The following is a 67,273-nucleotide window of genomic DNA, read 5'->3' as shown; positions in this document are numbered from 1 at the left end:
AACACTCACAGGTTATGTTACTAACAAGTGGAGTAGCTTAGGAAGCCGGTATATCCAGCACAGCTAAATCTACACGGCACACATGTAATTTCCATCAAGATTATGCTTTTGAATTTGGCTCTGTTTAAACATTGCCTTTCCTGTGGCTGGCCCTATCACCATCCCACTGCTGCTTTGCAAAGCACTGGGAGGGACCTGCCCAGCTGCTAACTAGCAGCAAGGCCACTCCTGTCCCTGGAAAGCGGAGATAATTCCCAAGGCCATTACCCTGCTGAGCCCGTCCGGCCCAGCAGGCAGCGTAGGCAGCCGTGGAAATGCTCCACTTCACCGCCGAGCGAGGCGATGGGAGAGGGCCCACGGGCAGCGATGCAGCCTTCGCTGCATCCACCCACTGCATCCCAACAACGCAGCAAGGCAGCCGCCGACAGCACCGAGGTGCCTAAGCAGGAAGAAACGTCCGCCTTCCAGTTTCCCCTGCACTGTCTTCTTAAGTCCACACACAACAGTTAATGTCATGACACCCTGTTGAACATCAGAAAAGCACCAAAATGTCCCCGTTTCAGCGTTTGCTTGAGACACAAAAGGGCCCTGCACAGGCACAGAAGAATTGTCGTCTTTAAATTGTCTCTAGGCAATTTGCTGCAATATTGTCCCTTGGAGAACAAATACTGGAGGGGGCAGAGAAAAAGCTTTTTTTTTTTTTTTTTTTTAACATCAGTTCAGGAGTCAATTGCATGCAGAGCAGCAGCTGTGACCATGCTGGCCTCGGGTCAAAATCCAGAGCGCACCTCTGACTCCTGGCCCCAGCACAAAGGCGTTGCTGGAAACCCTCTAATGTCAACGGCAAGTCTGGCTGTCCAAACGGACATGCACTTGCAGTGACGAAGGTGGATCAAAAAGCTTGCTGATCCAGCTGCCTACAGAGCAGAGAGACAACCTGCTGGAAACCCTCAGCCAAAGAGTATTTCTGCCCTTCCACATGCAAGGAACTCCTCGCCATAGGACGAAAGGATGCCACAGATAGTAAGTTCACCTTAAGTCTAAAAAGCAACTGGACAAACGCATGGGATAAAGTTTATCTGGGTCCACCAAGCACAGTAACAAAAATGCCTGAGGCAGATTGTACTAGAGACGGAAATATTTAGAGGAGGTATCAGCCCCCAGTTGCATTGATCCTGTAATCTGTCTCAGGTGTCCACTACTGTCCATCCCTGGCAGCAAGGCACTGACCTAGATGGACCTCAACGTGACAGTATGTCTAACATTTCCAGATCGTAGGTCGTGTTGAAAATCAGTCATGAATATTTGCCTGAACACTGTCCGTGAACCCTAGCCACAGGAACACACAAGTAAACACACAACTTTCCTCAGGTGAGCAAGCCCCCTAGTTTCTACATTAACACAAATTCATCAGTCAAAGCCTCTCAGTGGCCAGAACCAACGAAGAAGGAGATTGCTCCATCAGCTCCCATCTCACACAGTCAGATAATGCAGGGCCACAGCAGGATACCTAAAACGCCAGTTTACTGGAAAAAACATTATGACTATTTACGGATGCTGTGACATGATTAGTACCCCAAACAGAAAGATAAACTGGCAACCTAAAGTCTTTCAAGTCAACAAATATCTGAGCTCACTGAGCTCACAAAGTCAACGATCAGCACAGAAATTGTAAATCACAATATTATTATTTTTTTATTTATTTAAAACCCTTAGAAAATGCAGACAGAACAACAGGCATCTTTGCGTGTACAGAAAAGGCAATTCGGTTCGCATAAGCTTTTGATATCAATTAACACCGTTTATGAAACTGTACCCTGCCTACTGCACGCAAAAGGCCAGTAACAGGGCTGCACAGGCAGAGCATACAGACATGATTACTCTCGCTGTTGGGTCAGAAGCTCCTGCTCTCTGTTCAGACTGTATGCACGTTATGAAAAAAAACCCAACCATGCTGCTGAGATGTGCGGCTCTGTTCATACCAGGTTTATTATTGGTCTTCCTAACATCTGAGATTTCACAGCAGAAATTTTGAGAAATTTCAGGATTTTGATCATTGCAGGACATTCACCACCAGCAGGCAGAAAGGACTGTATCCACGGTCTACACACAAGTTCCAAAATGGACCTGGGAATGCATAAACCAGGCAGCACTGTGCCCCTCCATTCCACACCCCCACAGGTAAAAGTAATCTGGGACATGAATAGGTCCCTTTGGATTCAGGGACAGCCTTAGAAGGGCCTTTGCTCCTTAAAAAACTCCTTCAAAAGCCTAACTCTGTCTGCCTTGATTTCCCTTTTGATTCCTCCTCCCCTGCACTGCAATCACTAACTGCAGCCAATAGCTTTTGCCTTGGTTTTTTTGAAAATTAAATGATACCTGCTCTTTTTACCCATCCTGACTAGCTGCTCTTGCACACAGGTGACTGTAACTCTCTCATGGTGTTCACAGCAAAGCTCTTATATGGTTCAGCAAGAAAGAAAAGGAAAGCACGTCAGAACCTCAGGTTTTCTCCTTTTACTGCCGAGATTTGTTCTCAGAAAGCAGGTGCATGTCAAACAGCTCGACTGGCCAGAACATGGGATGCCACCTGACAAATCTCTCTTTCAGCTCCAGGGCGAAAATGGCTTTTGGAAAGTACCTGAACTTTGGGGCACTGAAGCATTAGAGGAGCACACCTCTTTTAGTGGAGGTAACGAATTATACAGGCACCCACAGTAGCATGGTGTGTGAGCATGTTCCCACTGTGGGCGTCCTGCTGCCTCCCTGGCAGAGCCAACAGCTAAAATGCTGATTTGATACCTAACAGTTAAACATCACCAGTCTTCCTAAAACAAGACCCACCCTTACTATTGTATCTGAAGTTTCCAAAAGGCCACTCATTATTTGACGTAAATCTCTTTCTCAAGAACAGCCAGGTTTTCCTCCTCCTTTAAAGATGACAGCTGCTCTGAGCAGACCTTCAGAAACTAACACCATTTAAGAAGAGAGGTTTTTTTAAAGATCTGCGTCTACAGTAGTTCCACTAGGTGCTCACCGCTCTTCAGATGCACATTCAGATCACAAGTAATAGGCACCTGCTTTTTTCACAGCCTGTATTTTTCTAATTCAATTAGATGACCACACACATTCCAGCTTTGGCCCTTGTGTAGGCTAGTTTTAAAGAAATGTTACACAAAAGTAACAGGAAGGCGAGGAGATGTTCTTGGGGTCTCCACGTCACATTGTCCAGCTGCTAGCTGAAACCAGGACATAACACACCCCAAAACGTCTCACCTGAAACAGAAGGATAGCTGCAAACAGAAACCTGGATCTTCCTCTAAATGCCATTTCTCAGGCAGATGACAAGCGTTGCTCTCCTGCATGCTATGACTCAATGTAAAGGATGCTTATTTTCACTGCGCTGTGTTGGTAGCAATACCCATGTCCCTTTAGACTGGTATGGCACAGATAAAAGCAGCATTTTACAGCTGCCGCAAGCTCAAGAAGATAAAAAAGTCCCTGTATGCACTTCTGTCGTGTTCCCCTGCCTGCTTCAGGTGAGACTAATACTCTGCCAGCACTCGGACGTGACTCCTGTCAGGCACCTGTCTTGCTAATTAAGTACTTTTGGCTGTCTCAGCATTGAACTCCGGGAGCACAAGGGAGATAGATAAGAGCAAGCCACGGAGAGATCACAAGAGTCTGTGTGCTTGAGGACCTAGTCCGGAACGAAGGAGCAGGACCGTCGAGGGGGTCTGCAGTGTTCTTCTAAAGTGGTTGGTCCATAAAAGACCGAGGCATAGGTGTGGAGGAAGGGAATGATGGTTTTCTGCCTCTGCCAAATGATTAGTTTATTTTGAAGAGGACAGGAACATAGCGAGGGGAGGTTATCAGTGCAAGCCAGCACCATGGGGAGCCAGATGCTCACTCTTTCACAAACCAGACCTCATTGCGTCGCCCATAAGGCTTCATAGGGGGGTCGTAACCATTGCAGAAGTAGAAATCCTTGCGGTATGCAGCTTCACTCCCCAGAGCAGCCTTCAGCTTGGCAGCATAGTTCACGTAATCCGTCTCTTTGGCATAGCCACCAAACTGCCTGCAAAGAAACCAAACACGGAGAGGTGCTGAGCAGTCCTGGCAAAGCACAGAAAGGAAGAGAGGGAGAACAATATATAGCCACAATATATTTAGCCATGCATTTTGGTCCAGGTCCCGCCAACATGCACTCGTGCAGGCACTGTTCTTTGTGAATCAGCACACTTTGTCCATGATAGATTAAGTCTCAAGGGTTACACTGCCAGGGTGCAGTCATCCACCGGCAGACACCAAACAGACCGACGTATATCAGTCAGCAGAACGGCCCTGCCCTTTGAATCAATGCCATATCAGAGGAACAGCTTCCTAGAACACAAAGTTATCTCCAAGTCTGCTCAGCCTGCAGTCCTTACACCAATGCTGTCAACAGCCATGTTCACTGTGGTGTGAACAACCATCTGCTGGAAGCCAGATCACGAAGGGAAGCCAAACTCTAGCTAGCCCAAGGAAAAGGGGAGGTAGGAACAGAGATGTTAGCAATTACAGCTCACAAATAGCAATTTAAAAGGCGTGGGCTGGAACTGGTCTGGTTTATGTTGACCTCCCACCAACAGGAGCTGTTTCTACATCAGCCCGCACCTCACCACCCTGCCTCAGGGCCAAGGTTTGAGACAAACCAGGCTGTGTTTGCAGAAGTGACCCACGCCCGCAGCAAAGGCCAGGCAGCAGGCGCAGGCAAAGGGGGAGCCAGACAGTTTAGAATCAGCCAAAATAGCTCAAGCAAGGAGGCAGGGGAACATCCAAGGGGTTAAATACGAGGTGAAGAGCTTATTGCTATTGTGATACTAGTCTGAGTCCAGGTTGTCAGTCAACAGCCGACGACATTCAAAGGTGATTTGAAGCAATGCAATGGCTGCTTGTTTCCATGAAGGACTCTGCCATGAGTCCATCTAAATGAGGCTTCAGCTGACACCTGTAGTTTAATGTGAACCACATCGAAGGACATTCTTGATGACTAAGAATCATCTTGATCCCAGAAAGTGGGGAAAACAATAGTTTTCAGAGATTAGAAATGACTCAGTACCTTTGTATTCACTGTCCCCTGGTCTTCCCCTCTCTCCCCCCCACCCTGAGGTGAAACAAAAAGCCTTTCAGGGCTAACCTCCACACTTGTTTTCCCAGTGAAAAAAAAAATCTGTATTTCAAACCAGTGCAGCATGACCAATGATAAGAAACGACATAAAACACCTGTCCTCAGTCTAGAAAGACCCCTCCATCTCCTACCACATGCACCCCTTGTCCAGGAAATCACCTGTTAAAACCAACACTGCTCTTCAGAGCACACTAGAGACCTCAGCACTTGGGACTGGAAATCCCAGGATGCGTTTCTTACGTGGAATAAATGGTCATCCCCTGTCTCTCTTCAATCTTAATGCTTTCATCGCTAGGACAAGGAGGGTTGGCTTGAAACTGGCTCGGGATCCGCAGGGAGACCTTCACTTTCTGCTGTAAGGAGCCATCTTCAGCAGGAAAAGCAGTGATGGAGACAGGAGCAGTCATGCCCATTCCAACCCCTGAAAGAGACGCACAGACATTACTAAAGAAATCTAGGCTCTCAGGAACTCATAGAATTAACAGGGGATTCACAAAAGCTAATTTTAGTTTAGGAAAACTCCTCACGCTGAACTCCTGGTATAGTCAGTCAAGAGCAGGGTCCTCTGGGGCATGCGAAACAGCCACATTAGGCTTCTGCTTGGGCCAAACTTCTCGCACCACTGACTACACAAGGGCCCTGGGAGATAAGGGCCCCAGGGGACCTCTGGATGGCTTTTATTAATGATCCTGGTTTTGTGGCTCTCAACCATATAGCTCATGCCACTGAGACACTCTGTTCTTCTGAGAAACCACCTCTAACACAACAGGGTCTATAGCTCTGAGACAGGTTCGTGGCACATGTAAATCTACATCAGTATTTTAATTGTTATCATCTACACTTAGTGGTGACCCCATAGCCAATACTGGGTGACAGAAACTTTCTCCTAAACCCTTCCAAATGCTTCCAGACATCCTACAAGTTCTAGTGCCCCAAAACTCAGAGCTGTTATGGCTTTCAGCAGGACTGGCCATGCTGTCCACCACTCCAGGAACAGCATGCTGCTTTTCTGCTCATTACTGCCAAGAAGTACCACATGGCACTGAAGGACATTTTTCTTCCCTCTTCTTTCAGCAGTAGGGAACCTCCAAATCTCAGGATAAGGCAGCCACAGAACCAGGTGAGATCAAGCCATCTTTCTCATTTATTTCGCTTTCATACCATACCTGTCTCTGTGGCACACATTACAGAAGGCACCCTTTCTCCTACAGCAACAGCGATCATCACCTTTCCAAAACATGCTGCTGTAAATGCCATCTCCCTCTGCATCCAGCTCCTGCTCCCACAGAGACTATACAAGTCCCTCTACCAGACACCTGAGAAAGGTGTGCAAACAAATGTATATGCCTCCAAACTACTCCGTGGTCTTCTCCTCCTGCTACGGATGATTACCAATGCGCATACTTTAGTAAATTGAGAGTTAGAAGCAATCACCTGGAAGCACCATTATAAAACACTACAAAGCACCATCAAAAAGCAACCTCATTGTTCATTACCCTTTCACGAATAAAAATAGCCAGAGTATATGATAAGATATCAAGGTCATAAAAATTATTTCACTGCCTACAAGGGCACATCACAGAACCGAAGCGCCCCAGATACCCTGGATTTCATCTGCTACTGCTCACCCAGGGAACTGTGATAAGATACACATGTGCCCGTCCTCACGTTATCCCAGCTGCGAGGTAACTCGATCCTGCTTAAACGAATCACTTTTGAGATTTTACCCTGAAACAGAGATGGGTTAGGAGCGGACTCGCAGCATGAGTTGGCTGGGCACACTTTAACCTGTGGCAAGTTTAATTTTCCCAGCCAGGGGCCGTCCCCCATCACGGACCCCCGGTGCCGGGAGCCGCAAGCCAGGCAGGCCCGCGGCGCCGTCGCCTCCATCCACTTTTGGCTTTCCCCAAACCTCTGCCAGCGACGGTCAACCGCAAACATCCGCCAAGCCCCGCGGGGCCGGGAGCATCTCTCACCCTTGTCGTTGGTTCCTCCGACGTACTTGAGGAGCTTGAGCACCCCTTCCTTCGAGGCTTCGTCGAACGGCTTCCCCGCCACCTCCACCGCCGCAAACCGCCCACCCTCGCACGCCCGCTCCTCGTAGCCGAGCTGCTCCTGAGGAAGGGCACGGAGAAGCTGCCAGCTGCCCGGGGCCAGGCTGGGAGCAAAGGGCTGCCCAGGGGCCACCCGCTCCCCTCGCAGCGTCCTACGGGGCCCGGCCGGCGCAGAAACACCCCGGGGGGGGGGGCACAGACCCCGGCCCCCCGCCTCGCCACCTACCTTCTCCCCCTTGCTCAGCACCTGGTAGGGCCACGTCTCCACCGTGCTCAGCAGGGAGTTCTTGATCATGCCCAGCATGGTGCCGCTCGGCTCGGCCTTTCTCGGCTCGGCTCGGCCTTTCTCGGCTCGGCCCGGCCTTTCTCGGCTCGGCCCGGCCCCGCTCGGGCGAGGTGGGAGGGCCCGGGGGCGCCCCGCCGCCTGCAGCGCCGCGCACCGCCTCTAGGGGGCGCCCAAGGGCCGCCTGCGCCGCGGCGGCGGCGGCGGGGCCGGGGCGGGCGGGGGGCGGCGGGGCCGGGGGGGGGGGGTCGCGGAGGGCGCCGAGGAGCGGGAAGGGCAATAAAGTGCGGGAGCAGGTGGGATTCATCGGGGGGGGGGGGGGGGGATCTGCAGGTGATGAGGTACGAGGGAGGGGGAGTGCTGACAAAAGGGGGGGATCTGTAGCGCGGAGGGGCGCAGCCCTCCTGAAGCTGCCAAATCGTAACTTTTTGTGTTTGTTTTTTTTTTTTAATAAACGGAACTAGGGGGGATCACAGCTGTCTTCTAAGACTGTGCATTTAAGGCAGTGCTCCATGGCGCTGTGAATGCGGTAAGCTTTAGGTAAGGGGTAGCTCCTAGAAGCTGCTGCTGATACCTGCTCTCCCTCCGCTGACCTCTGCGTGTGTTCACAGCCCAACCGGTCAGCTCCATTTAAAACTCCAGCCAGGTCCCTTCCCAGAAATACATGTAAGTGGACACAACAGGGGGCTCACGTGGCTTATATAGCTGGATATATCTGTGTGTGTGGAGGACTTGGATCCTTCATGATCACAAGTGGGTTTTAGTTGTATAAGCCACGTCAAAGGACAAGTGCCAGCTAGAGAAAGTGCCTTGCCCAGGGTGGTTTAAGAAGAGGGTAGCGGAGGCAGGAATCGAATACCAGTCCCTGGGGCAGCCACGGATCAGACCAGCCTCCCCAGGCAGGTGAGGCAGAGGCACCTCGAGGTGCTGCTCAGCCGGACTCCTGCCTCCTCAAACAGAAGGCGGGTGGTGCAGAAGCAGGCTGATACATAACTGTCCTATGCTCTTAAAGAGCAAAAAAGAAAATGATAAAAGAAATGTGACATTAAAGCATTTCCATCTAGAGAGAGAGGGTTGTGCAAAGGGAAAGAAGTTAAAGCAGCTGGCCACAATCGTCTGATCAAACAGGCCGTGTTCAGGTCAGGGAGCAGGGCTGGAGCCTGACACGGACTTTCACAAAGTCAATGGCAGGGGCTGCTATCAGTGGTGACAAGGCCACAGATCTAGCCATTTATTAACCATTTATATTATTTGGTTTATTCACCATTATGCAAGAAATGGCAGAACTGTAATATACCTTGCATGCTGCAGCTTATTTGTTCTCTTAAAACAAATGGTGAGTTTCTCCATTGAGCTGAGGAGTTGTGCCAAAAATACCAACTTGCACATATCAGTGTAGGAATGCATGGACTGGGTCAGACCAGAGGTCCATCTCGCCCAGTTCTGCCTCTGGCAGAAACCAGTGGCGGACATGTAGGTAAAAAGTAAAAGCATGCAGTGATCTGGTCTGGCCTCCCACCTCCAGCCATCTGTGACCGAGGGAAGGCTCATCCTTCTGTTTCAAGTAATCCTCGACTGATTTTATACAACTTCACGTTGCTCATGTCTAAAACATGAACATGAAAAATGACATTTTTGTTGTATTCTTCATCCAGATAGGACAAACTGACCAGCAGTCCCTACAGCCCCAAGCAAAGTGTGTAAATCATGCCCTGTAGGGACCAGCAGTCTGTGCAAGCATGCAGCTGATGCTACAGCACAGCCTAGTAGCTCTGAATGCAGAATAACAAGGCGGGGGAGGGGGCTTTCTCTCCTGTTATTCCTTGTAATTTAAGTAAATATATTCTGGGATCAAAATACACTACATTTCCTGAGAAATTATGATGACAACTTCACCAAAGGCACAACTGTATCCTTTTATCAGCCTTTTCACAAGCTTGATTTTTCACTTGTCTAGCTAAGCTGTGTTTCAAATTCCCAAGCAAAAGCCAAGGAAAGACCTTCCAAGTTAGAGTTTTGTTATTTTCTGAAAACCTGAACTCAGAGAATTTACATACGGGAAATATTTATCAGATTGTCTGATATACTCCTCATACACCACCACCACCCCCCCACTCAACTCCCCAGTCACAGCCAAAATACTTCTTCTGGTTCATTCTGAAAGATTTCCTATGAAACTAGTTTTTCCCCTTTCCCTCTGGAGGTCATTGTAGTGTCACTGAACTTCTTTCCATAAACTCGGGCCTTGGGAATCCTTAAATAGCTAGTCTGCATCATCGCTGTTTATGACTGGAGAGTGTTTGCAAAACAACTGTCATGCCAGCCTCCTCCACAACCATTTAGACATAATGCATTCTTTATTTTTGTTCTTATAAATTGCTTCATCCAGACCTTTAAAAAAATAGTTTATTTTCCTCTCTGACTCTTCTGCCTATGTTTCAACAGGTTTTAGGTATGCAGTTGGCTGCAATGCTGGATGGGAATCTCTGTGTTGGATTTACCCTTAGAGACTTGAAGGGCACTCCCACTCTATCCTCTGCTTAGTGCATAATTTGACTTCTGCACTGGTTTTTATCACCAATTTTATTGTCAGGAAGCCACAGGCAAAGACAAGCTGAAGGCAGGGTATTCTAGGTACTCCCTGAGGCACCGAAGTCCTTGGGGTGGGTAGTTCTTTTTCTACAGATCCTAATTGTGCTAAAGGATGTTGGGAAATGTCTGCAGGTCAGTGCTTGCATGTGGAGAAGATACTCTGCAAATTAGACACCAATTGAATTATTACCTGTGATTTTGGGGACTGGGCTGTCTCTGAAGCTATTTTGGAAAATCCTTCTAGACACCCATCTATGCCATTAGGTATCTAAATAGTTTTGAAAAACATCCCCTGGTTTCCAAGGGTCTTGGCAGAAGTCAATGCAATGTCCTTCCAAATGCTGGAAATTCTGAACATATCTGCTGAATGACAAGGTTCTGAGTGCCCAGTTCCAGGTAGCTAAAAAAAAAAAAGCTCTTTGCAGAAGGTAAGTGTTCAGATTTGGTCCCTAGAATCTGACACATCTTCAGTCTTGAAACATGATGCACAGACCAAGGTTATCCAACCCTATCCACCCTCTGAACATGTGAACGGGGTGTTCTTTGCACTCATGGAGAATAGGTTAAGGCTGTATTTTAAATCACAGCTTCCTCCCCCCTCCCTGCCCAGCTGGAAGTGCCAAGCACTAATCTATCTTTCTGCATTCATCAGGCGTTCAGCAGTTTTGAATATCAAATTCCCCAGCTGTTTCAGATGGAGTGCTGTAAAAATAGGACAGAGAGAACATTCACCTGATCTTTATAGAAAAAGCTTCCTCTGGTAAGCAGAAAGAATGACTGTATAGCCTAAAGGTATTCACACTCAAGTAGACTGAGCTTGTCAACTCATTTTGCTTGGGACACAAAACAGCCATTGAAGAACAGGGTCAGATTTCACCTACTGACCTAGGTTTGAAAGGCAGCAACAAAATGCAGAAGTTCTGGTCTCCTTAGTAAGGCTGACTTGTATATGCTTTACTTTATTCTCTCTAGCAGCATCCCACTGAGAAAGGCTTAAGCAGATGAAAAAAATAAAGCTTTCCCTTTTTTCCTGATAGAGAATTAACTCCTCTGAGGTCTCCTGCGAGCATACAACCTTCTCCTATGCATCGGAAGTCTCCGCAGCTGAGTATTTCCACGCCTCTGGCTCCGCAGAGCATTCAGTCGGATGGGAAGGATGGTTTTGTTGATGACATTGAGGCGTTCGTTCAGTTCTTCTAGCCTTTTCCTTATCGACTGGACTTGCCTCACGAGATTGTCCACAGCTGCGGAGACAGGGCGGAGACTACAGAGAGAATAATACAGCAGAATAACTCAGTGTGGGAAGTGTTCCTGAGCATGCAAAATAATTTACCATGGCCTTGTGTTTCTTGGTGGGTAAGGGCCCTTCGTGATGAAAGAGTTGCAAGCAACGATTGAAAAATGCTTCCAAAGCCACCCTGCCCCTTGGGTGGTGGGAATTTGTCTGAGATGCCCCCATCTGAACCCAGGAAACCATGAACTTCAGGACCAGCATGGGCAACATGGTCTTTCCATCGCCACCAAAGCACAGCTGGCTCAGTACCAAATGACAGCTGGTTTATGAGCTCCCAGAAGCGCTTCACAGCACTCCTGCTTTCAGGGGGGGAGATGAAAACCATCCTGCTTGGCTGGAACCGGCAGGGGTAGAGAAGAAGAGAGCAGCAATGCGCGGGATCGCCTCGGAGGACATCCCCGCGAAGGGCAGGCTGCTGCGTGCCATGGTGCAGCTGTGGTCGCACAGCCCCAGCGTGACTCCGGGCTGGAGCTCTGCCCGAGCCGAGCGAGGGGGGAGCCGGGTTTTACATCAGGATTTGGCAAGGTGAGGGCTGCACCGATGCACCAGTGTGCCTGGGGGTAACCCTGTCCCTTCCCTTGGAGGGCCATCTCTCAGTCACCCTTTGGGTGTTACAAAGCTCTGAGGCTCATTCTAATCTCACCTGATATTAATTAGTATTAATTAGCCTTGCTGCTAACCAGGAACAGACGTGGAGGTTGGGCCAGTGATTCCCATGGATTACTGTCAGTCCTCAATCTTTCCAATGGACCAGCCTGTGTCCTTGCCAGCAAACTCTTAATTCAAAGCCCTATGCAGGAGATATGGCTGAATAGTCTCATTACATCTCCCTGGGTTAAAGTCAGAGCTTTCCAAATACATGACTTAATGTCAGCCCTGATAATCTTAGGCACCAATGAATTTCAGCACTGGTAGTGCGAAAGTTGTGATGAATTCTGTGCTAATAACAACAGCCACCATGCAGCCAGGGAGAAATCCACTTGATGCCAAAGGCCAACATATAATCTATCAATTAACTATATCCTCCTGAAACCCTAATTTGTACAAAAATTGTGTGACCTTCTGACTAGTGCCATTTTATTTTTCTAGCCTCTCCTCTTCAAGTGGTTCAATGCATAGCAGTTGCAGATAGATTTTTTTTTTTCTTTTTCCTAAAGAGAAAGACGAGTTGTGGAAGAGAACACCTTGCTTTCCAAACAATCCTGATTTAAGTGTTATTAGGTTTCTAGTAATTCCGAGTATTCCCTTCTCTTCTCTCTCTTTCATTGCCTTTCCCACTCTGTTTCTGGAAATACGAGATTGAAGTAAATTTTGTGAGTGTGCTCAATTGTTAGTATTTCCTGCAGTGCAAAGGGGGAAATATGATGACATGGACTAGTGAATAGCTTTCTCAGAGCTGGGCGTTAGAGACTGAAATAAAAAACATCACAGGCCAAATCAGCTGCTTCTCCCTGCCCTGTGGCCAAGTCCATGTGTGGATTTGTTGCACAATTCATTTTTCCAGCCTGTTCTCACAGGAGTGAGGTGCCAAGGATAGCCTATATTTTCTTTAGGGTAATTCTTACAACACAGTCATGGCTATTGAGAATGTTTCATAATAAATAGTGTCCCAGTTTCAGCTGGGATAGAGTTAATTTTCTTCTTAGTAGCTGGTACAGTGTGTTTTGGATTTAGTGTGAGAATAATGTTGGTAACACACTGATGTTTTAGTTGTTGCTATGTAGCGCTTATCCTAAGTCAAGGATTTTTCAGTTTGCTATGCTCTGCCAGCAAGCAGGGGCACAAGAAGCTGCAAGGGAACATGGCCAGGACAGCTGACCCAAACTAGCCAAAAGGATATTCCATACCATAGGATGTCATGCTCAGTATATAAACTGGGGGGAGTTGGCCAGGAGGGGCAGATCGCTGCTCAGGCATTGGTCAGCAGGTGGTGAGCAATTGCATTGTGCATCACTTGTCTTTTCTTGGGTCTAATTTCTCTTTTTGTTGTTGTTATATTCCCTTTCATTACAGTTATTATTATTATATTTTAATAGTATTATATTTTATTTTACTTTAGTTATTAAACCATTCTTAACTCAGGAGTTTGGGGTTGTTTTTTTTTTATTGTCCTCCCCATCCCACTGGGAGGGGGGAGGAGTGAGCGAACAGCTGCATGGTGCTTAGTTGCTGGCTGGGGTTAAACCACGACAATAGTCAGCAGAGTATTCAGTTCACTAGAGTAATCAGAGCTGCTAGCACAACAGATACCAAGACAGCGGGATTCATTTCCCCACAATTGAGCAATCTGAAAGTTCATCCTAAAGAAGATGAATCCCTCAAGAAAAGACACCCAGGAGAGGACTGAATCCCACCTCCAGATGAAGGGAATTACCTGGAGAACTCAGGCAGTAAAGCGTTTGGGTTGTTCAGCAGGGTGTGCTTCATCTGCCAGAAGATGCTGTTTCCCCATTTCTCAAGGGTTTGGGTAATGCTGTTAATGCCTTCTATGTTGACCTTGTCAGCTAGGTTAGCAGAACATCCATGAAAGAGAGGAAAATAAATGTGATAGAACAAGAAAACATAAGCCAGTGGTCTTAGTTTGATTCCACTCCCCTTCACTTGAACAGAGTCGCAATGAAATGCCAAATATTAAACATTCGGAGGATCTAAATTAAAAAGCAGATAACCCTCCCTCACAGCGTAATTCTCTGCCTCCAGGTGCCCAAGTTCTCTGCTGCCACTGGGTACCCCAGATGATTATTTCTAAAACCATTTTTCTCTCCAGGAATCTGAGCAGCTACTCCAAAATCAAGAAAGAGCACTCATGAATGCGCACTGTGTGTCTCACTCCAAGGACAAAATAAGTGAATCTTCAGCTCTGAGTCACTGAACACTGACCCACCACCACCACCTCTTACCGCCTTCTCTGTAGTTCCATTTCTGATGCTGGTCCAGAAAGTCCTCCTGGGATTTACTGCAGGGCAAGAGGATGAAGAAGAGGAGAAGAGGAAGAGTCACCATGATGGCTGGTCATAGGATCTTGACTTCCCTCTGCTCTGTGGAGACAAAAAAATCTTGCTAACTGCTTTATTTCTCTCTTTCCTCTCTCTCTCCACCTCCCACCTGTCACCCCAACACCAAATTTCTCTCTGATGATGTATTTCTTTAAAATGTTCAAGTTGCTCAGCCTAGCTTTTACAGAAGCACAGGGACTTTTCTTTTTCACAAGTACAAGCCTCCTTACTTTTTTTCAAGCCATTGAGTGGTACAGAGATGCTTCATCAACTGGCAGCAGCTAGGAAAGTAGCTTTGCTTCATAGGTAGCCGTGTTGGGATAGCACCTTATAGCTATAAATGTTCTATCAGTGTCAGGAGGAGGTACTATGAGGTACGGAAATAGCTGCATCCCCACTTTGCAATGAGGGAAAGCAAGGTACAAACCAGTAAAGCAATTTATCAAGGATTTAATAAGGGCCAGAATAAAAAACTGTTCTTTTTTATCTGATCCACTAACCAGTGGCAATAACTGAGATGCTGCCCAGTGATGGAGCCTCAGAGGCAACTCCACCCCCCATGTACTATCTCCACTTTGCCCTGGTGTCAGAGGGTCAGGTCCTCCCGAGCAAATCTGCAGAGTAGGCAAGATGGCCATATGAACTAATGTGAGCATTTACCTAAGTTCGTTGTCTTCTTCTGAGTTTACCATCACTCCCAAGCCAATGGAAGTCAACTCAGACCTACAGGCCCATCTGGACAAGTACCATCTCTAAATGTAAGAGGATAGATCAGTCTCTCCACAGCTTAGTCAGGCTAATTTGTTATTCTGTCTTAATTAAGTAGTCCCTCAGTGTTGAATTTGATATTTTTATTTTTTTTTAAATGTCATGAACAGCTGTTCTGGTAGAAACTGGCTGGAAATACCAATTATGCACATATTGCACATAGCAAACGGAAAAAATGCATTGCCAGGTTCATGGGTTTTACTGATGATTTCAGTCATCTGTAGTCACAGTGATGGAGGGGCTCATGTGAGAAGCAGGCATATTCAGAAATTCCAAATTATTCCCCTGTTCAGGTACATGCATCAAAAGGCTAAGACCTCACTAAAAATATGAGGACATTAAACTGCTTTTTGAATATCACATAACCCTCATCTCCTAACCATCTGGGAAGAATTCAGCCACCTCAAAACCTACTAGGAGCTGTAGCAGATAAAGCAGTACATAAATAAATCCTTTTACTTTGTGCCTTTCTTACATTCAATCACTAGTGTATTTTAATTGCAACTGCATTTATTTTTCTTTCTATTTAAAATAGCAGTATGAATATAGCCATACTGATGGAAAATGTCATGCTACTTTAAAAATATTATTTTCCACCTGTCAGGATGTATTTTGTACTCAGTATTCTTCTTCTAATTACAGTATTCATTTAAAGGAAAAAAATAAATTACCTTCTTCCTATCTCGCACATACATATACCTCTTCTTCCCCTCAACTGAGAGCTGCCAAAATGAAGATCTCTTAGAAGGTTTGATGGTATCACCAAGGCACATAATGAAAAGGTCTTCATGGACCTTCTTGAAACTATTTGCATTGACACAACAGCTCCTCTGACTCTCTGCTTTTCCAGATAAATACTCCAGCCTTTAGACCTTCTTTTTTTTCTCTTTCTTTTGATGACTAGGCACTGCACATGCCTTTTTAATCTTCCCTGATTGGAAAGGACTTACCAGACGCCAACATGTCTAATTGCAAATGATTTGAAAATGCTGCCAACGTCAAGGAGGCAGTGTGGCTTCCCAGCTCATTTTAAAACTTCCTGAAGAGATTGTCCGTTCCTTACCCTTTCCACCTCCCACCTGTTTCAATACCCCAGGGCTGGGATACTTTGATCTTTCTGTATTTTTGAAATGAAGGGTGGTGATAAATTCCACCTACATATGATACTGAAAATTCAGCCTACTTGATCTCAAACTTGTTAAAACATCAGGTGTCCAAATGAATTACAAAAGACCCACATGCTCTATTTGCAGGGCCCCTCACGGACCAGTTTCTTTGTAGCTTTGCTCCCTGCATTCCTGAGGGCCTACTGTAATTTATTATCATAGTAAACATCAGGTTATAATCATCTTTGAAATAGATTCCCACATCTCAGACACTTACACAGAAATTGAGCAATCTTCCCTCTCTTAGGTGGAATTGTAGAAGGCAAATGGATATTCACTAACAAGGTTTCTAGCAGAAAAAGTCTTCAGGGTCATCTGTAATGGGAACCAGATCCCAAGCCCATTACAAATATGTCTTCAGATCCATCGCAGTGTTGCACTGGCAAATACTGTCAGGGTAGAACACCGACTGACAAGCAGGGAAAACTCTCTTACAGCCTTGGATGAAAGCTCTTCCCTAAATCCAGAGACTAACAATAACAACATAGTAGCTTTGCTATTGTTACTAGTAATTACAATAATATGGCATGCTTTCTGTCAGAAAATTACATCATATTCTGCCCCTGGAGCAGGGTAGGCTCAGTGATTCACCGGACAGTCCCTTCATCTGCAGACAGTGAAGACAGACATATTCATCTCATTATCACACAGTATTTTTTTCTTCTTTTAACCTCTCAGTTCCTCACTCTGACATGATAAAAGAGCTCTGCTAGCTCAGTACCCCGAGCACAGCCCCGCGGGGACTGGCAGTTGTGCCGCCCAAGCCTGAATCCCTGCCCCAAAGCAAAGGAGCGCTGCCAGGATCGGAACTCCCCTCTCCGTCCCTCTCCCGTTCACCCTTTCTGTTTTTTGCTGCTCCAGTATACTCCATTTCCAGCGCTCATCCCTCCCTACACGCAGCGGCAGCGGGGAATGCCCACAGAGCACTGAGATTTCTCCGGCACCTGCCCCAGACTTTGACACGCCGAGGCCAAGTGCGGCGGTGACCGAAGGTCACTCCTGCTCCCGGGTTGTGCTGCCTGCTAGGATATGGGGGAATCGCCTAGGTTATCCTCTCCTGGTCCCAAACACAGCTTCGTTTCAGAGAGCCCTGCCTCCCCTGAAGCCTGGGGAGAACGCACTGATCCTATTGCAGACATGTGAGTTGTTGCATTACGATTCAGAGCTGGACTGTCCCTTGTATATCAAGAGGGCTCGAAACCCTTCCCTGCGCTTCTGACTGCTCTAAACACATACGCTCTCCTGATGCCGTGCATGAGCATCCCGGTGTGTTAACTCAAGCCCATGCACGCTTTGAGAGGAGGATTTTGTTGATTAGAGTTAGCATCCGCTGTAATGATAACCAAGATGAAGGATTTTTTTGCCGCAATATCGGACTGCAAGTGAATTAGCTTTGTGGTTTCCATTTGAGACCCATTCCCCTCAGTTTTCCCAAGTTCCTTTTGAGCTACTTTCAAACTAAAGCTGAAGAGTGATACTGGGATTTGGGTTATTTGCAGAGAAATAAAACACACTTTTAAATGAATCAGGGAGTTTGATCTCAGGTAAATCATAAATACATAAAATGTAGCTCTCACTCCAATGGTAATGGATATTTAAACATCAAAGTAAGTTTAAGATTCTCAGTTTTGTAAAGGATCTCAATAGATAATAAAGGTATTTTTGCAGGCTCTTGGAATTTCTCTATCTTTATTTCCACATGCAATATTTTAAGAATATTTTAAGGTTACATTACTTCCACACACCTAACTAAAATGTTCTGTTTTATGAATAAAGTCAAAGAAGGTTTAGGTGCTATGAACCAAACGGCTTCACATTAGAAGAACATATAGTAGCTGCACACAATTTCTCAGTTAATGACAGTTCTGCCAGAGCTCCCAGGCTGGGATCCTGAAAAGAGTCCGAGCTTTTAGAGGAGGAAGCTGCCAAGACTGCAAGTCCACAGCAATCAAAGAATTTGCCAGCTCTACTTGCAAAGCGGATGGCATTTGTTAGCTCTCCGAGCAAAAAAAATCAGGGTAATATAAACATTAGCATATGCTTGTAGTATTATGTAATGGTGGAAAGATCAAGAAAAATGCCAAAAGTGATTTAAAAAATTGCATCCTACAATATTAACCCAGCCACAGTGGTACAGCTAGAATATCACCTGTTTCAAAAGTCCCTGTTAAAATTCCATTCTAATGTGTTATTCTTCGGTTTATATGTGTGTGGGTATAATGCCGTATGTTGGTACATGTGCACACCCAGCTTTGGGTTAGGTAGGAATAACAGTATCTTGACTTTTTAAAGTGTGGCAACATATTTGAGTTAAATAGTGCTTTTGCATATCATTAAGAGTTACACTGCTCATTTTCTACCTGGAAGTTGTGTGACAGCAAAGAGCACCTGAATCCCTCAAATAGCCTGACCATCCTGCTAAACAAAGGGATCTGATTGACAGCCCTGATGACGGACAGCTAGGGTGATGCTGTTGCCAGCAGGCAGGCATACTGATGCTAAAGAAATTTTAAAAAACTGTCCAGGTGTAAAGCACACATCTACTACAAATCACAACATTAGTAAAGTACTGTTGGTTTTGAGGAGGTAATATACAGGTTTTGCCTCTTCTCCAGGTGTACCTGCTTTTTCAAGATATGTCTTATCTCCATCTCTGTCTCATTTAGAGCTTGTTGCTCCCTCTTAAGAAGTTTCCTCTCTCTCCCTGGTTAGGCATCCACAGACCTTGCCCTCTCCATGTCTGCCTGTCTGGCTGCCTCTAAGGATTTTCTCACTCCTCCTTTCTCCCTCCTTCTTTTACTCTGCACACCCCTGTTGTCTGGAAATGTAGGTAGCAATCCTCCAACCTCCAAGTCAATGCCAGCCTGCACATGTTCCCTCCTCTCCTGGCACTTCCCACAGGTGCCTTTAGAGTCCCTCAGCACAACAAGCTCTTTCCGAGGTGCATGGACGTGTCTCCTCCAGAGGAAGAAACAAAACCTTCCTGGGAAAGAAGGCAGAGAATTGCATACAAGCGTTACCTGTGCTCTTGAGGCCAGTCCTTCTGTGACGAGGCTTCCAAATCTCTGCCTCCCTGCTCCTCTTCTCCTCACCACCCCCTCCGCATTTCAGCTTGCAATGAGTGACGTGTCCCTCTTCATTTCCCCGCTTTCCACGTTTCCACAGCCTTTCCATGGAGCCTCCTCCAGCTGCACCTCTCCTACCCCTCCCTCCCACTCCTGCAAGCAAGCCATCTCCCCCCACAGATGGGAGCCTTATGGGAAGGAAAGCCTGGGTGATGGAGCCCCTTTAGAAAGCAGCTCCGTCTGCAAGGACACCCGTATATCTTTGCCCTCCGTTCTTTTGGGCAGCTCTCAACCGCTGGCTCTCCGGCACAGCTGTACGACTTCTCTTACTAGTCACAGTTTCCACTATGCAGCGCTTCTCTCTGGCTGCTTGAACCCTCCGGCCATCCAGCCATGAATTTGTTCACTGCGTTGTTCCTGCCTTTTAACAAACATGCCAATTAATTCCCTGCTGATTAGTTCATTCCTGATGCACCCTGCCAAATCTATTTCTGGTGGAATAAACAAGGAGAGATGAATCGGCGGCAGTGTTGTTATTTTTTTTTCCCCTGCCCCCCTCCCCCAGGTCCGTGCCTGCCAAATCAAACAGGCTCAGGTCTGGTCAGTGCTCGATACAGAGATTTCCGAAGAAACGCAAGGTGTTAAAGGGACGATTTTTGTGAAGCGGGAGGTGGGCCCCCGACTCTGGTCCCATGTCCATGTCAGACTGATATTTTGCTGTGATCTGAGAGGATGTGCAGCCGCCACAGCCCAAAGCTGCACGATTGCTGCGCACCCAGGCTCACGACTAGACCCATGGCACTGCTTGCGAGTGCCTTGGCCAAATCTGCATTCTTCCTGATATTACTTCTCCAGTATCAGCTGGCAGCAACACCCTCTCTGTTTCCTGACCAGCCTATTCTTATTTAACTCCATTTTCCACAGCCAAGATGTCTGCACTCAGCAGTGAGAAAAAAGATGCTTTTCTCACAGGGCAAAGGACTGTCCAGCCGCTCAGAATAAAAGCAAACACCCAGAAGTAAGGAGCCAGAGGATATGTGCAAGTGTTGCAGACAGAGAAAGCAGTTACAAACACAGCATTATGTTCGCAACAGAGTGATGCTGGTTTACCCCAGGTGAGGAGCTGATGGGGAGGAAAGCTGAGTGGTATACTTCTAAGGACATAAACATCAGCCAGCACTATTCTTTAGTCAGACGCTTAAATCCACTCAAGAGAGAGGTCCAACCGGGACCACGCTCGGGGGTATCTGCTTCTCTGATGCCAGAAGCATGTGGTTTTGGCTGCTCCTGCTCCCCCAGTTCCGCTGGCTCTGTGGCAGGGAAATTTCTGAGAAGACTGCCTTGTTTATGGAGTCTTGCCACTAAACCAGCAGGACACTCATTTGCAAAGTTATAAAACACCAGTTTTCAAAAGCAGCCCACAATATACAGGCTTAACACAGACCAGCCTCCGGAGGAACAGGAAACCTATTTTTTCAGGGCTCAAACAAGCAAACAAAATGTCCAGGCAACAGGCAAATAACCCAAACAATCATCTGCCTCCAGCTGTTCCCCACTCAGCACGCAGCAGACACAATCCTGTTATGCTGCCGTTGCAACTCCCTGCGAAGAGGAAACGAGCTGCTGGCGGCCAGCGTGGGATGGGGACGCTGGATGGAGGAACGCTCCGAGCAAGAACCTCTCTACGGCATGGCACAGAGACACCAGCTAAGCGAAACTGATGGCGAAACCCACACAGGCATGGCAACACACTCCCGAAACCCCGGTCCAAATCCAACCTGTGCTGGTGAAGGGTCGCAGTGTGTGCCCAATGTCCTGGTCTTGTGCTGGCGGCATGCAACCTGAGCACAGCTCTCATCAGGCAGGAGTGTGTATCACAGAAATTCCCCATTCCCTGTGCCTCCTCGGGGATTAGCAGGGGAGGCAGGACAGGAGGCAGCTGTAGCACTTCCCTTCCCTGTCTCCTGCCCGCTACCATCCACATTCAAAGTGATGTGAAAGGAGCACTGCCCAGCCCACCATCACCACCATGGCTGCATTCAGATGGGAACACCCAGTGCCCAACGTGCCATCACTGTACCATGCTAAGCTGAGACTGGGAACTTTAATACAACCAACTAACAAGAAACTCCCTTTTTTTTTTGTTGCCACATCTCCGTGACTGTGTTGTAAGCAACTGCAGTGTGTTCGATCTGCTCTCCTGTGTGAGGACTGCTGCTTGCAGTCAGTTTTCTAAACTTGAGTAGCCTCAGCATGAAGCTCGCTTGTGATATGCAAACAGGCTATTGCACATGTCTGTCTGTGGTTCTCTCAGGACACACAAGAGTTCCGAGACAGCAAAATCCCCCTGGCAAGAACAACATCTGCAGGAACATTTGTGCTCATTTTCCTGGATCCCAGTTTAGCTTGCAGCCTTTGGGCAGGTGCCAAGCTGAGGGCAAAAGGGGCTCAAACCCTCCCTGTAATCCCCTGTGCCTTGCAGGTTGTTTGTGCCCAGGGCCATACGGAATTGCAGCAGCTGTGAGGGTCTCCTCAGTGCTGCCGCTGTGTCTGGTCCTGGCTGCCGTATACACACTGAGCCAAAATACCCCCAGAGTGCAAAAACTGGGCACCGTGAGTGAGATGGAGTTGCAGAGGAATTCCTGACACCTCCCGGGGACCAGAGGGCAGGCTGCTGCTGAGATGTTAACAGCTGTAGGGCTGGAGACCTTCTAAAAGTCCACACATGAGCCATCAGGGATTTCAGTAAAGCTCTGAAGTGCCACAGATGCTCCTGTGCAATTATTGGGATTATCAGTCTTTGGAGCTAAGTGATTGGCAGCTGTACAAGGGAAATCACCGTACCAAAAGGGCAGCGCTTTTCACTTGTGGGACATTCAGTGTAGGCTGGTCTAGAGGCTAGTGGAAGAGAACTGAACAAACTGATTGCAAGAGAGGAGGGGCATTACGCGTGGCCTGTCCCAGAAAGAAATAAACAAGGGGAAGGAGAGCAGATAGCTGCAACCTGGGTGCAGGGCTCGAGTGCGTTATCCGGGATTTCTGGACAAGGCAGCTGTCCCCCCGTATTGTGTTCCTGCTGCCGTTCAAGGACATCGCCCCTCTCCTTTCGTGTGGAGTGACAGCGAGAAGTCACTGATAGAGGTGACACTGAAAAGGTTTCCTTATGGTGTGTCCCACCATTTTTGAGTGAAGCGCAAAGTCTTCTGCACTGGCCCTATTAGGTGGACCCTGGATATCACTACAATTTGTGTAGGTCAGGTGAATATTGCGTACCCGTACAGCGACTCCAACACACTGGCATTTCGAAGGGCATGGGTCAGGTCAGAAATCAGGCATCCAGCAGGGCACAGCAAATTGACCTCAGGCAGCGTCTTCACCCTACACAGGACAGCAGGTGCCAGTGTGGGCAGAGAGGGCTTGCACAGACTCAACACTGATAAGGGGCTGGTGGGTGCATATTTTCATGCTTTTTGGCTTGGAACATTTTTCTAAACGACCACATTGCCAACCCAAAGGTCTCAGACTTCCAAGCTTAACCCCAAGTATCTCATTTTTCAGCATCTGGCTTTTTCAAACTGCTTTGGAAAAAATAAATAAAATGAACAGCAACTTTCACATAAATGAATGATTTATTTGCAGCTTCAGTTTTATTTTCACAGCTTTTTGATTTATATTAGTACACTTGACAGGTCCAATTTATATGCAAATCAGCTTACATTCACAATGTAAAGAAGGAAAACTTCATTCCTCATGCTTTGCAAATCATTACACCCTCTGAACACTTTGCTTAGTCATATGTTCCTCAAAAGCGTCAGTTTTCACCACAAATCACTTGTCCTTGCTGTCCGTTAGCCTCACAGAGATCTCAGGGCTTGGGGAATGAGTCATTTTTGTGCAGATGCATGAAATTAAAAGTGGGCTATGCTGTACCGCAAATGTACAAGCATTGTAAACTATGGGCTCTTGCAGTGTATATGTATGCCAGATGTTAGAAGATCACAAATGAGGACACCAGATTTTCCAGTTCCTGCTTCTGGCTGTTTTCTGCCGTACCTTTCCTCCCAGCGCTAATTGGTGCCAGACGCATTTTCTTAGAAAGAGCCGCTCTGCTGGACAGCTCTTGTCCCTGCGTATCACAGGCTTTGCTAACTGAGTCTTGAAAAGGATCCAGGATCTCTCCTGTAAATATTTACATAGATACAGGATTGTTACTGCTCTCAAATCAAAAAGTGGAGGAAGGGAAATGGCATACAGAACAGAAGGACTCTGTATTCAGAAAGACCTGGAAGGGAAAGAAAAAGAACGATTCTGATGGCTTCTCCACTTTGCCACCTGGGACCGCCCCTGCAAGTGCTGTGTTCTCAGGAAGGTCCTGATCTGAAGCCTGATGACATCAATGGAAAAAATCCCCCGGTACAAAAGGTTTTGGATCAGAACCCTTTCCCGTTTGTATCTGAAAAAAAATTCTCTTCACCAGCTAGACCGCTTGGTGTCCTTCTTCTGCGCCTTCTTTGTTGTTATTGCTTAAACAGTTTCAGGGCAGTCCTGGACAGGAAAGTGCAAGTACATTATTCACAGGAACAGCGCACGAAGCAGGAGAAAGCAGCAGCAGCAGCAGCAGATGCTGAAGAAACATAACATGTTCTTCAGCCAATCGGACTCTCTTTTGATGTATTTAGCCAATACTCCTTTCTCTTCTGTGACAAAGGAGTCAGCCTTGAGAGTTCTCATACAAATCATGACTTGAAGAAGTGATGGTGTTAGATGGCCTGCGCATGGGCCTGGGAATCGGGAAGCTGGAGCCTCGCGGCTTGGGGGGAGCCACAAAACGCTCCTTGCTCCACTTCCCCGTCGTGGGAGAGTTCGCTTGTTCGCTTACCTCGGAAGGCTGTGGTGAAACTCAAGGACAGCTTTGGAAAATGCCCTGGCGGTCTTTTGTAATTAAGCAAAAAAAACCCCATTGCACAACAAAACAAAATCAACAAGTAAGATTTCTTCCAACCAAAAACTTCCCAAGAACGAAGGCACGTATTTATACCAAGAACGACTTAAAGGACTGGCGCTTTCTGTGTAAACCACTTAGGACAACAAGCGTATTTTTGCCTGGGTCTGTGCCCAGCACAGTCACCCAGGCTGTCGAAATCTGGGCTGCCCTCGGTGACGGGTCGCTGCCCCCATTCCCCGCCGCCCTGCGGGTCTCTGCCCCCGTAAAACAACCGGGAGGAAACGAAGGGCGACGGAACCAGCGCAGCGCTTCGGCTTCGAGCGGGAACCCCAAGTTTATGCCAGGCGGGCAGCTCTGCGGGACGGCGGCAGCTCCCCGCTGAAGGCCCCGCTGCCGCCCCACCCGCAGGCCTGCCGGCTCCAGTCAGGCACAGCCCCCCCCCGGGGAGAGCCCCTCAGGGGCCCGGCGGCCCACCGAGCGGCCCTCACCCGCGGCTCCCCGTGACAGGGACCCCCGGGGCTGCCCCTCCGCCGCCCCTCCGCCCCAGCAGAGCGAGGCGGCCGGGGCGGGCGGCGACGCGGCCCTCTGGGCCGCCGCCATGTCGGGAGGGGCCCGCCCCGCCGCAGAACTACAATTCCCAGCAGGCAGCGGGGCGGCGCGCATGCGCCTCGCGCCTCTCCAGCATGGCGACGGTGCTGTCCCGGGCGCTGAAGCTGCCGGGTAAGGGCTCCGTACCCCCGGGAGGGAGAGACGGGGCCGGGCCGGGCCGGGGTCAGCCGCGTCCGGGTCCGCGTCGCCACGGCGATGCGGGGCGAGGCCCGGCCGGCCCTGCGGCCGCACAGGCGGCGCGGTGGGGTTCGGCGGCCTGTGCCCGGGTCCCGCGGCGGAGGGAGGGCTGCCGGGGACGGGGCAGCGCCTCGGGGGGCTCCGGGGGCGTCGTGTGTGGCGGGTGGGGGGGCCTGGGCCTGGCCGCGGCCCTGGGAGGGAGGGAGGAGGCGCCGGGTGCCGTAGGCCGCGCAGAAGCGGGCAGGGGGGCTGGGGAACGGCCGGCACCGCCGCGAGAAAGCGCCGGTCCCTCTCGGAGCCGCTGCCGCCGGGTTTCGGCCTCAAAAGCCGGGCCAGGAGTTCGGTGAGTGCCGCTGCAGTTACCCAGGTAAACGTTTACGGTCATGCCCACCGCCTCTGCGTGCCTTCCAGCCGGGGATCTTCAGCGAGATGAAAGGATATTCAAGCATAAGGGGCTATTGTGTCAGGGAACCAGATCTTTCGAAGATAAGGCAGCGGCAGCCCAACAGCCGCTCTCTCCGGCGAGGAGATTAAAAGGGAGCGAAAATCCGTGGCGAAACCAGACCCTGAGAGCGCGCTAGTTGCGGTTGGATGGACTGGAGACAGTGCCAGCGCGCCTGGCTGTGTTAACCCGATGGGAAAGCGCCTGCTTGCCCCTCCTGACCGTGTCTCGCCTTCGGGACAGCCGTGGGACAGAGACGGGGCCCGGCTGTGCGCTGCCGGGGAGGGCTTCGCCCCGGCACCACGCACCGCTCTGGTCCCGCAGTGCCCCAGTCTGTGCGGCGGGCAGGTCGTGCTTTCCTCCTCTGTCGGTCCGTGAAGAGCACAGAAATGTCTTCAGGGCCCTTCCCGCCAGCTTTTAGTAACCCGTACCAGGAGTCGTTAGTTTATGTAGTGCCTGTTAGATTTCATTCCAAGTAGTTTTGTTTGCAAATCAGTTTCTTCCTGGGTGTGTATATTTATGTCTAAATGGGAAGGAATACACTTGGCATGAAGTTTATTTAGGAAAAGTGCAAACTGGTGGGTATAAGTGTGTGTATTGGGGTGTGACCACTGGGGAACTGTACAATAACAAGTACAGATCTCTTCCTGGACCTCTGGAACCAGTGTGATCTATCTGGTATCTGCTGTTGGGAGGCACTGATTTGGAAAAGAGCACAGGCCTTGCAACTGCAGTTAAGAAAACAGTTCTCGCATCAGTCCTTAGGTTGAATTGCATATATCATAACCTTGTTTCTGTGGTTAGCTCTTGAAAAATGCAGCTTTCAACAGCAATGAGAAGGCAGAAAGCCTATTGCTATAGCTGTTTTTTCCTGCTGCATCATTAAATTAATTACATCAATATGTGGCAACTTACCTCCCCATGGGCTTAGAGATATGTCTGCAGTACCTGGTGCCTGCCAACTGCCAGCTGGGGAAAAAAAAGAAAAATAAACAGAACATGAAGCGAATACAAAGGATACTGGAACCAGTATGTCATCATTGGAATAACGCACTGAAAATTGTACTTATCTAAAGTCCAAGATCTGCTCTTTTCACTCCAAAGCGAGTGCAAGGAAAAACCTTTCCAGTAAGTTAAAAACAGAAAAAAGATTACAATTAATAATATCTTTCAAGCCATCAGCGCTAGCAATGAGTATTTCATTATGAGTGAGACCTGATTCCAACACAGATCACTTCACAGATGTCTCCTTTCCAAATCATGATCACGAGTTGTCTTTTCTTCTTTGAGAGGCCACATTCTTCTACTGCAATAGTTGCAAGAGCTGCCTGTGCAAAAAGTACTATTAGGCAAATGCACAGGGGATTTGCAAAGTCATAAAGTGCAGTTTAGAGTCCAACTGCCCTTGAAAGTCGATAAGTTTGGGGCATTTTCTCTCTCTCTTCAGCCTCTGAAAACCTCCCTCTTCAGTATTTGCTTTTTCTTTGAGTGGCTGCAAAAAAAAAATCCAGGGTGACATGACCAGTAACTTAGCCACAGACCACGAGCAACAGTTCCTCTGATTGTAACGACAGGCCACTGATTGGGAACCTCTGTTTTATCACTGGTGCCCTAGAAAAAATGGAGTACAATTTAGAACAGGTCAGAACAGAAGCAGTTTATTTACTATACCTGTAGGAGAGAACACAGTGCAGCAGGGAAACTGACTTTGCTGATATGAACTCCATCCCTGTAAAGTGGATGCAAGGTTTACATAAGCTTAGAGGTGCTATGCAAAAGACAGATAACAAGATGTGAGTTATGCAGATCTGTTACATACACAAGGCCACAGTCCTGCTCAGGGTAGATCTGGAGTCTGTTTTCTTTAGTACAGGGACTAATTTATCGTGAAGGTTACACAGTGATTATTGTTTCACAAGATAGGGTGAGAGTTTGACCCAAGAGGCCAACTTGGGTCTTAGCATTTCTGCTTCCTTGATGAAAAGCTGAAAACTACATGGGAGTGTTGGGTTTTCTGACAACTGATCACTTCCAACAGAGGCAGTTTTAGCTTTCTTGTGATGGACATACTGTCTTCCCCCAGCCTGAGCCTTGTTGTTGACCAGAAAGGAAAGAATTTGAATTCTGGAGCACTTCTCAATAAATCATAATTCTCTAAATGGTGTGAGACTGCCCTTGTTTTCACACATTCCTTACTGCTATTTATGTCTCTCTATTTATGCTTTTCTGTTGAAAAATAATTTGGGAGTGATTAGTGGAAGGCAGGTGTGGTATCCCTCCTTCCCACAGCAAGTGACCTAAAACTCAGATGAAGAGTCATGTTCCTTCTCTCTCTCCAGCCAGATGAATCATGACTTACATATTCTCTGCAGCGCAGAACAGCCTCGGGAGGCCGGGCTGGGCACGTCCCTGCCAGCCCTCCAGACGCATTCCCAAAATACCTACAGATCGATTGTTAGGGCTCTCTCCCAACAGTGAGAGATGAGCATTTGTATCCTCTGATCTGCAGACCTAATCTGCAGATTGGATATGCAATTGGGTTTCCCATGTGCTAGGTGAGTGCTCCAACAGCCATTGTTAAAGGGCAGTGTCTTCCCTCCTTTTGGTTTACAAAAAGTAATCAGCAGGGCATTTTATGCCTGACCTTACGGAGTGGCTGTGCCTTGTGAGAGTACCAGCTGACCTTTTGAGAAAAGACAGGGGGAAGGAATGCCGGTTTCTGGTTCTTGGTCAGGCTTAGACATGAAATAACACTGAGAAGCTCTCCTATAACTCAGTAGATCCTTTCCTGTGTAGATTACCAAAAGCTGTAAGTCATTACTGTGTAGTAGCTGTTTTCTAGCCTCTGATCAGTGGTTCTCAGCAGGAAAGGTGTTCCTGTTACAGATCATCTGTGGTTGACACCACTGTCGATGTTGCCAACATCTCAATCCCTGCCAGTTCAAGGAGTGGGTGAGCCATAGTTTCGAGGTCCTTTCTGTCTCCTAGAGGTACAGAACAAAACTGTTCCAGATAAAGCTCATTCCTATCAATGCTTTTATTTGCCCCAAGGGTGAGCAGCAGGTTTCAGTCTTCTGGGTTGACTGTCTGGAATTAAAATACTTAAACAAATCACAATATATCTGAAGTGTGAGTGTGCTGTTGAGTTGTTTTACTCAAAGGACACCAGTTTCCAAAACCCGGAGCAGTCTTGTTAACATAACTGTCCAACTTTGTCTTCCTAGGCTAAATACCATTTCCTCTTAGGCCAGCAGTATTTGCTTTTCATACCACTCTGACCTGGCTTGAACTGGCACATCTGGATCTGTAGTGAGAAGCTGCAAATACCCTGCCAGCGAGTCCTCTCTGGAATTTCTTGTTTTTGCTGAGTGCTCTTTCAGCAACTTGTCAGCACAACCTCCTGTATAGACATCTGGGAAATTCACACTGTGCTGTCGCTGCAATCTCTGAGCAGAGAGCTCTGTGCCACCGAGGTTGGTGGCCTTCAGTGCTGTTCACAGGATGGAGCCAAGGTTATCAAGACTTCCTGAAAAGCCCAACTTTGGACTCATGTTTAGGCCAGATCTGTGTGAAATGATGCAATGTCTCAGGGATACAGTGGACCGTCCTGTAGGAATGTAGTATCTTTTAGCTGGGTGCTCTACCTCCACAAGGAACAGCTTTTTGGAGTGTGTATGTGCACCAGATTGTTTTGATGTGATTCTTTTGTAGAAGCCCCTAGTTCAAAAAGGAAGGGTCTGATTTAGATACGTGATCTTGTTGGATATCTTTATTTCCCTCTATTCCGTGTGGGTGGGTTGTCCTGGCTGCTCCACTTAGTGTGGGGCATTTGGCCTTTACTGGGATCGACAGTTTTTCTTAAGTCCTGAAATTGACACTGAATACCATTTATAGTGGTACAGGAAGGGGAAGTGAAGGTCCTTTCGTGGGGCAAGAAATGAGAAAGAAGTGAGGTGCGTGTGCTGCAAAATAGATTCTAGATGATGCAAAATAGGTGTGCTGCACTAACTAGATACTACAGTACGTCTGTAACTGAGTCTGCCTTTAACAGGAAAACCAGAAGTAAGGCATATTATGCAGAAAGAATAATCTTGAAAGCCCTTAAATTTCCGCTCTGTAAAGCCTTCCCATCGTCTTAGTGTCTGTGCATGGTTACAGCTTGCATGTTTTTGCTTATTATTTATGCCTTGCATGTATCACCTCAAGCATCTTCTGGCACAAGTCAGCTCCCATCTCAGGTCAGCTTTAGGCAAAGGGAAATGAAGCAGATATCTGGGGTAGCAGAGTCCCACCTTGGAATAGGAGAGAGAGAGAGAAATAGACTGAGACCCTGCAATCATCGGAGCAGTGGCCATGGCTCCATGCCCAGCCTGGTGCCGCAGGGCAGCTCCCTGAGACGTGATCCTCCACTCGTAGCTCAGGGCGGTGAGTCTGCGTTATCTTGCCTGCCCCCATAAACAGATGGCCCTGGCCTTACGCCAGTCTATACGACCAGGCTCTACACCTGCCCTCGTCACACTCCCTGCGACTGTCTAGGGCTTGGGGGAGAAGTCATGCATGTGCCAGGCACCTGTGGGAGACACACCTAAAGCTAAGCTACTTTCTTGTACCACCACCTGAAGGCATCAATCAGTACTAAGTTATCTGTCCTGGCAAGGCCAAGCACAAGCTGCTGGCTCTGGTGGGAGCAGGAACAGAGCAGGAGCGCTGTGGTTCTCTACTGCAGGGGCTGGAGCACTCCCTCTCGCGGTGCTGAGCCACGCAGAGAAGGTGGTGTCTTAGAGGGGCAGCCCTGATCCCTTCAGACACCAGCATGTCACTGGCCCAAAAGGGCAAAATCACTTTGCCCTCATCTTCAGGGAGTCCATACCCATTTTTACCAGCACTGCAGAGAAACTGTGCGCAGCGCTCTATCCCTTCTGTCCCTCACGAAGCAGGACAGCAGATGTGGCACCCTAGAAGGCAGCGGTGGTGCTTGGACCAGGCTGGAGGAGGAGGAGGGGAGCAATGAGCTGCAGAGGGAGGCCCCCTCAGAGAACACAGACTACAAGTGAAGAGGGGCTGTGTCGGGATTAGAGACTGGCAAATGCTACAGGAGTTCAGAGCCTGCAGTCAAGAGAGTGCTGCGGTTTAGGTACTCGGAGTGTTAAGCATGACTTCCTCTCAGTGTGTCTCATTACCAAACGGGAAAGTATTAGAATTAAATCGGCCATGAATTCCATATATATACACATACATATGTGTGTGTGTATATATATGTTTATAGATATTTTATATATATATACACACACCCCTTTATCTTGGGAAAATAAACTGTCGGCTTCTTTTCTCCTGCAGCTGCTACTCTGAAACATGGACAGACCCTGTCTTTCCTCTCACGCCTCTCACTTGGATCCATGCAAAATGCAGACTGCGCTGTCGTCCCTTCTGTACCATTCTCCACTACAGCCTTTTCTCCACTGAGATCCTGCAAAAGCGAGGAACTCATGCTTTATTGTCTCTCTCCATCTCTTTCCTCAGGAAAGAAGAGTCCGGACCTCGGGGAATACGATCCCCTCACTCAAGCTGACAGTGATGAAAGTGAAGATGACCTGGTACTCAACATCCAGAAGAACGGGGGGGTCAAGAACGGGAAGAGCCCCCCTGAGGAGGTGCAGGACCCTGACTCTGATGTGGAGGTTGGGATGGCAAAGCAGCACACATCAGAGAGCGCACCCGAGGGTTATCCTGCAGAGGCGGCTGGGAGTTTGGAGCAGAAGGCTGCTCCCTCCCTCATGCCATACCTGCGCACAGCGATCTTTTTGCTCACTGTGGTGATCTCGATGATTCTTGTGTTGGTGTGCGCATTTCTAATTCCCTGTCCCCCTAGAGACTTGCATAACACCTGGAACCGCAACCTAGGTCAGGGAGCAGGTGAGAAAGCCCCAGGAACAGCATCTGGTGGGGGAGGTGGCAGCTCCCAGGCTGGGCTTCGGCGGGAGAGACCTATCTGGGAGAGCCAGGTCGGAGCAGAGGCCCTTCCTCACCACTGCAGATGCTCCGAGGTCATAGACAGGCAGCTGCGTTCCTGCTCGCTCTTCAAGCTGAGGCCTGTGAAATCTGGCATCAGTAGATAACAGTGCCACAAAATCTTGTTTCTGTCAACACCAAAAAACATTTTGTCTCTTCTCCCATCCTGCCTTTTTGTCTGGATGGTGCGCTCTGTTCCAGATGGAGATGGCCCACGCCCACTTTAAAACATAGCGCTTCCCTCTCTACATCCTGGGTTTCACCAGCACCTCCACACTGAAGTGTGTGGGTGTGTTAGGGAGGAGAAGGATAGAAGTCTTTGTGTCTTCCAGCTGGCTTAACTAACCTTATTTCTTTTGTCTTCTTGTCCTGCTTGAATCTGTAAATCAACATTTGAGATCTTTTGTCATCCTATACAGGCCACTGGTAACATTTCTAAAGTATCTCCTGTTCCGATTTCTGCATTAAAGTAACAGTGGTTTGTGAAATAATTTCTGCCAGGTCTAGATATGTCTCTCCCTCCTTGCTTTCTGCCCCTGGCTTCCAAAATCTGTGCCTTTCGTAAGATACGTGGCTCCCACATCATGTCAGAAAGTGAAGTGGGAAGCAGAAATCTTTTTCTGTTAGCTCCTCCATTTTTCCCTTTCCTTTCTCTGACCCAGATGCTACATTTCTGCCTTTCCATGCAATGAAAGATCTTGCAGTGGTGTGAGCTGCCTGGCATTGGTGGTTCCCAGCAGACTCTGTGAGGCTTGACTGTCCATGAGTCTCTTTTCTGGGCCAGCCCTCCTCTCCCAGTGTGGAAAATGGGCTGGGTGGCCTTTTTGACAACAGCGTGGTGATTTGCTGTGACTGTTGCAGGTGGTGTGTTATCCCCACTGGAGCTGTGTGATGTGAACGGTGATGGGCTCCCTGACATCCTCATTGTCTTCACTGCCTTGATGAACGCTAGCGTCATGGGTAAGCACCGCAGCTCCTTTCCATTCCTCTTTCTGTATGTGTCAGTACTGACCTTTGTATGTTTGTCTTATGGACGGGAAGAGTTCCTGCCACTGCAAATCCACTGCATTGCTCTTTTCAGAGTTCCTTAAAATGGCTGGTCTACTGTGCCTGTGCTTTGTCATGCCGCTTATAATTTTCATTGCAAGCCTGTGCTCCCATACCTGTTGGGTCAACGTCATCTATTTCCCCTTATCTCATCTTGGGGCAAGTCCATCTCTTTGTCTTTTATTTGTGTACGCTTGGTTTGGGGGCAGAGATAAAGTGATCAGAAAGCACTGCTCTACAAATAGCAATGGGGAATAAGGTGGGGTTTTTTCCCCCTTGTTATCTCTTAGAGCCCTTCACAAAAGAGCTCAGTCTAACTACCTCCATTTTACAGGCACAGAGGTAGAAGCACAGAGAAGGGAAGCTGCTTGACAAAGGTCACAAATGAGATTTAGTGGTGGAGTCTCAACTCTTTCCTGATCTATGGTTCAGTGTCCTGGTCATTACCAAGGGTAGTTGGTGACAGGAACAGTGATGGCAGAGCTGACTGTTGGAGGGCTCTGGTTCTTCTGAACTAACCAGTTGCTTGCCAACAGGGAGCATTATGGATTTTTTTAGAGCAGCTGTAGGTCAGCCTTGCAGGAAACACCCTCACCTTGCTGCCTTTTTCTCCAGGTTACTCCATATACTTGCCAGGCTCCAAATCGTTGTTAATTCACAGATAATAGACTGGCTGATGGTGGAGAAGCTACTATGCCTGGCTGTTCAGCAGGTATTGCCCTGCTTCCTCCTCCTAGCTGCTTTGGCTTTCTCTCTTAACCCTCACACCCCTCAGGTAACATAGCAGCCTGCTGATACTGGCCACTGTTATACAGGGGCTGCCAAGTCCAAAAGTGGCATCTTATTGCGCTGGGCTTCTGAAGTGCTGGAGGTTCCCAGCTGCCTCTTGTACTGTGTCTGCCCAGCCTGGCATCACCTGAGATTATGTGAATCTGTTCAGGCTCAGAGACACTTTCAGGGGGCAAGCATACGTTGCACAGCCTGAAGAGAACGCTTGTGGGAGCAAAATGCCTTGGGTCTTAAAAGAGTAGGGTAATAAAAATATAGTTAGAGGATAGGGAAGATGCTGCTTCTCCATGGCCCAGGCAAGGCCCTCGGTATTTCACAGCAAGTCCTATAGAAAGAAACCTATGAGCAGAGAGAAAACTGTAGAGTAAGTTAAAAAAGAAAGTGAGAGAGGGAGGTACCATTGACGTAAAGGCTGCATTCAGTTTGTAGAGGTTGTCCTTGTGTTCTATATTTTGCCACTGTGTTGTATTTATCTTTCATCGCAGATGTATGTACAGTTCTCAGCACGCTCTGAATGGAACTAGTTATACCTAGCTGCATCCTGGGCTATAGCTATGCTGGAAGACAAAAAGCAGACACTAAAGCAGGTATAAGCACATCACAATCCTAAACCCACATAGCTGGACATCAGCCCTCCTGTAGCTTGGGCTCAGAGCATTCACACAGCGTCAGGTAGAGATAAGCTTGGGATAGGTACCTGATGGAGTAAGCTATGACATTGTTAGCTGTTTCTCCAGCTTGTACACACAGCAGCTGTGAGCTGCATTCAGGAGTTAGTTGTTCTTGGTCCCTGCCAACCCAACGAGGAGAACTTGGGCTGGGGCAACCCCTTAGCATAAGCCAGATGATTTTCAGTTTGAGAAGAGAGTGAGTTTGATTTAGAGAGTGGGCTCAGACTTCCTTGTAGCCAGTGGCCCTGATATGCCCTTTGTGTAGTCAGGTCACGTGTTGTTTTTCTGGTAAGACAGGAGTCAACTGGGACTGTTGTTATTTTGAAATGTATGGGAGTTCATCTTAAATTGCGATATGAGCATACCGGGTGGAGATTACAGTAACCACAATTATGTCTGAGGGCAGGCTGAGCTAAAAGTTGCTCACGTTGGAATCAGAGCCAACAGTCAATTGAAACAGCATAGAGGACTTTTTTTTTACAATTATTTTGTGCTAACCAGTGAATAAGGAAAGGACCTCTGAGTTACACCAATTGGTTGCATTCAGTCTGTTATTCACAATAATAAAACTCACTTGGAAAACAAAGGAAAAAGCTCTCAGATTGCCCATCACCTGCTGCTGCTCCAGAATTACAAACAACCTGGGACTTTCACACGAGGTGGCATCTGCCTCGTGAGTCACTGCAAGGTTTCCCCTTGGTGCTAGCCATTATCTTGAGGTGGAGGGGATCAGAAGGATCAGTCTGGTTTGACAGCAGTACATTTCACACCAGGAAGTCAGCACAACTGAGCAGGTTGTCCCCAGGATCTTCATTCCTCTGTGCCCAGCTGACCACATTTCTTGCTATGAGCTCAGGTCCAACCTCCACAATTGTCTGCGCTGTTGGCTGACAGCCCAGCTTGTCTGGAGATAGCTGCGAGGCTCTGCAGGCAGAGAGACTCAGCCATGGGGTGGGATTTGACTTTGCTTTCAGGCAGTGTGGATGTGGCTGGCTTGAGCCGCTCAGCTCTAGTAGCTAGAGCTGGAACTCAAGCGCAAAGACCAAAGGCAGCATGGACGTAGCCTCTGATGCCAAGGGATTTCACTCTCTCTTTGCCTCTTGCAGGTGTCTCTAGGCCCTCCGTAACTGTGGTGGCCCTTTCTGGTATGAATGGCAGCACCTTGTGGTCCATCCAGCTTCCAGAGGAGACTCGGAGTGTGCAGTGCAAAGGGCTGTCACTGGGGGCAGCTGCAGAGCCCGTCTGCCTTGTTACAGGAACATCAAAATTCCTCAGCCTTCTCAGTGCCTCCACAGGTAGAGTCAACTACCAGCATATTAGAAATATGCTACTGCCTTTTTGTTTTCTTTAAGGGACTAATAAGCATGAATGATTCAGTGCTGGCACTTCATGGTGGCCATTCTCTAGTGACACACAGGAAGGAGTCAAAACACTCATGAGTTTCTAGTTTCACAGGATAAGAGAATCCAAACCATTGCTGCTCTGTGGCAGCATCTTCATTCTACCACCTCAGAACATTTCAAAGTGTTAATCTTATCCTGTAGCATCCCCATGGCATAAAGGATATGTAAGGTCTGTTCTCATCAACACTGAGCTGTTAGTACAACTCAGCACCTACCTAACAGCACTGAAAAGCTGAACACCATTCTTGGGGTAGTTATATAAGGACATGTGCTACAGCCAAGAAACCTTCCAGAGAAATTAGGCCCACAGAAGAATTGATTAGATGTGAGTGAATATTGCATTTTTAATCACCTGATCATGTGCACCTCCATTCTCTGATTGCTGTTTGTTCTACCACATTAATTCACTGGCAGAAATAGTCATAGGTAGGTATAGGAGTGTTTATGGAATCAGAACAGAGAATGGAGACATACAAGAAACCTTGGGTTTAAGTGGCAGATGCAGTCAATGAGCAGCAGCACTTACCTTTCAAATGCTTTTAGGGACCAGATTACTTGCACAGTGTTTGCATGGTCAGGACCATAGGCTGTCTCCTTTACCAGCAGTAGTAGTTATTAATGTGCGCAAGTGTTTGCAGGTGTGGCCTTTGGTTTCCTTTGTCATGCAGGGGAAAACCCTATCCTATGCAGCAGCAACAGCAGAAAAGCATTTTTAAACTCTAATTGAAAAAGCAGAAATGTTGGCAAAAGAATCATGGAAAAGTAAAAGCATTGAATTTCATTTTGCCTTTTTCACATGTTTATTTGCCAATTTGCAAATCGGGTTTTAGTGAGTTTCCAGCTGGGTCCATGCTGGACTGCTGAACCATTTGACATCACGTCTGCTAACATGCTTTCACCCTGAGGTGGAGTGAGTATGCCATGCTGGAGTGACTGTTTGCTGCTGGGAATTTAACTGAGACACAGATTTGCACTTTGAATATCAGAACTGCCCATCTGTTCCCTTTCCTGGCATCTACCTACAGGCTTTACTGCTGGCTGAGGAAAACGACTGCTGTCCTGCAGAACAGCACTCTCATTTAGGTTCTTCTTCCAAGAGTGAACCTCAAATATTCTCTGCTGTTTCAGGAATTGTTTTGGGCTCAGGTCTTTCTAGAGAGAGGCTAAGAAGGAAGCACAGCAGGACTTGAGGCATGACTCAAAGACAACCTGAAGAAATGCTGGGGGAAGAACTTTGCTTTTGACTGCAGCTTGCCCCAGTTTGTAGGCTTGTCTTTCCTCTTCTCAGAGAATGGGGGGAACAACCTCTCTTGCTCCTTTCTTCAAGAAGGTTTTGTGGAACCCTCTGGGGCTGCCTGCTGGTTCCCCAAGTGCTGCAGGTCTCTTTCATCCTGTTCTTCCCACAGGCAAGACCATTTGGACGCTGAACTCCATCCACCTTTCAAGTGGGATCCTGGCTGCACCGGCTGCAACTCTTCCAGATGTAGATGGAGATGGGATTAGGGATATTGTTGTTCTGGCTCTCAAAGAGACACAGGTACAGCATATCCCTGCTCAAGGTTTGAAAGGACCTTGACTATCTAGAGGAAGAACAGGGAGCCTGATGTGGAAAGGCTGCAATAGGAGCTGCAAGAGCCCCTAATTTTCATTCCCTTAGATTTCCCTGAAAAGCACCCTTTTTCTGTCAATAGGTCAGAACAGTGAGATTAAGCAATAATGACACTACCTGCATTTCTAGTCAGCTGGGAATGAACAGAAGGGTCATTATTTACCCCTGGCTTAGGCCTGAGAATTACCTGTTTCTGTTCAGTGAAGGCTTGGTTTGAAGTGGGTGTTTAGCAGCGGTGTAGGGAGCCGTCTTGAGATAGATCTCTGGAGAAAGGAGCATTCAGCTTATCCAAAAGAAAGAAATACTTGTGTGATTAATTCAGATGCAGATTTCCTCTATGCTCATCCCTCCCTACAATTCTGGCATTAATGTTAGAGTTGTTCAGGTTTTTGAAGTCCCTTCCATCTTTGATGGATTTGCAGTCAAGAGAAAAGCGTGAATGTAAGATGCTCAGGAAGTGAGACTGAGCAAAGAGAAAGAGACCACTAGCCAGACCTTGCTGGGGGGGGGGAAGAGCAATGCAGCTTCGTGCTGTGGGGACTGGGAAAGATTCTGAGAGCACAAGTGCATGAAACCATTGCTAAAAATCTCTACATCTCTCTCTTTGCAGCCTGATGTGTTTTTCATCTTGGTGTCAGGAAAGACTGGGACTGCTTTAGGTGGGCCTGTGAAGTACAGCACCAATGGAGAAGGGAAAGTAATTGGCCCTGAAGTCCACGTCACCAGCCAGGGAGCCATCTACATCCTGTTTGGTTTTGGTAAGATGGACCTTGCCTTTCCAGCACTTCACCTTACTGAGAAAATATTCATTTTACCTAAAAAGGCCCAGAGCATCCCTGGGATACTTCTACCATACCTTCTGCTGTAAAAGCTAGGAGTAGAAGGCATAGGAACAAGTCTCACTGCCATGGTGTGGAAAAGTGCAGGAGCACCAATACCTGCTAGCCTGGAATACCTTGGAGTTTCCCAAAGGCACGTCATGCCAGGGAAGTTCCAGCTCTGGGCATTTCTTTGCCTTCTACCACAACTGCAGTGGTTGCAAGGACCCTCCATGCTACTAAGGAGTTAACTTTTGCAGGAAAGACTCTTCATCTTTACTCTTCCTGGCAGGTAACGTTCAAGCAGTTGCCCTGAGGGATATCTTTACCCAAGCCAGAAACCGGGACAGCTTTCCTGCAATGCCACAGCAGGAGGAGCCAGAGTGGGAAAAGCGCAGATCTGTCAACCTGTCAGAGCTCATTGACATTTACAGGTAGGAGATGGACTTGTCATCTTGCTTCTGCTGGGAGAGGAAGGGGAGGGTAGGCACCTCTTAGTACACCTAGAGATGGTCCCTTCTGCTTCCCTCTGGAAGTAGAATACTGTCCTTTTCATTGACCAGTTGATAACAGTACTCTGGGGAACCCATTGTTTCCTCCCTGTCCTGTGGTTGTCCTAGCAAAAGAAGTGCAGAGTATGATAAAAGGGAATCCTTTGCTTCTCCTTCTCCTTGTTCCTTTCTTCCACCCGCTATGCATACCTGGAGAGAAAAAAAAGGTGTTCCCAGCTAATGGAGTCCCTTTGGGAAGCTCAGTCTGTGTACAGCATTGTGGGCCTGGATTTCTCAGCTCCTTCTTTACTGCCAAATTGTGGTCAAGGTCAGCCTGGATAGGAATAAAGGGAGGGAACAAATGTGAACTCCCAAACTCTGTGCTTTTTATAGTAACTAAAGATGTTCAGAACACCCCACACCTGAATTAGCCAACTTAACTGAGGAACCCCCAAAGGAAGCTAAGCTCCATCACTGGGGAGAAGATGGGCTTCTCCAAGAATAATTCAAATCTTTGGTAGGATGAATTGCCATGTGGACAGGCAGCTAGTGCTGAGATGTGCAGATACAAGCCTCGGAATCTCCTCTTTGCTTTCCATTTGTCCCAGTGGGGGTGTTGACTTCCTGCAGACGATGAAGGCACCTGACACAAACTGCAGTAACCTGCTCATCACAACCAAAGAGGGCTTGATCCTACTGCGGGGACAGGACCTGGAGCCCCGCTGGACCCTGGAACTGCAGAACATCAGCAGGTTACATACTTGGGAATATTTTTCTGTCTTGTTTCTTCCTGTACCATTTCCTGCCTTTTACTTGTAAGCACATGTGCTCCTTAGAAAGCAATTGAGAAGAATTCTCCAAGTCTGCAGAGAAATCTAAGAACTGGAGGTGTGCAGATGCATCGCTGAGCAAGTGAGGAGGGCAGGGGGAGCAAGGAACAGAAGGCTGGAAACCTGAGCTGTGTGCTTGTGAGTGGTCACAAATAAGGGGCTTGATTGAAATACCCAACATAGATGTCATGGGAATGTTGTGGCACTGACATTCAGGGAATTACTGGTGTGTGATTCAGCCCGTCTGCTGTCCAGAGCTGCCAATTGCCAGCTCAGTGGAGAGGAGCTGTTGCATTAGCGATGTTAAGTATTTAGAGAAGGTGTCTGAGTATGGCCCACAGATCTTAATGTTCCTTGAAAGTTGAAAATGAGTTCTCTGATGGCAGTCAGCACACCATCTATACTAAATGTAAACCTTAAAAAAATACTGCTTATCCTCTGATTTCACACATGGAAGTGAAGTAATTTGCCAGATCTCATGGGTTGATAATAACCAGCAATTTCAGCTTGCCCCGTATTAAATGTTTGCAAAGGGTAGTTGGGCACAGTTCAGGGAAATTATGTGGGAAACAAATTGCTTGCTCTGCTATGTAGAGAAAAGAAAGCAGCTCTCAGCCCAGTGTTACCTGACTGTAAAGAGCATCTGTAGGAAGCAGGCATTGGAACTTCATTAAGCAAAAAAAATCGGTGTACAGCTAGGTTTGATATTCATATGTCCACATTCTTGAGGGCTGATGGGTGACATAAGCAATGGCTTTAGGAATGGCTTATGGCTAGTTGATTGTGCTATGGGGAAAGGAGATGGACTAAAAGTGTTTTGGGCCCAGAGTCTGCAGTCTTCTGGATGTGTCTGGGGTCTAGTTTAAAGGGTGAGTGTGTACTGACTAAGCAAAGCCAGTTCATAGATGCTGTAAAATCAGTTATACGCAAAAAATTTCTAAATGGACCCACTACTTAATTGGAAAATTTCTATGGGTTCAAATCAAGAATGGTTGAAAACTGCTTTACCTGTTCCATTCACAGAATCACAGTATGGTTGAGGTTGGAAGGCACCTCTGGAGGTTGCCTAGTCCAGCCTACCTGCTCAAGCAGGCTCAGCTAGAACAAGTTGCTCAGGGCTGTGTGCTGTCAGGTTTTAAATATCTCCACAGATGGAGACTCCACAACCTCTCTGGGCAACTAATATTCCAGGTTGCTGCACTCCAGCCCTGTTTTTTCTGGTTCCGTGACCTCCCAAGGGACAAGAATACCAACACATGTACAGGAGCTGCCAGATAGGCATTGAAAAATAATGAAAGCAATTCCTGTTCAAGACCACTGTGCTGAAGTCCTGGACTGCCTGTTTTCTCAGACTTAAGAGAGACCAAATCTGGTAGACTGAATATATTGTGGACAAGCATTTATTTTAGAGGGTTGGTTTTTTTGGTTTTTTAGGACTTAGAGAAGTTCTGCTTAAGCAACACAGGCTGGGGGACAAATCCAGGTCAGGGGTGTCACCACAGAGTCAAACAGACCGAAACCCAGTTTCTCATCAGACAAAGCTTACGGAGCCAGCTGAGACCTCCCCTTTTCCTGGGTAAACCTGCCCCAAGCACACAACTCCAGCCAGGCAGGCCGAGTCCAGCCCTTTGGGAACAGTCTCTGAGAAAAACAACCTGGTTGCTGCAGATGTGCTGCATTTCCAGATAGCTTTTGACAAGATCCCTGAAAAACCATAAAGGAGAATCAGTAGTCATAAAACAAGGGTGAAGTTCAGAGACCATGAAATTGAGTAAGCAGTTGAAAATTGTGTTGTAAATGGATGTTTCAGATGAGAGAGGATTAATAGCAGGTTGCTGTGGGGATTACTGTTGGGCAGGAATAATTACTAGCCTTCTGGTTCATTTGAGAAAGTGCCCAGGGGATTTTTCAGTTGATTGGTAGCATCTAAAATACATATGTCTGTCTGCATTCAGTTTGTGGGATCTGCCGCTGACTGTAACCCATAAGGGACATGAGAAGAGGCACCTTAGGACAGGTTTTAAGTTTGTGCCCATAGGATAGAGCTACCTACTACTTCCTTTTTGCTACTGGAGAGCTTTCAAGCTACAGGAGCATCCCATGATACTGCCTTGAAAGCATTGGTTCTGGTTGCCAAAGGTGTCTGTAAAGCAAATGACATTGTTTGATGTAGTAAGTATAAATAGTCAAGCCACTGCTGTACTGTGGCATTGCTGTTCAGGAGCCATTCTGGTATGCACATTTTAAAGGGGAAGCTGGAAAAAATTGGAGAAAAGGGCTGGAAAAAATGCTTTAGCATGGAAGATTTAAGTCAGTGGGTTTATATGATCAAAGAGAAGCCTGAGAGGTGAGTTCATAAGCATGTGTAAGTAACAGGAGCTAACAGGCATTTTAATCTTGCCACAGCAAGAACAAGTGCCTTGGAGCGAAAGGCATTCATGTTCAAGAAAATGAAAATGCGGGCATGTTTCTTTAGGTGAGATTAATCATTAGAACTGACTGTCATGAGAAGTGATGAATTCATCTCATCTTTGTATTTCCATAGCAAGCCTCATGGCTGGTAGATCTAGTCAAAGTCAGCCTACTGATACTTGGTTAATTGGGTGAAATACAGCAATCTGTCATAAACGAGAGGATGGAAGGCATATTCTGATGAACCTGCCTTGCCATAAAATCTCTGATCCTGTGAATTTTGAGGAGTTGTTTGTGCTTATTTAGAACCTTGTGTCTAGCTGTGGTGAATTTAAGGAAGACAGAGATAAGAGTCAGAAAGCCAAAGGCAAGCAAGATGGTTAGAAAAGAGTTACAATGAGAGAGATTCAAGTAGTAGCGTTATGTCACCCAGACGGGAGAGGATGAGAGGGGACTTCATTTAAAATGCTGAAGGTTATAAAAAGGCTTGTAAAACTGCCAGAAGTAAGAAAACAAAGAATCATGGGCTGACATTAATGGTGAGTATATTAAGAGCCATTTCTCACAGCTAAGGCGGCTTGGGAAATACACTTTCAGCAGGAGGTCAAATGTGCTGATGCATTTTGAAAGGGCTGGGCAATTTTTTATGACCATAGCAAAACTACAGTTTCTCATGCTAAGGGAAGAATAATAGAGAGTCATGTCTCAGGGTGATAGACAGGTGTCTACACAGCCTATCAAGGATGTCCCCCATATGGATGAAGTGTGGCTAACAAGCACCATGGGCTGTTTGATCATTTTTCACTTTTCTGTTGCACCAACAAATGGTTCCTGACAGAACAGTTCTGAGTGGATGGAAGGTCTGTCTTAGCACAGCAAATCCTGCCTTTTTAAGAGACAAAATGGAGGATGAAAGCAACTGTGCTGCCTCCATCTGAAATCCCTGTTTTTCTGCCATGGTGCTGAGTGTTTCTTTTTCCACATTTGCAGCCAGCCTGTACCAGGTTACTTTGGTGCTGACCAAACTCTGGACTTCATGCTGCAAGCACAGACTGGAGATGGGAACAAAAAGGTAAAACAAGTGAAGGCAAGGAGGGCAGTGGCAGCATAGGAGTGAGGGAGGTTGGGTAGAAAGGGACAATCATTCCCTGGGACAATCATTCCTTGCTCCTTGCTTTTCCCATTTCTGCGGCCGACACTCATCACTGTGTGGCCACAGGCATGAAAGAGAACAGCACAGGCCATGCCACTGCAAGGGGGCTCTCTGTATGCCCACACCTGGACACTTGTTAATGCTAGGTCTCTCCCCTGCCTTGAGGTGGTGGTGATAGATGGCAAATCCGGCCTCCCTGTTTGGAACCAGGAACTCCCATGGCAGAAGCAACAACTCGATGCACTGTCAGTCATGACTTTGGACAAGAAGTCTGTGTTTCTCTTCTGGGCTGATGAAGCACAGCCTGTGTTACAAAGTTTGGTGAGCAAGCATCCTTTCTTCACTTTGAGGCACGTGCAGTCTCTGTCTTATATTCCTAATGTAATTGAACTTTAAACCTGCCATAGAAGGCAGCTGTCAGGGACATCTTTTCCTCTTGCTTTGACACGCTGACTTTTCTGAGCCTGAACGCAGGAGGTTTTGTGTGCAAATTCTTCACCAGAAAGCTTTGTGGACAGAAAGTTTGCATCCACAAAATCAAAACTTTCTGTGTGAATTTCATTTTTTTCTGCAACACTGAGATATTTTTACTGCAGATTTGTTCCCAGCCCCAGAGCACTTCTTCTCTGCATGCAGGCACACAAGTCAGCAGGGAGACTCAAACTTCCAGACTGTAGCTTCACCCATCAAGCTGGCTTTGACAGAGTCAGATCTCAACCTTACCAACCAGAAGTTGTGGAGCAAATTATGTTTTAGAAAAAACACTTTGCAGGATTTCATCTCTGTAAAACCATATAGTTTTTGATTCTCTGATCCATGTAAAGACAGCGCAGTGTCAGAAAACTTCTTTCTTTATTTGGCAAAGCTAAACTCCTCTTTGCTAGCCAGCTGTAACGTTTTTGTCTGTCCTTTGTTCCAACAGCAACCTGGTCCCAGACCTGAGCGCCCAGGGCTGCACCACCTCTATCTCCTCCATCCTGTTTTTCCTACAGTCCTTTTGGACCTCACTAATGCAACAGACAAAGTCATTGCTTCAGCAGGTGAGTACAAATGGAGGAGAAACTACCTAGGCTAAGAGAAATACAGAGGGAGGGGTAGCCGTGAGAAACAATGGGGTGTAGTGCCATTAAAGGTAGCACCTGAGGGATTTCTGAGGTCTGTACAGATCATTCTGCAGTGGCTGGAGTGAGTTTACTTGCCTGTGCTTTACCAATTTCCCCTTCTGTAGAGGTAAAACAATAGCTGCTGAAAGTGAACTGCATTATTGAAGTATGTGCATCTCCTATTCAAGCTCAAAAACATCACCTGGAACCAAACCCTTCCATTTCTGATCTAAATTTAACTTTATTTCCATGGAAAATTTTTAACTTATAATAGTTTTCCCTGATTAACTAAGGTCCATGGAGTTGTAAAGTCAGACTGAATATACCCTCAGTCCAGTGGATGTTTTGACTGAGTAAACACTGTAAGATTTCTTTTGGAAGAAATGTAATCATTTACTCCTCACCAATATTTTCTCGCCCTTTTCTGATGGACCAGTTGGAATTAACGATCTCCAGAAGGATGCATTTCACATCACTGTGACAACAACTGCAACCTCTGAAAAACAGCCAGGATTTCTCTCGGTCAGCAAGCTGGGCCTGAAGTGGGCCATGATGAGTCAAGGTCGAATGGTGTGGCTAAAGGACACCACCACTCCCAAAATCAGCCGTGGAGAAGTGAGGCGATTTCTTGCCCGGCTGAAATTTGTTGACTTTCCTCAGAAGGTGAGTTTGTTCAGGAATCCCTAATGAAATCCAGGCCTTTGAAAACATCTGATCTCTCCACACACAGTTGGGTGCTCTTTGAGATGCAAAGAGCCTGGTGGGATGCAAAGAGTCTGTTTGCAAGATGACTGGCTGCCCCTTTGGGCATAAGCTAGACAGATTTTGAGGCCCAGCTGTACTTTGGCAGTTGGACAAGGAGGAGGATCTTAGAACCAGGGATGCTGATGATAAGGGACTGAGAGGCTCACAGAGGGAACAGAGAGGTGGGACAGGGATCACTTGTTTTGACATGGGCAGACAAGGGTCCTCCATATAGTGGTGCCCAGGTTCAGTTGCTGACCTGTGAATTGCCACTTTCCTCTACCAGACTGGATGATAATAGGTTTTGGCCTTAGTTTTTGTTTGCCTTTCCTTCTGCAGCTCTAGCCTGGTGGTTCCTCAGATTTTGGTTGGACCTGTGGCCTGTATGGGGAATACAGGAAGCTGCTCTGTGGATCTTCAGGAAAACTGCTGTGTAGAGGGACTAAAAGCACTCCCCCCTTCTTCAGCTCTCTGGGGAATGCTGCTGGAGGCAGGTTTGTCCTAGGCAGACCTGTCCTGTACCAGAGGAACCTTGTTCAGCGTCTCCCCCTCCATATGCCGTTCTTGCATGCTTCCCTCCAGGTAATACAGAAATGTGAATTTAGAATTTATATACATACATACATACATATATATATATAAAACCAGGTTTTTTGTATATGTATGTGTGTATCAATTTATACAATATATGTATATTTTTTGTATGTTTAATTTATGAATGAGATTTAGGACACTCCTTTTTATGTCCAGACAGTATTTCCAGGCAGTCAAATAAGCTCTAGGCCTAGAGTGGGCCATGATGACTCAAGGCAAATGGTGTGGCTAAAGGACACCACCTGCTTTAATCTTTATATTTTTGGAGAGAAGCCTCTGTCTGGCTCCTGCAGGGCTAGTCTTGCCTACAACCTTTCCTGTGCTCTCAACCCTGTTCTCCATTCTGTCCCCAAACTCACAAACAAACTAGCTCTCTGGCTGAATCACCTGATCTTGAGAAAGATGGTCCCCACAGCATTTGCCAGCCCTTGTACATGTATATTTCTTTCCCCAGTCCCAAGTTCAGGACAGGTTCATGTGGGTGATGTAGAAGCAAAAAGGTTCACATCTTATTTCTGTCCATCCCTAAACTGTTTATGAAGCCAAAGTGTCACTGTAACATCACACTGCAGTCCAATGGGCTGAGTCCCCCTTTGCAAATGCATCACAGCCCTTTTGGGATAGATTCCCAGCAGATCCCTGCTGGCACTGTGGAGATCACACTAGATCCAGTCACAGCAAAGCTGATTCTCACACCACTGCTGCAGGGTTTAGAGGCTCAGACAGAGGCAGAACTGGAAAGCTTTTTTGTGCATTTTACCCCTATTCTGGGCTCAACCATTCCCTTGCCAGCCCAGCCCTGTGTGCAGTTCCAGGAGGAGCAGACTACCCCCAGGGCACGTTTGCTCACAGTGTGTTTAGTGCTTTGAACTGTGCCTCTGAGTGTGCCATCAGTCTCCTGTGTTGTAGCTGCAGAGCATCTACATGAATTTTTTTGTAATATAAATGACCATATAAAAAGCAACCACTTTGTTGCCCCAGCAGCTCCCCGCAGCGCAGGGCAACAACATAGGAACTGTCTTCCTGGTATGCCTTTCTAGGTCTGACCTTTGACGTTAGGCAGAGCCAGGCTGAGATGAGGATTGCAAAGGACTCTTCCGTCCTCCTGCTGACACGTGCCCTTCCAGCCTCCCTGCACTTCCCTGTGAGTGGTGAGGTGATGGCAGGACTTTGACACTCCCTCCAGATCGGCATATCTACTATGGTTTTGCTCTCCTGGGCTCTTGACACCTCTCCTTGCTGTATCACCCTCTCTCTTCTCTGTCCCTGCATCTCCCTATAAAGCTTCCAGGATAGCCCTTCAGGATTAGCTGTAAGTCCCAAGGCTGGTCCTTGGGCCCTGCTCTCTTAATGTCAGAGCCTGTGAACAGTTTGTATATGTTTAATGGTATTTTTGTGTAAATAGCTTTGTATATATTAGCACAACTGTAGCAGTGGCTCTAGGCCTGGCATTTTCCTCCAGACGGCTTAGTCAGTTAATACAGCTGCCTAATAGGGACTGATAGTGGGAGGACCAGTAACATATGAGGATTAAACAGGAGTGCCCCTTCCCTCCTGTCTAGCCACCACCTTGCTGGGAAAGGTGAAGCGGCTGTTATCTGAAATAGTTATTCTCCTGAGGCTCTTCCTGAGAGAACTGATATTCAAGTGCAGTGATGTTAGCTCCTCCATAATGTGAATTCACCCTGCCTGCACACACACACATCCCCACTGTGAATAAAGAGTCTGTCTGTATATTGTTGGGAAAATGTATTTGAACTGTGAACTGAAGTGGAGCAAATAAATACTCTGTACAGCATCATGTGTCATGTGAACCAGTGTTTCACCTTTGAGAGATTAGGAGTTTGCTTGGTTTGGGGATTGTCTGTGATATTTTTACAATGGAAGAAAGGGGACAAGGTGAAGAGAAACAAAGAAAAAAGCAAAAGCCCAGCCAAGGATTCTTAAAGGTTGTGGAGAAGCACAGTAGAAGGAGACAGATGGGAAAGTACCTCAGAATGGGAGATTTTGGGGGTAAAAGCAAGAAGGGAGCATGTGGGTGTCATTACAGATAGGAAAGAGCAGGAGGGAGATGTCTGAAAGCAACCTCCCATTCCTACTGCAGCAGCACTTTCAATCTAGGGGCAGGGAGAAGAGGGGGGTGGGCCTGGAAATGAAGAATAAATAAGGTGTTCAGAGAGGACTACGGCCAATCAATATGAGCACCGATGCCCTTCACCATAGCACTGAGCCCGGGGGGTTGCTGGAACACAATGTGACACCACCCAAAGAGGCCCAGCACTGCAGTTTGCCAGCTGGATGGCACTGACTATCTATTCCCAGGTGCAATACTGCTGGGATTAGGACATCTGCCTCGATTCTGTCTGAAAGCGCTTGGAGACAGCTGGCACCAGCATGTCCCTCCAGTCCCCTTCCCAGCTGAGGACACCATCAAACCGTGATCAGGGAGGACCCACCCTGCTCCTGTTGGCACTGCTGTTGCCCTGGTGTTCTCTTCTCGCTCCCCGAACCGTGGAGGCAGGAATTGCTCCCCGAGAACTTGCTAACAGTGGTGCTGGTGTTCCGCTCAGCGCTCTCGTGCCTCCCAAACCCCACTGCTCTGCCCCTGCGCGCTCATCCCTAACAGCGATCCTCCCCGATCGTCTGTCCCAAGACCTCATCCAGCTCCAGCTCTGGTTCCCGCTGTAGCACCTTCTGCTGCAGCTCAGAGTAGAAGTCGACTCCCTCAGAGACTGAATGGAGGGGCTTGTCTTGGGGCTCGTAGTAGCTGCTTATCTGCTGCCGTAGGAAGCACTGGTGGTGCTGAGGCTGGTCCTTGAAGCTCCCGTCGTAGCCCTTGATGTGGTTCCTTTTGAACTCCAGCACCGTCTTGGTGTAGGTGTTGAGAGTGGTGACGGCAGAGGCCATGCAGCAGGTGAAGGAGGCCCAGGCCATGCTACAGGAGAGACACAAGAACAGCACGTGCTGTGAGAAGCCAGGTGAGGTCAGGAACTGAACTGCATGCACTGTGATGCACCCTGAGTTGCCAGGCAGAAGCTGCTGGGCATGGACATGAACTAGAAAGACTAAGGCTCGTAACATTACAGTTCTCAGGGGTTATCCCACCACAAGGTCCTTCTTAGATCGGTGGGGTAAATACTGGTTATCCCTGTCTCGGGGAAGGGAGGGATACAGGGAAAATAAAAAGGGCAGCAGGAAAGTCTGTAACTGGTCAGAGCAGGACAGCACAGCTTGAAAGCAAGTTCTAAGTCGCAGGGCTGCTCAGGGTCTTCCTGGCACGAGGCATGCCTACTTGAGCATGGCCAGATGGCCATGCTGACATTCGATGTCCACAGCTGGCACCTCGCACTGGAGTGTTTAAGTCTTAAGAATCAATGTGGTCATTGTGAGTACAGCATTGCAAATTGAGCCTGCACTTTCCATGGGCACTTGCAAGGTTCATCCCGCTGTTTTTCAGGTCAGCTATGGCATATTGGCTGCAGTTGGCTTCTTTAGCCTTTAGAGAAAGAAACCCTGAGCCACCTGCTTTTCACAGCTGCTCTTCCTGGCTACAGTGTCCACATCTTTAAGCATGTGTCTAGGCTTGGTGCTGCAGAAATAGGCCCTCTGGACATTGGTTAGTGAAGATGCCAAACCAGCATGGAACTCATTTAAACTGCAGAAAAACGAGGCATGTTTGAGAGCATCATCACAAGCATGACACTGGCCTTTGCACACAGGGAAGTGCTGAGACCAAACAGCAAACCAGCGTAGGGGCAAACCTGATTAGTAAGCAGGGTTGAAGGCACTTGTTTAGGTGTGACCCCATTTCTTTGCCAGTCCTTGGTAGCTACTCATTTAAGTAACTCAGGAACTGTTTGTTAAAGCAGGGGATGAGGCAAAGACAGGAGATTAGCAGTAGGAGAACCATGGTACACCCCTCTTTGGAAACACAGAAGGTCAAGAAAGGAGGAGGTGGGTTTTGGCAGGGTGTAGCATGGCTGAAGCCCAAACGGCTGGGGAGGTGAAGATGACTTCAGAGCTCACGCACTAGAATGCCCAGCCGTAGTCCCATGAGTGCGGTCTCCAGTCCTCTGGTCCCAGATTAACTGTTGCCTGGAAGACTTGAGTGTACATCATGTGTGCCACCATCCCAAGGAGACCTGGATGCAAAAGACAAAAAAGTGAAGGAGTTACAGCAGGAGCCAGAGCAGCATAGTTCAGCCTCGCGCGGGAGGGGAGGCTCTCCTGCTGCTGCGATTCCAAGCCTGCAGTAACACACCTGACAGCACCGAGGAGACAGCAGCAAAGGCGTTGAGCTTCAACCCACAGACAGGATTGCCAGTATGCAGCATTTCCACCATCAGGAGGATGAAGCTGATGAGCAGCAAGCTGATGTACAGCATCTCTGATCCCAGCGACAGCCACAGGATTCCTGCCGGGAACCAGAGACTTCTCACAGCAATGCAGGATGGCTTGTTCAAGGGAGAGTACTCCCCCTTCCCAACCCAATCCTGAAAGGATGTCCTCTGGAAAGAAGGGAAAGAAGGAAAACAACAAACACCCAAAAGCAATCCCCCTAGGCTGTAAACAAGGGCTCAAAGGATGCTGAAGGAGACAGAGAGTCTGTCACAGAAGATGGCTTGGCTAGTCTGGCGTGGGAAAAGCTGAGAGGAACTAAAATGCTGTCTGTAAAGAAGCCAGCATTATTTATAAACAGCAAGGAGGAAACCAAGGGAAAAAAGATGGGGGAAAGCTGTTGAGTATTAGAACAACACCTAGTGGTCATAGGTTGGCCACGAACACATCTGAGCTGGATGTTAGAAGGTTCTTACCCATTAGCGTAGTGACCTTCAGAGTAGGTTTCTAATCACACCAATGGAAGCAAACAACTTTTAACCTGGGACTCAACTGGTTAAGTAAAGAACTGTATGGTGCACTCACAGCTGTGGCTGGGACCTGGCCTCTGGAATTCAGGAAGCCCCTTGCAAGCCTGTATTTCTCACTGAAACCCCAATTAAAAAGAAACTACATTCCTTGGGGTGGATATCCAGCTAGGGCAATAATGTTCACCACTCACCCTGCTGCTTGCACAGAGTGCAGGTACTTTCATGCTGGGATTATGAGTGGGGCTCACTGTGCAGTAGGACTTGGATGAGAAAGAGAAAAGGCACTCTGTAATGCTGGGCTGTGGTAAAGCACAGGATCCACTGAGGAAGAAATATTAATCCGGCAAATGAAGCAGCACTGTGAACACTACTGTTAGCAACTATTCATGGCCATAGAGGAGACATTCAACTGGGGAAAAGGAGTGTGAAGACAACCCTCATTAATGTGGCACTGACTTGACGCCTCAACGTCATTAGTGCCACAGAGTCACCCAGCTCTTTAGCAGAAATTGATGAGCTGCATTCCCTGCTTAAAGGAGCTGGCTTCCTTGCTGCAGCACAATCAGGGAGACTACTTCATTAGAGGTCAGACTGCCAAAAGTGTCCTGGAGGCTGCAAGCACCACACATGCACAGAGGTCTCTGCATCATCCCTGTGAGTCCAGGCTCCCCACACATGCTGTGCGATCTGGTCTTGTAATGCTGCCCACGTAATGTGGAGCTGCTCTCCACACACCCAGCTCAGCCAGCCCAGCCTGCAATCAGCAGTCACACCACATTCTCCAGCGCTGCCCCAACTATATAATGGCAGCTGCGCTGGAGGCCAAGGTCATCTTCGGATGATGCTATGTGCAGGAAGGGGCGAAAGCGGGTGGTAGAGCTGATAAGACCACAGTGTCACTACGGGTGTCATGCTTAAGCTCACAGTGATCTTCCAATTAATTTGTAGGAGCTCAATGCCTTACAGAGCATGGCCTTTCTATCAATGTTGGGCTGCAATTAGACAAGGAGCAGTAGGAGTGTGAGGGGGGACAGACAGAAAGATTTACAAAGACATGTAATCTGGTTGCATAAACCTCCTTTCTTAGGAAAACAGCCTATAAGGAAGACATTGGAAGCAACAGAGCCAGAGGCCTGGGCAGGGAATGAAGCACAAGGAGGTGAGAAAGAAGAAAAATGCATTTCTAGTCCCTGTGAAGTGAGCATTTTGTGGTAAATGCAAGAGTCATTCAGTAAATGCAGTTAAGGGATTCATTTTATGACAGAGTGGAGATCTGCATGACTTCAAAATGATCTTGTAACACCAGCAGTATTTGAATTGTGTGAACACTGTTTCCCAAAAGAATAAGCAGGGGGAGGTTTTTCTACCCTGCTGTTGTGCCAAGAGTGACCCAGGTTAATCCGCAGAGCGATGCCACTGCACGCTACTCGCACTGGACCACTCACCTGGGAATGCGCATCGCTTTATAAAAGCAGGTCAGCAGTCTTTGCCAGTGTTTTGAAAATAGGGGAAACAAGGCAGAAAAAGAAGAAGTGAAGTACATATCTCCCTGCTGGCTGTTATGATTCCCCAGCATTTGTTCCAGCCCTTGCTCTCATGGCTTGAACGCTGACACAGGCTCAGCACCCCAGGCCTTTCCCTTCACATAGGAACATCCTCTGAATTGACTTGCCTCCAGCCTCCATCTCAGGGTATAGTTAGCAAGCCCACACCAATTGAAAAGCTTTCAGTAAGTAAAATCTCCATCGCGTAGGTACACATACATCCAGGTATACTGAAGTTATCCCCAGGATGATTTGAAACCTGTGACAATGACAGGAGGGGTAAGCTCTCCAACCCAAATGAAGTTTTGTGTTTGATGAGACAAGGACTTCACCGTGAAAGTGTAACCTTCAGATGTCCTCTTATCACAAAGTAAGAGGTGATTTAGCTTCCAGAGTCAGGCCCCAAAACTGAAGCACTGAGTCAACATGTAGCGTATGTGGGAGTGACTGCCCTCAGGTGGCATGCATCCCCTTCCTGCTGACTACAGCAAGATGACAAGCTCAGACTGGGAAACTTATTAGATGAGACAAATCCCACTTAATATGGGAGGGCGTCTGAGGTTTCCAGCACTGACCTCACAGATGGCAGAGGTTTAGGCAAATATCTGGGAGGAAATCTTGGCTCCTTTAGCAACCATGAGGCCAGGATTCCATGCCTGGCTCTTTGGGGACCCACCCTGCTGTCCTCACACAGGCGAAATGTTGCAGGTCCCCCATCCCAAGGAGGTGCACTGGGCAGCTACAGTGAGGTATGGGGATTTGCTCTTACCTCTCTCTGCTGGTGGTGAAAGCTCAATAAAGCTACGGCATTTCTCTTCTGAAACACAAAGCCAAAGGTATTAGTTTGCAAAACAATGCAGGGTACATAAGGGAAAAGAAAATCTCTTCCTCTCATTCTCTTTTCACTGCATAGCTCCAGTCATCCCTGAGTCTACCCATCAGATCTTCTCACCTCTGCTCTCTTTCTGACCATCTCTCCAGACCTTCACTGGGGCAAGGTAGGGGAAGGCAATGTCTGCCTGGAAAACTAGAAGTGGCCTTTCCAGCAAAAAACTTCAGCAATTTGTAAATCTTACAAGCCTCTGGTGAATATAAAAATCTGTTGCTACTCATTCACAACATTACTGTTGGTCAGGTCTATTAAGGGTGTTGCTTATAACAGACTGCAGACCCACCACTTCTGCTGAGGATGTGAATTCCCACTCACCCCAGTCTCAGCAGAGCAGTTCTAGCGCTGCTTCCCAAAGAAGAAAGAAAAAAAAATCTTCCCAAGTGAAATGCTGCATGACAGAGATGTGAGTCCCTCCTTCTGTGGCAGAGAATCACACAGAAATACAGTCTTCTGTCCTCACATTTTAGGCATGCTATTTGGACAAATGGTGTTCATACTTGCTTTGGCTTTTTACGTTGGCCAGATGCAAACTATTGTCTTAGCTGAGAATCCATCATTATTATCTGTAAGTCTTTCTTACTGCATTACTGCATTTGAGGGTCCTCTCCTCTACTTGGCACAGTATTTTCTCCCAGAAGTATCAGCCTGCTGCTTTTCATGTAAGAATCTCATTTTCTTAATTTCTATCCCCAGTTCTAATCTCTCCCAATCTCCTGTATTACTTCTGTCATCCACAGCTCTCAGGACACTACCCAATTTAGTGCCATCTGCAGTCCTCATTAACTTGCAGTTTGCTACTTCACCTAGAACTTTAATGAGGTTATTCAGTAACGGCTCATCTAAACTGGTCCTGAGATTAGCCTGAATAATGAAATCCTTTCTCCAGCTCAACTCGAATTCCTTTTGCTCATAGTAGCCCCTTTGTTGTTGTTGTTGTCTATGCACTTGCTTCAAACACCCACAGCGGCGGGTGGGTTGTACTGGATTTACAGGAAGCAGGGGACTGAGACTGACTGTGTGCTCTACCCCATGCTCTGCTGCAATCCAGATGTAACACGCTCTCTGTGTTCGTTCAGGCATCGGGGTTATTCCAGGGCTGCCCGGTGGCCAGTCAAGTCTTTCAGAGAAAGCTGTCAAGGGATGTAGTCCCATTCCCACAAGCACCATGGAAACACACCCCCAACCCAAACCAGTCCCAAATAAACACATCTCCTTCCGCAGCATGTCTGGAAATCTCGGAATGAAACAGCCCTCTCGTTAGGACATGAGAGTTTCAAGCACATTCCCTCCTGCTCCCACCCCCCTTCTGTCTGCTTTTATTCACCAGTTCTTTATTTTCAAACTCTGACAGCAACAGATAAGAAAATGAGAAATGCTATACTAGAACGGTGGCTTAGTTAAAGAAGGTGAGAGGTTTGTGCTCGGGGAGAGCTGAAGGGAGGGCGGTGGGCTCAGGGGAATGGGCCTGATGAAAGTGATTTTCATCACTTTATCTTTAGATACAAATCTCCCTGTTGGCCACCTTCCGGGTCAGTTCTGATCCTTGATGTGTGTGCCAGGCCGTAAAGAGCATCTGTGCACTGCAGAGCATCCACCCGTGCTGGAGCAGCACGGGCTTCAGCAGAAGGACTTCAGCAGGGCTGGGCAGGAGCAAGGCAAAGGGGAAGGGAGGCACCAAAGGGGTCTCGTACGGGTTGCACGACCAGCCCCTCGCACGCCAGGCTTTACAGTGCCAGTCCCACATGGTCAAAAAATCACAACTGAAACCTGCCACAGTATCACCAAAGCAACTGAAAAAGTTACAACACGGCAGCTCTAATCCTCAGGTCAATTTGCCTCCTGACTTTAGTTCCTCTGGGTTCAGATCCTCCAGGTTTTCTCTGTATCTGTAAGGCAGGACTTCTCTTTCCCTCTTTAATTTCTTTTTAAGAAAAGCCCAGTCCCTGTTCAATTCACAAAACCTCTCAGTGTGGTGATCTAAGGAGAACACCAACTATTGCAGTCCTCACATTGATAACTATAAATTGACAACACTGCATAAAATCACCTTGCTTAGGTTTCTGAGGGGACACAAATGTGCCCTGGAGAGCATGAAGTAAGCCATGAGTAGGAGTGGACATATAGGGAAAGGGAAAGCAGGCTCACTCCAGTTCACATCAGGATGAATGATGCCATCACAAAGTCACTGCCACCACCACCACCACTTGCACTTCACAGCCCCTGTCGTAGACCGAAGGGCACACCAGAGACAGCCATTCTCCCTTGCCCCCCTCTGTAAACATTCCAATGAAGGACAGAAATATAACGACCACAGCAGCACAGGGCCGATGCCATCTGGGAAAATGACGAAGGCTTTTCTCCCAAGGGTTGTCAGCCTCCCACCTTTCATTTCCAAACTCCCGTGGAGTAAATACAAGGGAAGAAGTTGTGGCTGCCTGGGCAAGACGCTACCTGGCCCTTCCATGCTCTCTTCACAGGAAAGCCACATCCCCGTGTGGAAGTATTTGAAGGCAAAGCGGTCATCCCCGGTCTCCCAGCTGTAGTGCACCACATCCTGGGATGAAACATTGCTAGCACCTGCATCAGGCGGCATGGGGACACCAATGCACTTGGTGGCTTTGCTCTTCCCACACAAAGGCTTGGGCACTTTCTGGGTCCCGGTGCACCAGTAGCTGCCGAGCAAGGCGGTGGTGGAGAGGCTGAGAGCCAGCAGGTTCAGGATGACAGCCAGGAAAGCACGGCGCCATGGCAATCCCTTCAGCAGCTCCATCTACAACACACAAACGGGAGGGACGGTCACACCAGCCACTTGTCCCACCTAGCCTTACGAATCCCAGCTCTTCCCAGCGCGCACCTATGGGGAGGGGATACGAGCACCCTGCCCTCCTCGCAACATCCCAACAGCTCACCCAGCACAGAAGAACCATTTCCTGAAAGCCAGGGCGGTGGAGCAATAGGTCAGCTTCAACCATTTCAAAGTACACTGAATATCTGTACTGGAGAAGAGAGGGTGACCCAGCAGACACAGCAGGGCTGAACGCATCGGGGGGTGTGAGCACATGAGCAAAATGAAAAGGACATCATATTCACTCCATCTCAGAGATGGTAGGAAAAAAACTGTTAACCAACTTCCCCAAATACCATGTGTTGCCTTTAGATGGGGCATGATGAATGCTCTGTCCAACGAAATGAGAATTCTTGCTGCCAAGTGTCCCAAAACACTTCTTCAAGCAGTTCATTACTGTAACTAGGGAGGTAGGGAGTGTATTGATTTCACAGTGGGGAAAGGCAGGAAAATGTTCCCAGATCACTGGAGGTCACACATCAAAGCAGTGACCTGCTCAGGACGGAGACCCAGCTATCCAGAGGGGGCAGCTCGAGTTCAAACCCCAGAGCAGCACCTCCCACCTGAGCAAGCACTGCTCTGCACACCAGAAATTTGGTAGGGTGGTGGGACGACAGTGTCTCTGCTCTCACATAAAGTGCCAAAGGGTGGGTTTTTTTAAGAGCAAACATTGCCACAAACACTCTTCCCAGTTTCATCTCATCAGGAAAAAGTAATTTAGAAAGCAGTTTGTGTACCAGAGTCCTGTGGTCTTTCTCACTCAGAGGGAAGCTTAAGATTTTACGATTCCTACAAAACCTTGCACTGACTTCTGAGAACCCCAACTTATCACTCCATGGATTGATTAGATGTCATCCACCCACACATCAACTTTCATGTCATCAACGCATGCCTCTTCCCACATGGCACTCCCTATGTTTGGCACAACTTCATCCAGATACTCCCACCTTTTCCTATTTATGACTCTCAAAATCTATTTGCCCATGAATAGATTCAGTTTGTGCAGACAGTGCTTGCTGCCGGTCCTCTTCACATAACTTCGGTTGACTCACCCAATGCTGAACGTGTGAGAAAGGCCCAGCGTACTGTGGACACCACTATAAATAAACGATACGAGACTGAGCTTTGCATTGTTTGTGACTGCACCATAGCTAAAAGTGGTGCAGTTAGAAGCATTTGTTCTGCTAACCAGCAAGCTCGGAAATGTGGTCAATAAAGATGATACTGAAGCTCCTCTTGGAAAGCAGGACTTCACTACCATCTCATCACACTGAGGAAACAGTAACTGATCCAGAACACTATCGTCAAAGGCAAGAAAATACCCAGCTCCTGAAAAATTCCTGTATTGTTTTATGCTCTGGCTTCTTTTTTCTCTTCACCAGAGCATTTCTTTCTTTCAGCAATGGAGATGCTGCACCCTGGAGATGGTAACATCTTAGTGATATCATAACTAATGACTTCCATGATCTGAAGGCATGTTGGGTATCACCATTTTCACAGAGCAGTTACCTACTAGGAACAGTTAATTATGTGAAGGTTTCTGGCTAAGGTTGGTGGCAAATTCCTCACTGAAGGTTTTTTTCAGTGCAAAATTTGGCTTATGATTGAAAAGGAAATTACAGATAAAATTGCTCTCCTCAAAAACACGATTTTCATCTGAAAATAGAAACCTTCAGTACACAAAGTTTTTCAGTTTTTCATCAATGCTTGATTATAAGATTTTCTGTCATCAGGTTTCAGTTTGCTCATGCTTTTATTTAAAAAAAAAAAATCTTTCCACTCATAATATTGACAAAAATAATTTTTCTAATTTAAATCTTCGATAGTGGGAAAAATATTCTCTCCAGTTGATTTGTGATAGTAGTTGAAAGGCCATATGATTTCAGAACAAGTGATAACAAAAAAGGGAAACAAATATAAGAAACAAATGAGTCAGAAGGAGGAACTGGATCAAGGATGCAGAGGACATAGGGAATGAGAAGCAAATCTGAACTACTCCTTCATGAGAACATTGTCACTAAAGTTTCCCTCCATAAAAGCCAAGCACTTACTGACAATAACTGACCACAGTATCTAGATAACCCCAAAAGGAAAGAGAGTTGAATTTACCTTGGCAGCAAGTCCTCGAAGTCCTGTTAATTTGGAGGAGAAACACAGAAATGGCACTCACGCTTTGTCTGCTGGTTTGCTCATCTCTAGATCCTCCAAGAAACCCAATTGCTACAAAACCCCTTTCTCCTTTGTCTCCTCCCCTCCTCCCTCACCCCCCACCCCCAAGTGATTATTAAATGCTATCCCTCCAGCCAGCAGCTGTTTTGTGTAAAATGGTCATTTTGTAATCCACAATGCAATCACAGCACAGCTGTTCTGGGAGATTATATGGGAAGTGATTGGTGCTGCAGGCTGGGATTAAGTGCAGAAGGGTGACCTGTATTGACTGAGTAGAAAGTTTCTGTAAAAACCAGATAGATCCCAGCCATCTCCATGTGGTGGCTCTTTGGGAGCTTGTATGGAGCGAGCTGGTGGCTCTCTGGCCGGTGCTTCAGGGGACAAGTGACCTTAGCTCAGAAACTACCAGCACCCTTGGCATCAGGTCACCCCTTGCCCTGTGCAGTGTCTCAGCAGAATGGCAAAGGCCACAAGCCCCCCAGCCCTGGGGTACCAGCTGCAGAAAGGGGAGAAGGAAAAAATGGGGAAAGTTTATGCGACTACATCTGCTGTGAGGACTGAGGATTTCAGACCCTGAAGAGATGCCAATCCAGCTCTCCCCATGGGCGCATCACCACCGTGACAGAGGTATGTGAAACAGTCACGAGTCAAAAAAGTCTAAAACTCAAAGGGTGGGAGCATGGGGAAGACTGTCGGCGTCCCTCATAGTGGCACCAAGGCACAAAGTTCCCCTGGAACTTCCCAGCTCCTAGCAGCTTCACATTGGATGACTGTGGGAAGCTAGAAAGGAGAGACAGGAAGATTCACACTCACCCCAAGTTCCCTCTGAGCTCTTGCCCTGAAAGTTTAAAGGCTCCCACAATACCTGAGGGCGTTGATACACCTCGTTTGGTGTCAGAACAGTGAAAAGTAAGAATGGCATCACCTCTCATGAGAACGAACGGTCGCTAGCGGGCATGGAGCAGCACCGCATCGAATCAAACTGCAAGGGAGAGGAGCATCCCGAAGGCACGCACCCCGTCTTCCCCACAGAGGCTTTGCCCAGTGCCAAGCGGGTGAGGCTCCCACCACCACTGGGACGGAGCGAGGCAGATTCCCTGCCCGCCTGCCCTGCTGCTCTGCCGGGACAGAGGACACCAGGGGTCCGCCTGCTCTCATCCCCGCTTCCAAGGGCAGAGCCCGGAGCCCGGTGACACCAGCTCTGGGTGACGCACCGCCGTGACAGTCCCGCACAGCACAGGCGCAGACGGAGCCGGCAGGTTCGTGGTCCCGCACGTGGGCTCTGCTGTCACGGGCTCCTGACCCCTCCTGCCCTGAGCAGAATGGTCCGTAGCTCTGCGGCTATTTTAATCCCCATCACTGCATAAACTCCTCTAATATAGATAATCATTTCTAAGACGGGCTAACTGAAAGCAATGCTAAATGTTTCTGTGCTCCATGGACAGTCTGCAGGTTTTTTGATTAATAACGAGGTTCTGTTGGACACAGGTGTACTTAATTTGCTGAAGTAGGTAGAACAGCAGCTGATGCTGTTTAAAAGGGGAGTGGAAATCTTTATTTTTTTTTCATTGGTCAGTCTCTCTGCATCTGGACACCTTAAGTTTGGCTTCTAAATAGTAAAAAAAAGCCTGGGTTTCAGGCTCAAGAATAGATAAAGTCCATCTCTCTACTGATAATCCTTAATGTTAACATGTTCCTAATTTTAAGCTTGCTGAGAGTCTCATTAAAATCCAGGATGTTATGTCAGTTTCTAAAGCTGGGATCACAGCATATATATTGATGAAATGAGACTGAATTAGATTTATAGGGATAAGAATTCAGATTTAAAAATAAATTAATCAGAAATATGCTATGGTTTCAAAAATATACGCATATCAGATTTAGTATTCTGAATAATGGCAGATATTTATCCTTCCAGAAGATGGCAATCTTTCTCTAGCCTTTGTTTCGGGAGTCCCTGCTGCTCACGTGTGCTGGGACTTCTGTTCCTTCCCTTTATGTTTTTCCCCCCTTTATCCTCCTCTTTTTCCATTTCTATGAACGCAGCTTCTTTACCTCAGCTGGGGACATGGCGGGGGTGAGTTATCTTTGAGTTATCTGAGCCTGGGGAGACTTCTGAAATCACTGGGGAAAGAAAAAAGCAGGAATGAATGGAGGAGCTTAGTAGGGCATTTGCTCTAACTTCTGCCCTGCACAGAACTATTCTTTTTAATATATTTTCCAATATTTTGTCAAGTACCATATTAACTTTCTCAACGTGTTTCCATCCCCAGATTATTGCACACAGCTCATGGAACATAAACACTAGAGCACATTTCCTGATGTTCAACAAACTTCCCTCAGCAAAATTTTATGGTGTTTTTTTTTTTTAAAATCTCCCTTCCAGCCTCTCCTTAATCTGACCAATTATGGACAGGAAAACCAAGCTGTATCTGTCTTTCACCCTGTTGTGCCTTCGAGTTTTCTCCTCTCTGATATTTCCCACCATAACTTGGCTTGGCTAGAGGTTTTGGATGTCTCTTTCTCTTTGAACTCAGCAGCAGCCAGTCCCTGGTGACTCCTTTAAAGTTCGCCCATTGAAGTGAATGCCCATAGCAGTTGATTTCCTGCGCAATCAGCCAAGCGCTTGGCTTATAGAAACAAAACAAGGAAACGAAACGCAAAACACAGTCTTAGCACAACACCTCTGTGGAGATTGCCAACTCTAAAAAAGCCCGGGTGTTTACAAGTGATGCATTTTTTTACTCTGGCTGTATCACACACGTACTTAGGGTGTATCCTGCCCCAAAGGGACACCCTCAACTCCCAAGGCTGTTGGTGGAAAAGAAAAGCGAGCAGCCCTTACCAGAGAGGGCCCAGAAACTGCAATACTTAACTGGCAGGTCTCAAGAGGCATGCGGCTCTTCGTAGCCCTCCATGCAGCACTCCTCCCCGGGGATGGCAGGGATCATATGCTGTCCCGACACTGGCTCTTCAGCTGTCCTGAGGAGGAAAAGAGAGGAGGAAGAGCAGCTATTTACACCAGAACTCGCTCTGTGAAACCTGGACAAAGACGGGCTCATACTCACCCCTCATTCCACACATTCCTTGCACGTGACACTTCCCACCGCTCCTGGTTTTGCTGTTTTTACAGGAAGACCGTCCAGCGCTGCGGTCCCCTCCCTTATTGCCACACAGAAAGCAGGATGGCTCCGGGTGGCAGTGACACTGAGGGAGCCAGACTTCGCAAACCCAGTGACAGACTGCAAATGCCAGATTTCTCCCTGAGCTCTGAATAATTCCACTCAGATTGTAACCTTTATTTAGCTGTTTGCATGATGCATTAACTCTTGCTCTGCAAGTGACCTCACCAGGCATAGTTTTCCTAGTCTAAGCACATTTAAAGGTGAATTCTGTTTTTAAACATGAACAGCTTACATTGCTAGACATCAAGTCTGTGGCAGAACAGAAATAAAGATTGAATTGGAATAAGTAAATGCTTCTTAAAGATGAACAAACAAGCTTGCCATTAGTTTGGACCTAACTACTTTCTTCCCCACCACCACTTTTTTTTTCTTTTTTTTCTTTTTTTTTTTTTTTTTTTTTCAAAACAAGTCTGTTTTGGCTGGATATTTTTCTAATCTTTATGGTTATCAGCCACTCAAAAACCCCAGGGAAAGCAGACGTGAAAAGAAAAAAATTCAAATGCAGCAACACAGACTTTGAGGACTCACTAGAGATTCTAGATGCCTCAATTTCTAGATAGGCAGCATAAGACTATTTAAAGGAGATTGCTTTTCACAGAGTACTTAAACTCTGGCAACTCTAGGATGTGTTCACCTGAGCACACCGAAAAAATGTTATTTATGAAATTTAGCCAACCATAAACTGTAAGCAGACAAGAAAAAGACAACTTTTATATAGATCTAAAAGGACATTAAAGAGGAGCCAGTCCAGGAAAGGGTCCATACCAACCCCCAAGTAGATAAATGCTTACCTTATCCACTGCTCCCTATCCCCATCTGCTCTTCTGAGGCATCCAGTGAAATACTATAAGGTGATCATGGACTCTCCCCACTGTTTCTTTCTCTCTGACTGAACATGTAGCAGCCAAGAAATTCCATAAGATCTGACCAGATGCTTTGAAATGTACCTAGTCTGTCATTTTATTGATGGGTTAAATCTTTCTGAGCTCGCTAATTCATCACAGTACATTATATCAGCCGCAGGATTGGCAGAGTGTCCACTTCTGCAGACTGCGTCTGTAATTCGGTAGTCCCCTTTATGAAAATTGTTGCCAGTTTTAAATCTACCACTTATGGGATCTCAGTCTGTTACTCCACAGAATCACAAACACCCAGACTCAATGGCTGTCACAGGCTCATGGGGTTTTTTTATCATCAAGAGGGACCATTACAACAACATAGTCTCATCTCAAGTGTAGCAGAACCCAAAGAGCTTCAGACAATCATTTCTGGCGATAAACAGAGCTCCTGCTGGAGCTAGAGCGCATATTTTATACAACTAACTAGTATTGACTGTGCAACAGAATATGATGGAAAACCCATCACATCCTTAGAAAAGTTATTTCAATGGTTAATTAATCTCATTCTTAAAATTTTGCTTTTGATTTGTAAGCATAGTGTTTGCCTCAGTTTTCCAACCTCACCAGGCTGCTCCAACACACAAATAAATAGCCAGTGAAATTATTTCCTAAAAATGTTATTGTCAGAGTCACAAATCAATGCATTTCATTAGAGGCACACAGTATGATCTAACAAGCTGGCTGATGGCCCAAATTCCTGGTTCTGTACTTGGCTCTGACACGAAATTTTCCCCTCCCATTGGCCAAGTCATTAATGGTGCGTTTACGCTGCAGTCAAAGCAGTGGCAGTGATGGGGAGTAAACATTCAGTGCTTGTTTTAATTGGGTGTTGCTAGCAATTTTGCTCCAGCAATATGGAGCACAATGCAGGGTACAAACCTCAGTCCAGAAACAGAGTAAGCTGCACTGAACTCCACGTTGCCATGGCTGGACTGATAGTTCAAAAATAGTTCTTGTTTCCCTGCACTATAAGGTTGGGTCTTCATAGTCATTCCCACAGACACAAATCTACAGCACAGCTGATCCTTTTTGGTGTTGGAATCAGCACAAAGCCGGTGGGAAAGAGACATTGGTTTGATAATGACAGAACTCGAGGATCTAGAATTAATCTGTGCAAAGAGTCCATCACACATGCAGGTGATCTTGGAGTCAAAGAAACATTTAATATCAGTTTTAAAGCAAAAAAAAAAATTGAAACACTACAGCTGAACCACACTGCACTTTGGTTTCATGTATGGAAATGAGTAAGTCAAAGCAATTGTTCTTTGCTTCAGTTTCTCTTTTTCTCCATTTTGCTATGGTGAATCAGAATAAGCAGAGCTAGAGGAAGTCTCCAAAGACTATCTAGTCAAGCTACCCGCATCAATACGATCTAGACACCCTGAAGACCATCAAGCCTACTGTTAAAATTTTCTGCAAGGCAGATACTCCATTCTGTCAGTATATTCCCTTGTAATATCTCAATTCCAACCAAATCACAATATCCAACAGAAAACTTTTCCATCTCTGCTAAATGCCATGGTCTCCATCCCACATCTGAATTATTTACTCACGTGGATTGTCCCCTTGAGGCCATTGGAACTACACGGTTTACTAAAGTTATACTCACGCGCTAGTATTTGAGGAACCAGTGCTTCAAAGGAAGAGTCTAAGCTAGCAGGAGAGGTTTGGAAATCAAAAAGAGTGAGTAAGACAGAGAGTTAGCTTTTTTGAGGTGAGGCGTGGGAGGTGTTTTCGTTCTTTAGCTATTAAAAACTCCTTGCTTTGGCAAGAAAAAAAAAGGGGGGAGAGAAAACCAGGAGGGGAAAGATTCATGAATAAAGAGGCAGCATGGCAAGAAGGGCAGCAACCAGGGTGGCCAGAAGGCACAAACGAGTTTCTCAGGCTGGCTTCCCTGATGGAGCAGAGATGGTAGGGAGCACAGGTCAGAGGAGCCAAGGTCTAATACACTGGTCTCAAGGGAATAGTAAAACCAGCTTTCTTTACAGCGCTGAGCAGAGGGGCTATGTGACAGTGGGTGCTTTGAAAACAACGGTGCTAGATATTATAATCACAGCTTTTATCTTTCTGGATGTCCTGGTAATTATCCAGGATTGAAGGCGTCTCCTTTTTTCCCAGATATAATGAGGATTTCGGATCCCTTTCCGTTCCTTCGTGGCCTTTTGGAGCTGCGGCTTCGCAGACGGTCCTGCTGTCGCGTGCCGTCCCGGGGGCTCGTGCCTGCCGTGCCCGTGCCCGCCGCGGTGGGCGGCACGGCGCGAGGCGACGGGTCGGGACGGGGCGGCGGCGACACGAGTTTGGGCCCCTGGCCCGGTGCCGCGGAGGGACGGAGGGAGCCGGCGGTGCCGGGAGCCACCGAGGGCGCGGGGCGGACGCCGCACGAGCGTGCCGTGGCCGTGGCCGTGGCCGGGGAGCTGTGGGGCACCCAGGCTTCCCTACATGTCCTGGGGGAAGGGAGGGCCCCGGTCGGTGGAAACGGAAACGAGAAATATTTTGGAGACTGCTGGCAGAGAACTTGGGCGTCTCCCTCTCTTCTGCTGGGTTTTTTTTGTTGGTGGTGGTTTTTTCTTTTTTTTTTTCCTTTTCTCTCTCCTCCTCCTCTCTCCATACTTCCCTGTTTCCTCGCAGCCAGGCTTCCGTTTTCCTGGGCAACCCCAGTCCCACACATGGAGTGGGGACATCGCTTCCCCAGGGTGGCCCTGACCACGGGCAGGAGGGGTCCAGGGGCCGTTACACCATCCTGGGGCAGGGCAGGCCAGAGCGAGATGACCCTGCAGCCACAGCCAGGGCCCTTTGTGCAAGCGCATTGTAACCTGGGCCTTAAATCATGTGCTAGTATTTCCATCAGGCCCATAGTTAAAAAAAAAAAAAAACAACAAACAAAAACCAACTGTCCTTCCTGGCCCCCATTATTTTTTTCCGAGCAGGCTCAAGCTGCAATTACTCAAAGGCTCATTATTTAGCCAAATTCAGGGGAGATTTTGTCATAGATGGCAAAAGGCATGTTCCTGACAGAAAAATTGTGATTTATTTTAAAGCAAGACGTTGCTCAGAGGGTGGTTTTTTTAAAAGAAAAAGTGATCAAGATTTTTTTTTAAATGTGGATAAAACAGAATATTCCCCTGCCAGCCTTGTTCTCAGAAACAGCTAAGTGGTTTTGACTGAAATTAAAAACAAAAGCAAAAAGAACCCAATAAAACAGCTGAAGAAGACGTGAGCTAGAAGGTGTTGACTCCAAGTTTGGCAAAGGCAAAAGCAACCAAAGCCAAACCTTGTGATGGGATGTGTCAAGTGACTATTATAATAAAGAGGCAACGCTACTAGCAATGTCTTCTATGTTCTGCGCACCCATTAACATGCTAATCATCTCAACATTAGTCTTCCCCAGGTAGCCAAAGATTATAAATGCTGAGCTTTACAACTAAGTATTAAGTGTCGTGGCTAAACAGCTTGACTGAACAAGAATTATTTGCCATCACCTGAACAGGGTAAGCATGAAAGAAGGAGAACATTTGGCTAGCGTGTTACCACGGGAAGAGCTTAGAGAAATTAGGTCAGGCAGAATGGAAAGAAAACTTTGAAACCTCTTCCAAACAGTGAAAAGTAGTTGTCTGTGGAACAGTCTCTCATGGGAAGTAAAGGATGCCCATTGCTTAAATCATATACAACCAGACAGGATAATGCACTGGAAAATGTACTGTAGGCAAGAATCTTGCAGGAACTGGGCTGGGCTAGAATGCGAGAAGATGGACTGGATGAGCTAGCAAGATTTTCCCATCTGTAATTTCTATGATTTTTTTTTTTTTTTTAAATTGGCTGTAGTTTGCGTTGCTTGAAATTCCTTCACATGAGTTACAGAATCTCTGAGCAAGGCAGAAGATGGGGCAGGAGAGAGAGAGGTGGGTGTGCTTCCTGGAAGACACAAAAAAAAGAAGCCTGCAGCCTTGCAGAGGCTGCGAAACTAGAAAGACTGGCTGGAGAGAACAGGAGGGAACACAGCTCGGGGAGGGGGGGCTGCTCCCACCGGACTGATGCATGTGCAGGTGAGCTATGCTGAGGGCACCATGGGTGAGGATTAGGGGTTAAGTCAATGGTAAAGAGGGTTGCTTTGAGAGAGCTGTGACCCTAATTAAGCGTGCTGTGGTCACTTATGGTCAGTCCTCAGCACAGGGCAAGAAGTGGGAAGGCTCAGCTCTAGCTCTCTGCATGACTCTCCCCTGCTAGTTTTCACCAAAGGATTTTTGAGTTAGCAGAACATTTGATTAGGGGCTTCTTTTCCACCCTCCTTCCTTTTAAAGCAAGAGTTTTCTGGTTTGCTTTGGTTTGAAATCATCTTTCAGAGGGTTGGATTAAAACAGAGATTGCAGAGCTGGTTTTTCACTCCTTCATTAATCCAGTACTGGACACAACAAACATCCTTAATTACTCCCATCAGTCTTGAAGCCTCACATGCAGCTTTACCAATGTACCACAATCCTGACTTTCAAAATCCCTAGCATTTCAGTTCATGCATCGTGGATGCAGTCACGGGTCAGCCGCTCCCTTTTCATGAGACTCAAAGCAGGTCACTGGCCTGTGCTACAGCCCTTTACCCCTCTGGGTAAGTCTGTCTGCGTTGCAATCCTAAGGATGCTCTAGGGCTCTGCTAATGGGCATCTGAAGTCTGACCTGTGTTGAGCAATCCCCAGTCAGCCCTAGGAAAGTCCGTCTGTCCTACTGTACCACGTGTTTTACTATTCCAGCCTTGGAACACCTCCTGGTTTGGGCTAACACAGCAGTCCAGGAAAACACCTCCCTCTGCAATCGTCATGCTCCGGGTTTGGGATGACGGTGTTGTTTGAAGTGCAGTATTGCTAAGATTCTCAACAAAACCATTCTGGAATTTACTGGTGGTTTTTTCCACCCACAGTTTGTTGCAGACCTTAAATGTGCACTTCACAGCTTTGCTGGAGCAGATCTGCTGTTCCCCTCTCTTTATAGATTAAAATGCATTTATTAATTATTAAATGAAAATTAAAATCTAGAGTGATTGAACTTCCCCACAATCCTTCATAGTCATTTTTACAGCTGGCTTAACCTCTGCACTGAAGATCTGGAGACTGTTCTTTTAAAAGCTCAAATGTGGTCCTCAAGAGGCTTTGAGATTCTCGGGGACAGAAGAGCTACTGAAATCTTTTTGTGGTGTTAAAGAAAAAACCTGTACGTCGCAGATCAAATCTGGTAAGGCACAAAGTGTCCCAGACGCTCTCTTGGGGATGTATCCTGGTGAGCGGAGGCAGGGATGTCAGAGGAGCCATACCTCCAACCTGGCTGCCTTTACTGTATTTCCTAATGGGAAGATTCCTGTACTGTTCCTTCTCCACCTCCTCACTCCCAGGCTTTCACTGGAGCCCTGACTCCGACCCTTGGCTCACTAGCACCTAACCAAAATGTACATCCAAGGAAAGTGACTTGACACCTACAGGATCTCAGCCAGCTTATTCTATCACTGCTTGGAAAATGGCCATGGCTTGGAATGCCTATGTCCACCCCCAAAAAGCTTCTCTCTCTTTTTCTGAGCCCCCACATCCCCTCTCGGCTACTAGGTTATGTGTATGTGCTGAGACTTCCCACAGAAGAGAGCAGCAGGGAGTGCCG

The 67,273-nt window shown here is 47.3% G+C and overlaps 3 protein-coding genes across 9 annotated transcripts; 1 reads left to right on the top strand and 2 right to left on the bottom strand.

The window, feature by feature from the left end:
* Nucleotides 1-1,669: 1,669 nt before the first annotated feature.
* Nucleotides 1,670-7,600, bottom strand: HEBP1 (heme binding protein 1). The gene is made up of 4 exons (XM_052774580.1): nt 7,451-7,600; nt 7,147-7,285; nt 5,411-5,591; nt 1,670-4,078 (listed from the first exon to the last, which is right to left on the bottom strand). Exons 1-4 carry the CDS (start codon nt 7,526-7,528, stop codon nt 3,907-3,909), a joined length of 570 nt encoding a protein of 189 aa, XP_052630540.1. The 5' UTR covers nt 7,529-7,600; the 3' UTR covers nt 1,670-3,906.
* A 17,356-nt stretch (nt 7,601-24,956) lies between these two features.
* FAM234B (family with sequence similarity 234 member B) lies at nt 24,957-51,360 on the top strand. Of its 4 annotated transcripts, XR_008233218.1 has the most exons (14): nt 24,957-25,053; nt 31,082-31,474; nt 32,432-32,530; nt 35,184-35,372; nt 36,887-37,017; nt 37,700-37,847; nt 38,200-38,341; nt 39,007-39,150; nt 42,631-42,712; nt 42,959-43,114; nt 43,716-43,833; nt 44,333-44,559; nt 44,980-45,222; nt 51,190-51,360. XR_008233218.1 is itself a non-coding variant. In XM_052774779.1 (13 exons), exons 1-13 carry the CDS (start codon nt 25,017-25,019, stop codon nt 44,983-44,985), a joined length of 1,872 nt encoding a protein of 623 aa, XP_052630739.1. In that variant the 5' UTR covers nt 24,957-25,016; the 3' UTR covers nt 44,986-47,032. The 4 variants fall into 4 exon arrangements, 2 of the variants coding, with proteins under 2 accessions (XP_052630739.1, XP_052630740.1); XR_008233219.1 differs by lacking the exon at nt 51,190-51,360 and having other exon boundaries at nt 42,959-43,143; nt 44,980-47,032; XM_052774779.1 differs by lacking the exon at nt 51,190-51,360 and having other exon boundaries at nt 44,980-47,032.
* GSG1 (germ cell associated 1) lies at nt 46,967-60,801 on the bottom strand. Of its 4 annotated transcripts, XM_052774783.1 has the most exons (7): nt 60,621-60,801; nt 60,398-60,534; nt 54,990-55,308; nt 52,416-52,463; nt 49,496-49,648; nt 49,265-49,376; nt 46,967-48,169 (listed from the first exon to the last, which is right to left on the bottom strand). In XM_052774783.1, exons 2-7 carry the CDS (start codon nt 60,446-60,448, stop codon nt 47,854-47,856), a joined length of 999 nt encoding a protein of 332 aa, XP_052630743.1. In that variant the 5' UTR covers nt 60,449-60,534; nt 60,621-60,801; the 3' UTR covers nt 46,967-47,853. The 4 variants fall into 4 exon arrangements, with proteins under 4 accessions (XP_052630743.1, XP_052630741.1, XP_052630742.1 ...); XM_052774781.1 differs by lacking the exons at nt 60,398-60,534; nt 60,621-60,801 and adding an exon at nt 59,608-60,383 and having other exon boundaries at nt 54,921-55,308; XM_052774782.1 differs by lacking the exons at nt 60,398-60,534; nt 60,621-60,801 and adding an exon at nt 57,493-58,706 and having other exon boundaries at nt 54,921-55,308.
* Between the last annotated feature and the right edge of the window lie 6,472 nt (nt 60,802-67,273).

This window comes from Harpia harpyja, chromosome 23 (assembly GCF_026419915.1).
Source record: "Harpia harpyja isolate bHarHar1 chromosome 23, bHarHar1 primary haplotype, whole genome shotgun sequence".
Taxonomy (NCBI): domain Eukaryota; kingdom Metazoa; phylum Chordata; class Aves; order Accipitriformes; family Accipitridae; genus Harpia; species Harpia harpyja.
The sequence above is the reverse complement of the archived record's forward strand: the minus strand, read 5'-3'. Positions and strand labels throughout refer to the sequence as shown.

Excerpts from the sequence above, each read along its gene's own strand:
- HEBP1 (XM_052774580.1), bottom strand. The coding sequence starts at position 7,528 with ATGCTGGGCATGATCAAGAACTCCCTGCTGAGCACGGTGGAGACGTGG. Across the intron at positions 7,286-7,450 it reads TGCTGAGCAAGGGGGAGAAG|GAGCAGCTCGGCTACGAGGA; the intron begins GTAGGTGGCGAG and ends GCCCTTCCTCAG. Across the intron at positions 4,079-5,410 it reads GGGATGACCATTTATTCCAC|GCAGTTTGGTGGCTATGCCA; the intron begins GTAAGAAACGCA and ends GTTTCTTTGCAG.
- FAM234B (XM_052774779.1), top strand. The coding sequence starts at position 25,017 with ATGGCGACGGTGCTGTCCCGGGCGCTGAAGCTGCCGG. Across the intron at positions 37,848-38,199 it reads CTACATCCTGTTTGGTTTTG|GTAACGTTCAAGCAGTTGCC; the intron begins GTAAGATGGACC and ends TCTTCCTGGCAG. Across the intron at positions 43,115-43,715 it reads AGCCTGTGTTACAAAGTTTG|CAACCTGGTCCCAGACCTGA; the intron begins GTGAGCAAGCAT and ends TTGTTCCAACAG.
- GSG1 (XM_052774781.1), bottom strand. Across the intron at positions 52,464-54,920 it reads CGGGAGTTTGGAAATGAAAG|AAGAGAAATGCCGTAGCTTT; the intron begins GTGGGAGGCTGA and ends TTTGTGTTTCAG. Across the intron at positions 49,377-49,495 it reads TGTCTCCTCGGTGCTGTCAG|GTCTCCTTGGGATGGTGGCA; the intron begins GTGTGTTACTGC and ends TTTTGCATCCAG.